Source organism: Corapipo altera, unplaced genomic scaffold, assembly GCF_003945725.1.
Source record: "Corapipo altera isolate COAL_440 unplaced genomic scaffold, ASM394572v1 65, whole genome shotgun sequence".
Taxonomy (NCBI): domain Eukaryota; kingdom Metazoa; phylum Chordata; class Aves; order Passeriformes; family Pipridae; genus Corapipo; species Corapipo altera.
This window is the reverse complement of record NW_020884891.1, coordinates 5,026,941-5,099,029: the sequence shown is the minus strand read 5'-3', so window position 1 is coordinate 5,099,029 and position 72,089 is coordinate 5,026,941.

The window sequence follows — 72,089 nt, the reverse complement described above, 5'->3', positions numbered from 1 at the left end:
CTGAACAAGCACACCTTGGGAAGCCAAACACAGGGATGCAGTGTCCTCTGAGCCTGGGGATGGTCCTGGGAGGCAGAGATTCCTTGCTGGGCATTCTCACTTTTTTTTTGTTTTTCTTTATATTTTAGTTTATTTTATCTAATTTATATTTGCGTTCTGCTTTTGCATTCTTATTTTTGCAAGAACTCGGCAACCTAGAAACTGAAAAGTCCAAGGGATCCTTCCCTTTCTCTCATATCTTTTAATCCTTTTATAGAAGGAGAATGTGTGGCTTGTCTAATGTGTTGTTCCACAGTGTAGATTTTTTCCTCTTAAAATATCTGAGATATCTCTAACATTAAAATCTCTCAGAAAGAATGTACAGGGAAGATCAGAGAAGTTTATAACAGTTGTGGACTTTCTAGTTATTCTAACTCTACAGTCTTGACTTTATCTACTGTGCAATTTAGAGGAAGGTTTCCGGAATGAGAGCCAGGGGTTCAGGAGTGCTTTTGAATTCACAGCACCAGGATGTGAAACTGTTCCCTGATTCTCCTCTAGAATCCAGGCTAGTGCTGGGAGATGCTTTTTTTTGTTACTTGCACCATGGCTGTGGGGTTCTCAGGAGATGCCAGGGCACTGTAGGCTGTGGGAGTGGAGCTGTGATGTGCTCTCCACTGTGTACTCTTTGTGTCACTGGTGGGAAAGACTGGGGAGCTGGCAGAGGGAGCTGATCTAACAGGGAATTGCAGTGTTGGTGATCCACAGGCAGAACCTCATCCAGGTAGACACACATTTTGATGGGAACAATCACTATCAGAGTCACACTCACACTTGAGTACTTTGCTAAGCCGTGGCCTGAGGGGTGCAAGAGAGAAAGCTCAGTATCTGATGATGCAAGTACAGCTCAGCTCTAAGGACAGGCAGGACAGGGACAGGGTGGTGATTCCTGCCTCTGGAGCCCACAGCACTTCTGCCCTTGTGATGGCCTCATCTGCCTTGAGCACACGTGTGTAGGCTGGGTGTGTGGGGCTGCAGATGGATGTGTCCCACCCATGTGCTTGTAACACACTGTAATGTCTGTCTGGTGGGAATAAAATCTAAGTATTGCTTATATGCACACAGACGTACACAACCTGTGATATGCATCTGTTCAGAGTTATTCAGCATATTCTATTAATATTTAAGGTGTAATTATATTATGAATGCACTACATAAAGAGATTGCAGCGTTAGCTTGTGTTAGTTGGATGTATTCTCCTCCTGTGCATTCAGTCAATCTTCCTTGGACCTGCCATACTCCAAACACGAAAGAATACAGATTTCTCTCTCGAAAGGCCAGCTTTGCAGAGAGTGTGTATGTTTAATAAAGTGTATTCACTGATTTTGTGAAGACACTACACAAGGCTGAATGCCGAGTTTCATAGACATATAGTGCTAAAATTGCCTTGCCTATTATAAAGATAAAAATATCTTTTTGTTCAAATGTTCTGCTTGCTTCTTTACAAATGAAGGAGTTAAATACTGAAAGGCAGGTGGATGCTGTAACTACTTTAGAAAAAGATGAATAGGGCTGATGGCTAAAGCTACAGGGAATCTATTGAAGGTCCAGATGCAGACATGGCTCTTACTCCACACACAGTTCAAAGTGGGGTGAAGCTGCCTGGTTAATTGGCTATGAAATAACTAACCTCTGGGAGAAAATTGCCCTTGTACTTAATTGCTCGTGTTCAGGGTAACATGTAGCCACCTGGCTGATTAGTGCCCTTACCTATATTTACACCCACTCGCCTTTAAATGCAGGCAGTATTGTCAGGGTGGCTGTATGCATTCATCGAGTGGCCCTCATGGATTAAAGAAAATATGACCACCAAGGTCAGGTTTTTTTTTTTTCATTCTTTTTTTATCTCCTTCTGAATCCCCCATTTCTCACATAAGAAAAGCAAATTCAATCCTAAAGTAAATCCGCTGGCTTTAACAGAACAGTAGTGGAATGAATTTTGTCCCAGTTGTTTAGTTTGGTCATATTACAGAATCACAGAATCATCAAGGTTGGAGTGGGGAAGTAAAATCTGACAGCCTAATGGAAGTCAGAAGGCAAGGCTGGTGAATGAGTGGAAGGAAAGAAAAATGTTGAAATAGAGAGAGGAGGTTGTGGTGTTTTGTCATTGAAAATTCTATGACATTTAGAGTATGCCATATTCTAAATATAGACCTTTAGAATGTTATATAAATAGGTGTTTGTCCAACCTATTAGATAGAAATGGTTTTCTGCTATTCTGAGTGCTCTGAGTACTGTGTTCCCTGGGACCTGGACTTCTAGCCCATTGTGCTGAGTACCTCAGTGTCTATTGACTTTGGTGCTGACTGATTAGCATCTCTTGAAATCTGGTCCTCTGCTGCTAAGATGGTCAATTTGCAGGAAGGGGAAGAGCCTATGGCACGAAGGTGTCAAAGGATAGTTTCTTCAGACACCACTTTCCCTGTCAATGCTTTGACAGCCCTGTTTTTACTGTTGCCTTGTTAGTGATTTCCTTTCTCACTTGTCATGAAATCTCTGATGTTTTCCCACTTTTAGAGGAGAAAAATTGTAATTCACCACCTTTACCAAGGTATGATACCCTGGCAACTTTTGAGTCCAGGAGACAACCTGACCAAGAGTGTTACACAAACCTGAACTGAGAGATTTCTGTGTGGACATACAGTTACTGACTGAGCAGAGTTTAAGGTTGTTCCTTTGTTCTCAAGATATACCTTATTAATTGAGAGGCAGCTGAATGGTATAGATGCCACAGGTGGTCACACAGAAGGAGTGATGGAGTTGTTGATGGAAGCAAACCCATGGGACAAACATTTTTTCCACTTTGCTTAGCCAGCTGAGAGTCTAGCACTTTGTGTAAGTTTGTCATCCAGAGTCTTCACCTGTGAGCTCTCTACCTCCTGAGAGAAATTAATCTCAGCTGCTCTAGGTGGGAAACCTGCTGTCTGTCTACAGGAAAACAGGGAAAGCATAGTCCAATAGCTTAGCTCAGATATCTGGGTTTTCCACAGCCCAGTGTTCATTGAGGTTAACTCATCCTAAATAATTCATCTGTCCTGCAGCTGTCTGACTGGGAGAGACATCTCCTTTTCTGTATCATAGAGAAGGCCTTATAGTCCTGGTTAGACTGACGGTTTTCTAAACACTCTGGTTCTATTTTGGGGAGATCAGAAGGTTTAGGTGAGTTGTTCAGCCTTGTGGATCTAAAGCTCTCATGCTCTAAATCCTGTAAAACAAACTTCAGTTTAAAGTTTTTGTCCTTCCTATGGGAATGACTATTATTCTACTCTTTAATTTACTTAGTTGAGAGAAATGTAAACCATGTAAAGAGAAATGTACACTATTTCTTTTATTGATAAAGATCATGGTGCAGCTGGAGGTATAGGGAAGCTAAATGTAGAATTTACTGCAATAAAATGCAGCAGATCTGTGAGAATTGTGACAGGAGAGTAGGATTAACACATCACAACTCTAAGTGATAAGGACCTGACAAGGGTAATTTCCTTTACACTTTTGTACAAGGATCTATATATAGAGAACTTGAACTCGAGAGATAACACAGACATGAAAATATACATAAAAATGGTGTGACAGGAAAAGATTATGTTAACAACTATTTCCCAGTCTGTAAAATGTGGGGAAAGTGCATAAATTCGTGGGCTGGAATGAGAAACTGTCTCCCTTAACTCTATTGTGTTATAATGAGGACCTTCCACTTGTATTAAAAATGGAGCCTTTAGAACATAGCAACAAAAAGAGTTCATTTGTATTAAAGATTTGTTTAAGGATGGACATTTTAAATCATTTGACCAATTTGTAGAAGATTTTAATATTCCAGGAGCTCAGTTTCCCCGTTTCCTTTGGATAAGACATGCTGTTCTTTGTGAATTAAAAAAAGGTATAGAAATGCAAATGTAACAGATTGAAAAATTGTTGTACAAAGAGACTGTCTCACTAAATTGATTTCAAGGCTATATAGGACATTGTCAGTATCCTTAGTCTAAGGCAAATTGGAAGTTAAAGAGAAAAATGAGAGAGATTTAGGTAAAGAACGTAATACACAAGAATGGAAACAGACAGTTTAATAAAATGGATTTCTATGAAAATAAGATATCAAGTTGTTCAATTTAATTACATCCTATTCAGAGAACCTATTTATGCCCTCTAAAATGGCAGAAATATATAAAGAGATTGTTACTATACTATAATAACAGCAAGATACTACATAGGAGGTAATGTACATACGCTTAGGTATTGTATGGAGATCAAATGTTTTCAGAGAAGGTTTCAGAAATTCTGCTATGCAAAATAAGATCTTTTGGTGTGTTTAGACTGAATTATAAAGACTTGTTGATTACACAAGTGGGAGAGAGATGTTTCTTAGTGTGTTTTAAGTGTGTTTAACAATTTCTCTTTGTGTATAAAGATGAAGGCATTAGGCCAGAGGAGAAAGATGGTCTGTGTTTTCTGTGGTAGAATATTTAATTTATCCTATGCATCAGCATTTTATTATTAAATATCCCACAAGGGTGGTGAGCAGAATAAAATAAGTTAAAGCTTGTGAGACACATAGGTCAGGTGGAAGTGAAGGTCATATAAACATGCAGACAATGAAGATGCTGGGATGTGGCCAAGACACAGCATTGACTGTATGAAAAGAAGTGAAAATCTCAAAGCACTGCAATACTATTTTTGTGCAATTTCACAGGGTTTTCATAAAATAAAATAGTAAAGAAGCGCCAAAATAATCAGCAGAGTTGAGAATATCTTGACTGTGCATGGTGAGGAATGGAGTTAGTGCTGTGATTGCTGCAGAGTGGTTCACCTGTGTGAGAGCTGGTCAGTCATTCCTATCACAGATGGGTATCAGCTCACAGGGGCAAAGCAGGTCCTTTCCCTGTTGCTGATTATGTGGGGAAGATGAGCTGAGGTTTCTCCTGGGGATTTTTCCTGTGATAAAGTGTCAGAGTCCCAGAAAGTTTAATGCAGTGATAAACTCCCTTTGAGCCATTCCCTTGTGACTGTGACCTCTGCTGGGTCTCCTTACCTTTTCCAGCATGGTGGTACAAGTGTGATTAAGTCCTGCAAAGTAAGATTTTCCCTAGTTTCATTTTTCTGTTGACTAAAAGTGGCTGTACTAGTGAGATGACAACAGTGTTATCAAGCAGGCAGGCCCTGCAGCCTTGTGGAGGGGTGCCACGTTTGTCTTCACTAGATGTGGTAGTTGCAGGTGGTGAGGACATGCAGCTCACACCTTCCACCTACTTTGTGCCAAAACCTTATGTCTTAGCTCTGGGACTGCAAATTGTTCATTCCACACATTCAGTGGGATGTTTTTTGTGCTGAGAATTTGGATGACTGATCCCTGCAGCGTGTGTAAACAGACAGCAGCAACGTTCCACAAGAGCTGTAAGCAGTCTGGCCCTGTGGCAGGACAGAGGTAGAGCTACGCCAGCCAGTGTCTCAGTTCAGCATTTGGAGTTCTCTGTGTAATTCTGAGATCTGTCTGGTGGAAAGCTGAATTTTGCTTTGGTATTTTCTGCTCATAATCTTCTTCCAATGAAATTGCAACACTGTCAGGCATATGCTTACCTTCCCCCACCTAATTCAGCAGATGACAGTACTACTTCATAAACTCTTTTAAAATAAAAGAAGATATTTTTATGTTCTATAAAGCTTGCTATTCTCCAGTCGAGGTTGGCTCAATTCTCCTCAGTCCTAAATAAATGTATTTTTTTCCTCAAATAAATGGAAGACCAACAGTTTAGAAAAGGAAACAAAAGGGAGGACTTCAAATGTAGTCTTACTAATGAGATAATCATCATGTTTGAATGCTAATAAGCACAAGTTGATAACTGGATCATCTCCTTTCTATTGTCCACTGGGAAGCTACATTTAGGAAATTAATTCAAAATTCGTATTTAACTCACTTTGCTTATGAATTAATGTGCATATTTAAATCTACCATGCAACACTGTCTTTGACATCTGCTTTTTTTTTTCTGTCTCCTTTCTCCATTAATGATTACTATCCTCTAATAAAAATTAGAGGCTGGAGGAAATGCTACTGATCATGAATTCTAGCACTGTCATGCAAAGATTGCCATTAGAACCTGCAATAACTTTTTTTTAAAAATAAAGGCCCGTAATTCCTGCTTTTGCATCTGAAATATCTGTTGCCCCTCTGTGCCAGCAGTAAAGCGTTTCCCTACTGACTCACACGTCTCTTTTGCAAAAGGACTGGCCTTGGTTTCTGGGAAGGAGTGTCAGTTGCTGGGCTCAGGTGAGAGAGGGGAGCCCAGCTGCTGTCAGCTGTCAGGTATCCTCACAGCCTTTGGAAATGTGAGGCCAGTCATTTCAGCTCCTTGCATTTGCAGTAACGGCAGAAAAATGCTTGATGGTTGTTACTTCAAGTCTTCTGTGCAAGGATTGCTCAGGAGGCTCCGGAGAACTCAGCAGAGCAGTCACGGGCAGCAGCCTTGGAGAGCCGGAGGCTGCATCCGCACGGCTGCTTCCAGCCCTCGTCTTTCCTGCTTCGGAGCACTGGGATGCTCTTGTCAGCTGCGTGGATAACCGTGAGTAGAACGAGGGATGTGAACCCGAGAAGCAGCTCATGCACTACAAATACCTTATTGCAGGAGGTGGAGCAGAAGGAAATGGCCCATGTACAAACGCGCAGGATGGATTGACTCGCCCAGAGTGTGATCCCACTAAGCGCATGTCAGCTGAACGCCAAACCTCCTGACATGTCTCCCGGCTTGTTTTGCCATAGAAAACAATTTGGCTTTTCCTATTAATTTTTGTAGTTACCATTAAAGGCAGTACCCCAACTAACATTATATCAGGCCCAATTACACTAGTGCACTGCTTCTATTTTTTTTTCTTTCATGCTGTGGCATTTCCTTTCCCTTGAAAACACTCTTTCACTCAGTCTAGCAATTAACTGCTTGAACAGTATAATAAGGAAGCAATTAAGAGGTGACAGAGAAAAATTAACACTCCATTTCACATTAAAGGCCAAGTGAGTATCCTGGCCATTGTGAGTTAAATGTGTCTTTGAAAACCTGTAGTTTGGATGTATTTTCCTTTTGAATAAGAAGCCAGTTCCATGTTTTTTAGTCTGGAGTCCCAATCTGAAAATGGATGATAACTAATTGGGTGCTGTCTGCTTAAACAGGCTGTATTAATTGCAGTTTGTTCTCCTGTAAGTGTCAAGGAAAACAAAATCTTTGTAATGTGTAGGCACAATGTACAGCAGCCTCAATTTGAATATGCATGTACCAGAGCAAATAAAGCAAACTACTGCATGCAATGTTGCCATGGCAGGCAGTATTTGCATAATAAATAACAGCTATCACGAGACTTTCTTTATGAAGTTCTCTCCTGTGTTGTCAGCTATAAGAGCCGGCAATAAAGGAGACAATATTGAGAAAGTAAGAGTGTGTTTTGCTTGCAAATGCAACGCCCCGACCACAGTCATTTAGGCATCTGTGATCCTGGTGCTGCTGACAGAGCACAGGGAGTTGCATTGCTCTGCACACTCGAGCACATCAGCGATGCAAAATGATGCCCCAAAAGTGTTCTGTGTGAGGGAAGAGTTTCCAGATCTGTGCCATGGAGGCTGCAGGGTTGGCACAAGGTTGTTAGCTCAGACTGCCATGCAGCATCGACCCAAGACCCACAGTGGTATTTGGTTGAAGGTTGGACTGGATGATCTTGGAGGACTTTTCCAGCTTTAGTGATTCTGTGTTCTATGGTTTGTGACAATCTAGCAAGTGGAACACAGCAGGGAGGGTCCAATGGTGACGCTTTTTATTTTATAAACAGCCTCACACTCCAAACTTTTGTGGAAGTTTTTATCAGTCAGTAAGATCAAGCTGTACTGAAAAAGCTCTCGAACTGGGATGTTACAGCGAAGTCATGTGCGTGTTGCTACCAGTTCCAGACGAACTGTGGCTGGTCCCCAGCGTTAGGGCTGAATGTCTGCTCTGCCTTGCAGAGCTCTGGCTTCAGAGACAGTGGTTTCTGCTCTGTGTCTCCAACATGTGTCTTTCCTGCCAGGTCCTCTGTGACAGAACAGGAGATGAGGACAATCCACATCTATTTGCCTCAGTTCTGTGGCAGGGGAACTCTGTCTTCCTTTGGATCAAGGCCTCTTTGAGGCTCTTGATGCTGTTCTGTCCTCACTACCTGAAATACAGACCCTTCAAGCAGACCTGGTTAAATGTATATGTATATATTTAATTCCATCTTCAGCTGAAGGGTTTCAAACCTCAGAGCATGACAAAACTTTCATGATCAAATCATAAAGCTTTGTGAAGCTTCTTTGCTCCAGGAGTTCATTACAAATTGTAAGTACTGGTTCACTGGGGAGTCCCTGAATATTGATAGTCGGCTTGGACCTGGTTTCAAGTGAATGTTTTGTGGAATTTGATATTGAAGTCCATGACTTTGGTGCAATAGCACCTGAAAGGGAGAGATCTCAGCTAGATTTTGCTTTGAGTTGTTTATTTTCTTTTTGTTGAAATGAAAGGGAAATTCAGGTGAAGGAATCGTTACGTTCAAAATATTAGGGAGAGCAAAGGGAAGGTCTGAGGTGGAATGTAAGAAAGGACTTAGGACAGAATTAAAGGTGATAATAAACCCAATGCTGAGACTGTGTGCTTGGAGGGGGATGAGTGTGGAGAAATATGGCTGTTTTGGCACAATGCATGGACATGTGGGGAGCATGATGGAAGTGAAGGAGAGGACCAGCTTGAGGAGGCTTCTGCAAGGCTCGCTGCATCTGAGGCAGATGCTGCTACTGGTAACCAGCCTGTTCAGAGGTAGATTTACTGAGCAATCCAGTTCGTCATTTAGTTCTTAAAGCAGGGGGAGGATGGTAACTTATACACCAAAACAATCAGACTGAAACCAGGGTAACCCCTCTGTTCCTCTTTGGTTGTGAGTACACAGCCTTCCTGTTCCTGTGCCAGAAAGCTACACTGAGCCATTCCAGGCTCATGGAAAGCAAAGCAGCACAGTTCTGGAAAATCTTCAACAAACAAACAAACAAACAAATGCTGTCATGGTTTGTATTCATGGGTTTAATGAGCTTTGATTAGGATTTTAATTGAGCTAGTAGATGCGACTTGACCGAATGCTCTTAGGTGTGATTTAAATAAGGAATTGACTCTTTCATCTCCTCCTGACCTTTTGAATAAGATTTAAATGCTGAAGAGGTAGTACTGAGTAACTGGTGATACTGGTCTGGTGTGTGAATTAGAGAATTATTGCTGGTAACTCCTTGACTTTTCCCGAACTTATTAAAAAATAAAACAATGCTGAGACTTTCAAGAGGCTTTTCAGTGTGTCTATCAGTTACTGCTATGAAGTATGTCCCTTGATTTAGTTTGACTTTGGAATCTGATGGGGATTTTTGTTTTATTTTTCTATATCAACTGTATTTACTTACAGATGCAGTCTCTTCCCTTTATTCTTATTCTCTTTAATAAATGGTAAGGAATAAACTGACAGTAGATATATCAGAAGTAAGCAATCAGTTTCAGGTTTTATTTTGCTCTGAATGTCAGAAATTATACCTTTATCCGGATCTATTTTTTCGCTAATGGATGGATCATGTAATATCTATACTACCTAATATCTTCTCCTAAACAGAAAAGAAAAATGTCTCTTCAAACAAGTAACCCCAGATCTCATACAACAGCACAGCGTGTGTCAATTCACACTGTGTCATGTGACATGAAACTACTTAATACAACCTGACTTGGAGTGACATTTGTATTGCCCATATCATAGAATAAAAAAATAACACTTACTTTCACAAGTGAGTAATTATCTTTTCCAGTTGATGGTATTTTGCTATTTGCAGGTCAAAATGAAACACAGGTAAGGGTTTGTGAGCTACCTTGAAAAGAAATGTTACAGTAGGGAAGAGATTTGATAAGAGCCTAACCATGCTGGCAATGCAAGCAAAAGAAATGGTTCTGTTCATGAAAGGATGGCTCTGTCTTAGATGTGATTTGAACTGAAGCAGGGGAAAACCCAGAGAGGAAATCTCAGCTTTTGAACAGGCTTGTGAGCTAATTAAGGCCGAAGGACAATTTTAAGGAAGGAAAAGAAAACATTATCTATTGCCAGGGACCGAGGGCACATTTGTGTTCTCCATTCAATCCCACACATCACACCACAGGGGAGGGGTAATGCACAGACACCCCAAAGATGTGCAGATCACTAGGGAAGGAGTCCAATGCTGGGTGCTCTCCTCCCCATCCCACTACTGTGCTGTAGCTGCTCATGTTGCCTGGTGAGAGGACAGTCAGGTCTATTCCTACCCTGAAGACGCTGAAATTTATGGTATATTCATAAAGATCCTAATTTGATCCACAGTTAAGATCTGTAAGTCCTATAAGTGTTGGACAGAGAAGTAGCTTATGAGTGTTGAGAGATATCCACAGCCTCTGATACTTTCTCAGCTCACAAGAAAATCCCCAATCCTTCAGGAGGCTTTTCTATTTAGACTGGATCTTCTTCATACCCACAGGAGACCCTTTGCAGTAGCATCTCCTGGTAATATGCAGTTGTTCCCCATTACAGTTCATCATCTTATTGATCTGAAAGCACCTCCTCATTACTTATTCCTGAAAAAAACATCTGCAACACAGGTGTGTGCCATCTTGCAGCCCTTATCCCAGCTTGCAGCCCTTATCCATCAATCTCCTTCTGCATGTGATGCTGTAGGACATCTTGCACAAGCCCTTCCCTGTAGCCCAGGAACTACATGTGGATGTTACCTTTCAAAAATGGCCATGGAAATAACCTGACAACTGGGAAGACAGATGGCAAAAATGTCCTGCTGTGGACAGTTTCCCTGCAAGAATTCATGTGGAGGGCAGTAAATGAGTCCATTTTGGATGACACTGGGTGATTTCTGACCATGTTCCTTGGCAAACTCTCCCCCTCTTGTAGTATCTTAAGCCCTGAAAAACAAAAAACACATTCACACTCTGATTTTTAAGATCCTTTTGGACAAAACCTTGTAACCTCATTGGTTTCCACAAAGTTACATAGCTCACAGCAAAATTGCACCTCACCTATTGTGCTGGTACTCGTGTGTTTCTGTGACTCCAAAATATGGAGACGTTGGAAAGATTAATTGTAAATTTATTCCAGCTGTTTTCACTTTTTTTTTTTTTTTTTTACAAAGCCACAAAAATAAGCTTGCAGTGAATATTTCTTGTTCTCCTGCCATGGCCCCATGCTGCCACTGCCATGGCAACCGCCAAATCTCCTCTCCTTCCCTTCCTTCAAGCCTTGTCTGCTTAGCTGGGGAGCCTCTGCCAAGGGATACCCCAGCCATGGCAGTGCCTCTTTCCAGTACTGGGGCCACTTCTTCCTATTTCCTGACTGTCCACTGAAAGACTCCCTCTGTGGTAATGAGATGGGAGCATGTCTCCCCTCTTCATCCCAGTTTACTCCAGGGGAATAGTCACATTTCTGCTGTGTGAAGTTAGGAAGGAAGGACACAGTAGTTAAGGTCTCTCACTAGTTAGGTCTTCTCCAACCAATGCTCGGGAGGGTCTGGATGATACTTTTTGGACATGTTTATGTGCATGAGCACTTCATGTCATTCCTCATTGAAAACACAGTTTCAAAACTTATAAATCAAATTTTGAAGCTTTAAAAATATAACACATTTATGTAAGGGATATGTCTTCTTTTTTTTTTCTTTTTTTTTTTTTTTTTTTTTACAAAGGGAAGAAAGGATATATCAAATCTTAGAAATGAAAATAACATGACGATTTTGCAAACCACCATGAAATAAGGATTTATTAGTTTGTTGATCTCCCCTGGGGACCTGAGAGCAATAAAAGCAGGAATTGTGCTGACTTGGGTGGAAGTGAGGAACATGTTCAACTTAAAGGCAAATGGTTTTGTGGCACAGTCCAGGGATATAGGCTGGATGAGCTCAGCTGTCACTCAATCCGTTAATCCCTCAAATCTGTAGCGCTTGAGGATTAATTTCTCTAAATATTGTGCCAAAGATAATAGTCTCTCTATTGCTCACACTATTAGATGTGTGTGAACTACAAGGATCCTTTTGTCTCCATAATAGGATTCATCCCTAATTCCAAAGTCATAAAGCATGAATTTAAAATAAAATAACTTAGAAAAACCCCACAAAACATTTTCCACAGGTAGAAAGATAACAGCAGGACAGCTGTAAAGCCCTAATCCTGGGCTTTGCTCAGGCCCTTTACACCAGTCCTACAGCAGACATAGGCCAGGGATAGTTGCACTTGCTTGCTTCTGCTTTATCCTGATACAGAAGATTTCCAGGGTGACAGAGAAGGGACAGTGATACAGGGCCCTTCCATTGCCAAAACTTGATTTGGGGATGTGGGGATGAGGGTGCTGGGGTGGAAGTGACACCTCGATGGGGGGCACACAGCATCCTGAGAGCTGGTCCCAGTGGGACTCTTGGAAAAACTTTTCTCATTGAGGATGTCCTGCTGTAGTTGGGGTTTCAAACATGCATTTTTGTCAGTTTGGTGTCCTCGTGTGCTAACTTCTACCAGGCTGCCTTGGGGTATTTTCAGTTTGTAAACTAGAAAAATGTCCTATGATACCAAGTCAAACAGCTGACGTAGTATTTTCTTTCAGAAAACTGCATTTCACTAAAGTAAAAGATGTATGCAGAAGTGAGTACACTCAAAATAATCTAACCAATGGTAAACAAAGTAGGGAAAAAAATTTGAAGAGGCAATGAACGAGTTACAGTTTTCAACTCTAAAGGACCTTTTCTTTTGAAATATTTGCTCATTTATACTGTCTGAGAAGTCAGATTTTGAGATAAATCATTCTGATATCATGGCTCCAAAACATTTTAGGTTGGTGACTATTATTGTCACTATATAAACTTCTTCTCCCATTTTGGGATGGCAAGCAATGCAAAAAAAAAAAAAAATTAGAATATTGACAGCTTGCTTTCTGGTTAGAACTCCTTAAGTCCAGTATATTAACATTTTCATTATAGCAATCGAATCTGTAATTTTACTCCAAATGATAATTAATTAGCTTTGAAGGTGTGAAGTGAAATCAAAATCCAGAGTGAGTTAAGATTTTCACACTTTTGTTTTTAGGTGAAAGTGAGTATAAAAATAGAGGAACATTGGATGCAAATGGCTTCAGTGCTGTAGTTCCTAGCAATCGAAGAATAAAAGGATATCTTTCTATAAAAGTGATCTAATGGGATTTGGAAAAAAAAGGTTTTCTTTATTGGAACATTAACTAGGTTCTTTGAAAAAATGGAAAGCTGAAATTTTTGGTCTGTCAGCACCCTAGTAAAGATAGAAATCTTGTTATATGTCTGTTAAAAGTATAACAAGATCCTGTAACTAGAAATGGAAGAAGTCAGCGAAAACTAGAAAGAAAGTAGGATGATTTTAAAGTGAGATTAATTAACCATTGAAGTAGCATCCCAAGGGGCACAGTACCTTTTCTTTCACTTAAAGTTCTTAATTCATGATGGGATATCTTTTTCATGAAAATTCTGTAACAGTGAAAATTGTTCAACAAGATCTAGGAGCCACGGGATGGAAGGCTGGATTGTACAGGAGTTCAGACTGGAGAGGCTCCTGATGTTCTCCTTTGGCTTTGGCACCTCTGGGTTCAGCCTTCATAGAATGGGAAAGAGTTGTGTCTGCAAGCTGGAATCTGTCTGCTCTGGGAAGCAGAGGTGGGGTATAGGTGTGCAGAGTACAGATGTGCTGCTCTGTGCAGGTGGAGCACAGTGGTGCATTGTGAACTCCATCTGGAGTAAAACACATCCAGAGAGGTTGCAGGATGGGGCAGGCTTTGCCCTGTGGTTTGCACTTGTCTAGTTTTCCTCATCCCTTCCCATTGCTCCCACACCTGTGAGCGACTGCTGCTTGCAAACCTGCTGTTAAGCTCTGCTATAGCTGAACCCATGTTAACCTGAAGGCATTAGAGAAATTGGTTGAAATGCTCAAATCATTCTTGGAGGTCAGGAAAAAGAGTCTTAGGAATGACAAAGAAGAAAATGGGAGTCAATGAGACACACAATGCTAGGGGAAAAATATTCTCTTTTACAAAATCCAGTGACTGAGGAAATTCCCCAGAGGAAGGAGAGTAAGGTGCTTCCTACATGACAGTGAATGACAGCTTTTTTGTGTACTGTGGCTTGACAGTTACATTTTCTCCCTGAGAAGGAAGTGAGAAAGAAAAGACTCTCTTCTCAGAACATTAATACTTACTCACATGCCAGCTCTTCTCCATTTCTAATCCATGTCTTCCTCGGCTTCCACTGAATCCTGAACTAGCCTTTGCTGTTTTGAAAGACTAAAAGACCAGGGAAAAGAGGAAGGACCAACCTTCTGCTTCCTGCCCTAAAAACAAGCACTCTCAGCTCCCTCTGTAACACCTGCTGCTGCAGCCCTTGGGTGATGGATCATCAGCAATGGGATATGCAATTCCTGGTGACATCAGGAGCTTCATCATGGAAACAAACCATGCACTGTGGTGAAACTAAGAGGTGCCTGGTGCATTTGATGTTTCATGGGATTATGGACTGTGGGTCTCTGCAAGCAATCCTGGACAAGGGAAAAGGGAAGACACAAGCTAAAGCAGAGTGTGGGATACTTTTTGAGGAGTGAGGTCCCAGTCACTCCATGGAGTGACAGGCTCTTCTCAGGCTCCTGTGGCTAGCTCTGGTTTTCCAGTCGTAGCCCTGCTCCAGGAGTTTCCTTCTGGTCTTTTCAGCCTGTGTGAGGTGGATGAAGCTGCCCTCAGCAGGAGGACAACACAGACTCTCCACCATCATAACCCAGAGATGGAACAGGGATGTGCCAGGCTCTCCATCCTCCTGTTTCAGGCACAGGGCACTGAAAAGGGAGAATAACTGGATGCAGTGACTGACCCTGGAAATTCTGACTTCCTCTGTGTACATTTACATGTTTACAGGGTTCAGGCCTTCGTGCAGTCTGCCTGTCCCACTTGATGTCACTCTATCCCATGCAAGTATGGGATTTACCCTGACTAATACCTTCTGCAGTATTTTTGTTTCCTTCTGATGAATGAAAAATTGATCTAAAGGGCAACTACATGGATTGTAGCAGGCTAAATAGAATGTGCAATTTTGGAGAACATATGAGGTCCCTAAGGGAAAAGTCATGTGATCTCAGAGCGAGGTTTGGTGAAATAGCTTAAATAGTTGGTTTCTTGGAGGTTACAGCTTCTTAGCAGAGAAATCCCTGGACACTCTGCCTCCTTCCCTCAGCTCTCTAGTTTACCATCTTCTTTGCTTTTGTCTTGTATTATTTTTCTTCTCTTTTTTTCCAGTGAGCCTTACTTACTGACTTTCCTGGTGGGTTTGATGCCTGATTCGTGGCTTATGGCTCGTGAGGTGCTGCAATGGGGAGGCTGGTGCAAGTCTTGTTCTTTTAATTCTGTTCTCTAAATTCAGCTTCATGGGGTAACTGATAAAAACCACCAGCCTTCCCTGGTCTCGTGATGGCCTTGATCTTTGTGTTATTTCAGTTCCAGCCCCATAAACCTTCGAAGCTAACCTTGCAGCTGCATCCTGCTAGGCTCTCCCACACAGGTCAATCTCATTTCTAGTTTTGATTGTTACAGTTTAAAGATAGAATTTCCCTTTCTTGCTTCACAGCATTCAAATGCTAATTAGATCCCTTAAATGTCTAGGAAGTTATCCCAGTTTACACATATATGGTTTATTAACTCATGTTCATTTCAAACCTGTTCTTTGATGTAAGCTAATGGAATTATTCTTTTAGAATCACTTTAAAAGGTGACTTCTCTTTCTTTCCTGATGGATGGTGTTTCTCTGAAGCACATTTGTGAGTGTTTGCCTTTGGAAAAAATACCTGCTTTTCATGGGCTAACATTGAGCACTTCTGGCTGTGCATGCAACAGATAAACAGTTGCTTTCTATTTGCAGCAACTTACTTTTTGGAGTTCATACTTTTATTCTTTGCTGAAAAAAATATTTATTTTATCTCCCTTTCCTTAACTGCACAGCTAATAGGATGGAGCAGATCAGATTTGCAAAAATACATCTGCCTAGAGAATATGGCCATGTGAGCCAGCATTTGCTTCCAGCTGTTTTCTTGTCATTAGCTTTTAATTTCAACAGCTACCTGCTTGTGCCTTTCCTCTTTTTTCCCCATCTCAGGTATTTTGCGCTGTTATTGTGATTGTCAGTTCTGTTCTGCTTGAAATGTTTCAGTGTATGTTGCCATGGTTACAGGTGCCAGAATTGGAAATAAATGAAGGGGGTATCAAGGCACCGTTGTGACTCTGATGGAGGCTTAGCACTAAGATGTTAGCTATTATTTTGCTGGATTCCACGATATTTGATGATGGATCCATTTTAATAGAATATTTAAATGCTTGCGTGAATATAGATTGCATTAAAATGAAATTATGTAGAACTGGATTTAAAATGAATTAATTTTTTATTTTTTTTAATGAGTACAGAGCCTTTGGGACAGTGTGCAAGTGAGTGAATAGAGTGTCTAGAACATCTACTGCATGGTATGAACACGTTTGATTGTATCTACCACTGGAGTATGGATTAGTATCGAGTACATTTCTTCAGAAAACTTCAAAGAGATAAGAGAAAAACTTTTTAAGGAAGCAAAAAGCTGCTTCAGAATGGTTTCTTATACCTGGCTGAGGAAAACACTTGGAAATTAGGTGAATGCTGTCTCTCTTTTATATTCTGTGTAGTAGTAACAAGTGCTTATAAAGGCTTGTGGGAGTCTGCTGTTGGAGGTGATGTGAGCGTTTCTGCAAAACCAGAGTTCCCTCCTCCATTTTTCATTTTATAGGCTCGAAACAATCCAAAGCTTAGCAAAGTCAGTGGAGAAATTCTCAGTGACAACAGTGAAATCTGAATTGAATCTTAGGTCAGTTTTTTGGCAACATTTTTCCCATGTTGTTTAAAGTGATTTTAGTCTGTTTTAAGTCCTTTTTTCTTTCAGATTGTCTGCATCAGTCAGTCCCTCTCAGTGTGCATCTGTGGGTAATGTGTTTCATGTGTTCTTTAACCAGGGGGATGGGCAAAATATGGGAGCACTGCTAAAGGTCTAAAATAGGCAGTAACATGTCACAATTGTCCAAGAGAAAGTTCTGCTTTCATTTCCCAGTGAAGGGATGGGTTTTTCCTTTATTGGTGATATCTGTCCCCAGTGAAGTAATCTGAAAAGCTCTTGCTCATGTGAAAGGAATTTGTGCATATGTATGAATATTCACACATATGCCTGTGTGAGTATACACATCCATATATTTATACACCTATATAGTTATGAATGTGTAATTAAAATCTTCATATTTTTGAAATAGCTTTAAAATTAAGCTGTGGCTTTCTGTTCTCTGAAATGTTACTTCAGGGCCAATTGAAAGAGGGCAAGCAGTGTGGTATTCTTATGGGGTTGATTAGTGATTTTAACAGTAACACAACATTTTACTAAACATTGAGGTTTTTACAGTAACTCCTTTTATCATCTCTCAAATGCAGGAAACTGGAGCAAGTGAAGGCAGTTACTGTATTCATCCTTTCCCTGAATTTTTATCTTCATTTCTTACTAATCTTTCCTTTAGAAAACTCTCATTGAGGGTATTCTGCCTTTATCCAGGCCAGAGCCTTTCAGAGTACATAGGTACTGAGGCTTTCACCAGTCCAACCAGTTAGAAATGTAAAGTTCAACTTCTTAATTATGGCTGTGGTCACCTTTTGTATACCTTTGGCATTTATGGAAGGACTGGAGACTGTACTGTTTCCTCTGCTTGAAGGAGCTCATGCAGAGTAGCCAGGGTAACTCTGGAAGGCACTGAAATATGCTTTGCAGCCACCCCATGAATGCCTCACTCATATCTGTGAATTCTGCTCCACCAGCTGGAGACCTGAAAGCTGAACACTTAAAAGCCTCCATCTCTTTGTCAATCTGGGCCAAAATTTCTAACTCTATGTACTGCAGAGACTGTGTCTGGGGGAAGCTGGGGAAACAGCATCTTCTTTGTTTGAACACTTGCTTTGTATAAGCACTCAGCAAACACACCAAACTTCCACAAAACAGGGTGTCATATTTGCCTGTGATTTTGCAATTGCCTGTCATTAGGTTGAGGGATATACGTGTGCAGAGGATAAAAGGAGCTGCATCAAAATCAGTGTTTACACAAACTCCTTAAACAAAGCAGCATCTGCTTGGCTCTCTGCAGCCTTTCCAATTCATTGCGATACCTAATTGTTGTCAAACTGTTGTGTTTTCCTTGACACTGAATATAATTTACAGGAAGAGGTAAATGTAACACCCGTTCATCTCCTGATGAAGGAGCAGAGCTATCATTTTATTCTTGACTTTAAAATTTAGACTATGGTTTGTACCTGATGAAAATCAGCTCGCGACAAACTCCAGAACTGTTGCTGCACAGGACAACAACGACCACTAGTGGCTAAAGGTATTTTTTCAGAAATTGCTAAAACTGCGAGGGAAAAGCCATGGATTCAATACATAAATCAATGCAACAGATGCCATTGGATGAATTTTATGCATTAAGACATAAAAACATGCCAGTGTTTCTATAACGTGCTCAGACTGTTCACAGCTTTGACTTGCCTCCTTTTCCCAGGACTGCTCCAGGGTATCCCTAAGTTGGCTGCTTGCCCTCTGGTCAGTACTAATGCAGACTGATCCAAGACTGCTTCTCCCTCCAAATCACTCAGTTCTACCCCTACTCCATTCATTTTCAGTTCAGCTCCTATATTCATGCAAGTCTCAAGCACAGTGCCAGGTCTTTGGCAGCAAACAGCAGAGTGGCTTCCAGGTATAGCCCTGACATGGAGAATCCAGGCCTTACCCCTCATTTAGGTGCCCTGCATCCTTGGTACTGCAGTTGTTGCTTCTCCTGCTGGTTAACATCTTCTGTCACTTGTCTTTCATGCACTTTCTAATTGGTTAATTACTTTATCCATATGCTAAGCATGCACAAGAGCACCAGTTATTAGTGATACCACATGTTCAGTTCACTCTATACATTTTCAATTGCTACATTTAGGCATTTCCTGGTCTGCACATCTTCCTGGTGCGATAGCACAGGTGTCTCTTGTAGACCTTTTGTTAATTCTTCAATGGGCTGTAATTAATCCGTTCATTAGTCTGTTCCCTCACTGCGCATCATTTGTGCTTGCAGGCTCCTCAAGCCTTCACTTGTGCAGCCACAATAATTACACATCATCTTTTCCTGGGTAAGGAAATGATGTCCAAGTCTGTAGTGTTTCATGGACAGATGATACAGGTTACAAAATGTTACAAGGACTTTATCTCCCCAAGCTCGGCACTATTTGACCCTCTCCTGGTTTGCATTTCTAACAACATTTGTGGTGATGCTGAGTCCATCGTGGCACAAAGTCAGCTGTTGAAATAAGGAGACCACAGAGCATCCAACCCTTTTTGCCTCTCCTTAAGTGACTGTATGCAGTGCAGGGCAGTTACTGTTTATATGTCACCAGCTCAAAATTTAATTTCTGCTGCCCTCCTATGCCCATTTTTACAATCCCTGTGCTCTCTTGCACTACCACATGGCAGAGGAGAGAGAAGAACCGGAGACATGTTCATAAGTAAAGCTGGTGGAGTTCAGTTTGGCACTGGTCCTCCTGTGCTGTCAGTGACCCCAGTGTAAACTTAGTCAAAGCGAAATGAAGTGGCACAGTTCAAGTGTAAAACGGTAATAGCAGAATAAAATATTACAGAATGGTTTGGATTGGAAGGGACCTTAAAGACTGTCTAGTTCTGCCCCTCCTGGGCAGGGACATGGGCAGGGACACGTTCCACTAGACCAGGCTGCTCAGAGCCCCATCCAACCTGGCCTTGAACGCTCCCAGGGATAGGTAATCCACAGCTTCTCTGGGCATCTGTTCCAGTGCCTCAGCATCCTCACAGTAAATTATTTCTTTCTAATAGCTAATCTAAATCTATCATCCTTCAGCTTAAAGACGTTATCCCTTGTCCTGTCACTCCATGCCCTTGTCACAAGCCCCTCTTCAGCTCTCTTGGAGTCCCTCTAGATACTGGAGCCTTTTCTTCTCCAGGCTGAACAACCCAAACTGTCTCAGCCTGTCTCCACAACAGAGGTACTCCAGCCCTCTGAGCATCTTCATGGCCTCCTCTGTGCTTGCTCCAGCAGGTCCATGTCTAGAGTGTATAGAAGTGCACAGAGGACCTGAGTTTTCTCTCCCTGTAAGCTCTTTGTGGTTCCTGCTGTTAATCCAAATACTAGACTGCACACTGAGTTTTCCACTGCTTCAGTTGGTGTGCTGGGGGTCTTCAGCAAGGAGAGGAAAGTCACTTGATCCGTAGAGGAGCTGATTTCCCCTACCCATGCAAATGTGTGCAAGTCACATTATTGTTAATGAGCTGCAGGCAGGATTGGAGGGGGAGTGCTCTCCCCAGTACACTTGACGAGACAGTGTGTAGTTATTCTGAATGGTCTCTGCAACGTGTAGTTGAAACCAAGCCAGGGGCATAGTGCCAAAAGAAAGGGGGGAAATACTTAAGGCAGACAGTTTGCCAGTAGCTTAGCAGCTGTCAGCTAGTTGTTCTAGAAAGATATAAATATTTAAGATTAATGATACCTGGCTCTAACTCTCTTTCTGTGTATATCATATATAGCAGTATGTGTGTCGCTATATGATGAATGTGTTGTATTTAGAGAGATATAATTATTCATTTCAACTGCTCAACAGTGTAAGCAAAAAGATCATCAGCTGAACACCAAATGCAAAACCTACATCCTGTATTTACAAGAAGTTAATTCTTCCCACTTGGCTATGAGGAAAAGTAAGGATGGTTCTCTGATGGGCTCCAGAGGTCTGCATTGAATTCTCCTGTGGGGAAACTCCTTTCCAGGTAACCCCAAATCCCCCTTTTACAAAAACACTTGCTTTTAAACTCAAAGACTAAGTGTTTAATGCATAGCTGGGAACTAGCTATGATGGAATAAAGAGTGATTTCTTCCTCCTTAAGGAGACTATTAGGATATATATAGTAAGGTATAGATAGCTATACCTATCAGCAGGGTATCATTTCCAACACTAAGAGACAACTAAGGGAACTTCCCCTTATTCTTCTTTGATTTTAATTGAAATATAAATTTTAAACAGCTTCCACTAGTTGGTCAGAAGACAGAAAGAAAAGTCACAAAGACCACACAGAAATTTTCTTTACAGCTTTTTTTGACAACAGGAAGAGTACAGGAATGGTTGGGCCCATAGTCTAGTCTCCATCCATTGATTTATGGGTTGATTGTTCTGGTGTCTTTCTGGCTAACCAAAATGGGAAAAGTTTAATTCCTCCCTGTGAGAAGTCTCCAAAATCTTGAAATGGACAGTGATTTCTGTTTCTGTGTTAGCAGGGCAAATTTTGGGTAACAGTCCCATTCAAGCAGCCACTGGGATGAATGTGATAGTGTTAGCTGGCTCTTCAAATGTCCCACATAGACTGGAAAAAGTTGGTCACTGATTCTGGCTCAAGGAAAATCACCAGCTTGGGAACAGCTGCAGTGGCCTTTATAGTTCTGTGCCTTCAGGAGCTTCTTCTCTCATCTCATTCTTCTTCCTGTCCACTGGTAAAGGGGGTCCAGCTCCTGGAGCTGCAGTTAGAGCATCCCTTTGGATGGTGCAGGTGAGTGTGGGAGAGACATGCCCTTGTACAGGCTGACTGGCAGGGGTTAGCTTCTGCTGCAAGACACACTTAGCTATTTTAGATATGTTATAATAACACATGGGACACAAACAAATGTGTCCTTAGCAGAGAGAATTCAGCTCAGTTTCATCTTTCCACTAAGGGATCAAATCAGAAAAAGTAATATCTTATTCTAAATCCGTTTTCTTTTGCAAGATTTTTCAGGAGAACATTTCACTGTTTCCAGTGATTGTCCCAAATAACTGGCAGCTTGGACATGGATCTATTTACAGTTTAAATGAGGCTGGATTGTTTCTCTACCAAAACAGGTCTTCACTCCTTGAATTAAAGTGCTTTTACATGTTCTCTCTTATGGCACTGGTTTAATTTGTTCCCTGTACCTAGTCCTATTAGGGGGCTCTTTGGAGAGCCTGTGTTAATCTGTTCTTAGAAGTTTGTAGAGATTTATCTGAAAATCAGCCTAATTGGAGTAGTTTGTTGCTGATCCTTCCTGTGCCAATGTACTGAGCTCTGATGTGCATTAAACCACTATGTCAAATAAAATATACTTGGGATTGAGTCATGCTAACAGCAGCCTTTTATCTAATTATGTAAAATTTGATGAATGTAGGAACCATTCCTGATGGCCCATCTAATCACCCAGCAAAAAGGGAATTGCTTACACCTTAAGGGTAAAGGAGTGTGTATCAGTGCTTGGTTGCCAGAACATCTGAGCAGACATTCACAGGTTACTGGTTATGTCGAGAGCTGCAGGTGGGACTGGAGTCCCCATTACAGCACTAAAACCTTTCTACCTCCTTCTCCTTCGTGGTCTGGGAAGGTGCAACACCACATGGCTTATCCCAGCTGAAGAGAAAAACTTAAATGCCACAGGTATTTCTCCTGAAGTGTCAGTTATTCAGATGACCTCTTCTAAGAAAGCTTGGTGAGCTTGTGGACATTTTGTATATGGAAAGTAACAGAAAATCAGTTACTTAAGTAAATAATCAGATGAATCTGGTTTAGGTGCTGAGAGCTAGTAATACAGTCCAGGGAAAGCATCTGCACCCTGAAGTGTGATCAGCCTTATCATCACATCCAGGAAAAGAAAGATGCTTTTCATTTTAAATAACTTTGCACATGCAATTCTTCTAGTTTTCTTTCCTGCTTCTGTTCTGTTCGTTTCTGTCTGGAAATGCAACACAATTTTGGTCATTTCAGCTGCATGTTAGTAGGTGGCAGTCTCGATCAAGTTTTGAAACAGTGAAATTTCTCTCCTTCCTTCCTAAGCGGGCCCTGAAAGTGATGCAAACGTTCTCCTGCTCAGGATGGGTTACCTGGTGTTGGTGCTGCTGGTGGTCTCCAGGGAGAAGATATACACACAGGGGCATATGTGTGCTTGGGTCACTGGGTTAAATTAGAGTTCTCTAAATTGCCCTTGATGCAGAACTAAAATGCTTTGAGTAGAGCAGTAGGCAGGAAGAGCAGATGTGTGGTCTGGCAGGGATACCACAAGTAATAAACCCTGTAATGCTGCCCTTGACCATGGGATGGGGGAGGGAGGAATGGTGCCTGTGCCTGCCCACACCTCCATGCAAGAGCCCTCAGACACCTGTGGGGCATTTCAGCTCACCTCTGCCTCAGCTGACTCACTTCTCAAGTCTGGAATTTCTGATTTGACCTCCATCTCTGGAGGAAGAAATGGGAGGGCTTTCTGATCTGGGTTAAAAGCTCTTCTGTGTTTCTCCTTGGACTCTTTCCCAGTCTGATTTGTCTGTATCAATAGGCAGGTCACCTTTCTTTACTCTCAAAGTTGATGGCCTTATGTTTATCATCCCAATATGTCTCTCAAAAGTTAGCCAAGAGAGATGACTTGCATGTGATTCTACCAAAGAAAGATATTTTTAATCACCTCCATTACAGATAAATGGAGTAGAAAGTAGGTGATGGATAGTACATTTCTTTCCGAGAAACTTCATGTAACTGGAATATCACTCCATTAAACTGGACTGAATGTTTTAATAGTCATCTAGTGAGTTGAAGAGAAGTACTATTTTCAGCACAGTATTAATCTAAATGGACACTTTCCCCAAGTTTTAAAATATTTATTCCTTTGCTATCTTTCAAGTTCAAGATATCCATAGTTTTAAGAACAACTTTAATCCACTTCATGAAGGAAAGGTTTTGGGCATGGAGAGATCTGTGGTGTACCTGTGGCACAGCAGAGAAGCCAATTCTGCTCTGCAGGGAGGAGGAACCCCAGAGCTGGTTGGTAAAGTGTGTGGCTCCTGTGGTGTGGGGGCAGAAGGCAGCTGGAAGGCAACTGAGACTTTGTTTTCATTCCTCTTAACAGAGCCTCTTGTTGGAAGCTCTATCAGAAAAAAGGATTGAATCATATCTATCTACACTCAGGCAATTGCCACAAGGCTGTTAAGAAAGATTTCAAGCCATTAAGGATATGTGGCCTGGCCTTTCCTCCTTGGACAGCATGAGAGTAGGACTTGACCTGCTCCTAAATTCCCCTCTCCTCAGCTAGAGTAGTTGCTTTGTGAGTTTTTTTCCTTAACCAGCTCCTGAGAAGTTTTGTGCCATCCTCTGGTTACTATAAAAACTAGAGTGGGGTACATAGGGTAAAATAATAATGGGCAAATGAACAAAAAATATAGTTATGAATTTCTCCTTGTTGCATAAAGATACACTCGGTTGCCATATTGTTTCTGTGTAGTCTCACCTTGCACATCACTGCAAAGCTCTTCTCACTCCAAAAGGGTGATTGGGAGTTACTGAATCATGGGGAGAGGCAGATGGCAGAAGTCCTTTGAAAAGGAAGTATCTGCTTCTAAAAATTAAGCAGAAATTGTGAGAGGGATAAACTGTTAGTTTCTGTCTTGCTCTCTGTTTTGGGAAAGAAGTACAGGAAAGGTTTCCCACAGAAACATTTTAATGGGGGTAGCTTTTGATCTTTCTCAGCCTTCAATAGATTTGTGTGTGTGTGTTTGTGCAACATGACTGTTGGTGGCTTTGACAAGCAGGAAAAGCTAATTTCAGATGTGTCTTTTCCTATCCCTGAGAATTTTACTTTAGGATAGAGGGAGGTCCCTTTAGCAAAGCAATCAGGGTGTCAGTCTGGCACTGCAGAGCAACCAGCAGCACTCAGCAGTGGTGCATGTGCCTTTGGGGTACCAGGGATCTGGTGGTACCCCTCCAGTGAGCACTGTATCACAGATTTTTAAAATTATGAGATGAAGAGGTAGGAACAGAAGGACCATTTGTGCAATGAGAGCTTAGCTTCGGGAGCAATGCAGGGAGAGAAACTTCTTGGTGATGATTACAGCCCTGGGCTGTGGTACTGGCTCTGTGTAAACCTGGTCATGTTGATGGCCCCCACTGTACACCAGTAACTTCTGCCTGGCTTTGCAGTCAGTGCCCAGGTTGTGCTGTCTGAGATAAAACAGTCAGAATTTATGGTTGTGATGCAAGAACTGGGTGGTTAAAGTTTTATGGACTTCTTGTGGGAGCCAGAGGAACAGGGTAACCATAAATCTTGAAGGCAGTGTCTGTAGCCTTCTGAAGGGAAAGCGTGTCAGGGATTTCAGCGAAGTGATTTCTTTTAATACCAGTAATTATGCCTACAGCATACAAATCAATCCTACATCTGAGGGCTCCTAAATCCCATCTGTGGCTGTGCCATGCCTGTGCAGTGCCTGTGGATCCACAAGATGGCACTTGGTCCTCATATTACTCTGAATTTGCTTTTTCCTCTGCTCCAACTTGTTATCTGTTGTCAATGTTAACAGTCTGGATGTCTGCGTGTTACTCTTTTCATTCTGAGTTAATCCTTTTCTTTTTTAACTTGCTATTAATTTGGAAATATTGTAATGCTAAAATTCTCTGAAAGCAATTAATAGAATAGACTCTGCTGTGACTCACACCTGATGTTATAGTTATTTGTAAAAGAGAACAATGTGCACCTTTTGGGAAAAATGTGCACCCAATATATAAATATTGTAATGACATCTAATTAGATTAAAAAAAAAAAAACTTCCAAGCATTTAAATTTCCTGCTTTAATTTTCAGCATCATTGCATGTGTGTGATTACAGGAATGTATATAAATCCAAAGTGATGGGGAATTATTCCAAACCACTGAAAGCTCCATCAGGAAAACCACAGCAGAGAGTTGCTGCTGACTCTGTTACAGTACAGAGAGCAGCCTGGGGTGATGGGGACTGTTCTCTGTGAGCCCTAAAAATGAATCCTATCAGATGTAAGGTGCAAGATAAAAATCAGTGGGAAAACCAATACAAATTGGAGTAATAAATTCAATAACATAGGCTCATCTTCTGATACAGATGATAAAATAGATACACTAGAGCAAATGACACAAGTAGTAGAAGAGACAAGGGACTCTATTGGACCTATCCTAACTGACTAGTCTACATAAAAGCACTTTTGAATATTGGATTTTCATCCATTTGGATTTTTTTTCTAAATGCCTTGTTTTTTGCTTTTGGAGGAACAGAGGCTGAAGGTGGGTATCTGCAGCTGAGATTTCAAAATTGTTTTTCTTCACCCTCACAGGGAGTTACAAAGGGAAAAACAGTTCCTCTTCTTGGCAGTCCTAGCCTCTTCCAAGCCAGCTTATAGCCCTGTATCTGGCTCCTGTCCCTTAATACGAAGTTCTAGCATCATTTCCTTGCTGTTCATTCCAACTGTTTGGCATCTGCTTCTTCTTCCTGAAAGGCGGCTGTGGCTGAGTCAGTCCTTGCCTTGCTGTTGCTTTGGACTGAGTGTTCCAGATTTACACACTGAGTTCATTCATTGGTAAATTCTCACTACTCTGGTTGTTGCATAAAGGTCTCTTCTCTTTTTCCTTGATTTAGTTTGGCTTTTCATGCAGTCCTCTGTAATGTCAGAATTTCTTTTCAGGAATTTCAGGCTGATGCTGTGGGAAAAATGGACCACAGAACTTTCTGTGGAAAAAACCGGTGCTTAAACTTGGTAGATGTTTCTGGAGACATTTGTCTTTACTTTTCCAAATGGCTTCTTACTGGTACAGGGTTTTTCCCCACTGCCTGCAGGTCCTCCAGCAGGAATATTATTCTGCTCATATCTTTCCCCACCTGATGAATTTCTCAGTTATAAATGACACTATGTATGTTGGAGACAGTCTACCTCATGTTCCTAGTGACCCCTGTGCCTGTGAGAGGCAATGAGATTACTCTAAATTGAAATCAAAGCTTTCCACCTTGCACAATAGTGTTTTATTGAAACTATATATCTACAAAATGGTTTTGAGTTGCCAAAATGTCTTGTGCTGCTTTTTATTTCAACTCAGACAAACAAGCCCAAATGCCAGGTCTGACTGTACTGCTAAGTTTTAATTTCTAACACTTTCCTTCCATTTTAATCGGGAAATTTCATACTATAGCTTTAGGAAGCCATTACTGAATTTCAAATAGCATAAGTTTTCTGGGAAATTCAACAACATAACACTTCAGTCTGCCAGAACAGTCTTTCTCCTCTTTGGAAACTGCATTTGCCCTTCTCCATATCAAATTTCTGAAAAACTATGCTCCTGCCTGGAATTAGTGTGCTGATTTGATCACAGCTTCAAAATTTGCTCATGCTACCAGTTCTCCTTGGCATGAGTCAAGGCAGATTTTGCCATTTTGCTGCTGTAAGGTGGCCTATGCAGACAGGCTGGTTTGTTTAGCACAGCGTTCATACTGAATGGTACCAGCAATGTTAAGTAATGAACTGTGCTAATATGTTGGGATAAGTTTTGAAGATGGATTAAACCAAGAAGAGCACAAAGTAGTGTTGTATAAATATTTAATGTAAACTTATGGATTACACTGTTCTGGAGACTGCTATCAGAGGCACTTTGAAGCCACATGTGGCTTGTGATACTAGGCAGAGCCAATTTCAGCCAGAGATGAGTTCAGGCTCCTCTAATAAACACCCCTCCAGGGATCACTTTGAAGTGGTAAAATTCCATGACTAGCTAAAAAAATCAGAGTTCTGCAGCCAACAATAAGTACTGTTGTATTTCCTCTCTGTCCTATTGAAAAGGACAAAATATGTATTTTTAGTACCCTTCTTCTCTAAAATGAAGATAACATAACGTGATTTTGGGACAAAAATGACAAGTGAAACAAAGTGTTCTTGAAGAAAGGGAGCCTTTGGAGCTGGCAGCAGTCTCCAGATGATCGTAGAACAGTGGGTTTGGAGGGAAGCTCATTGTACCAGCTGCTGGTGGTGACGTGTACCTGGGCTGGAGCAGCCACTGGTCAGCTCCACGTTACACAAACTGATCAATCCCTGTGTGTGCTGCGAGTGCTGGAGAGTACAGCATGTTCTCTGCTTGGGTTTTATGAGCTTGTGGTGCTGGTATGGCCATGGAGCCCCCACCTGCAGCCAAGTGTGGGAAGTGCCTGCTCATCGTTGCTCTTCTTCCGTAACTCTTTACTTACCCCTTCCCATTTTGGCAATCGGATTCAAAGTGAGCTCCAGGGGTAATGGCTGTGTAAAGTGGGAGCCACGGAAGTGATCTGTGGGTAGGAATTTCCCACAGAATAAGGAGAGGCAGGTGGAAGACTGAACAGGACAGAGGGCATTGAAGGGGGAGAGGATGAAGAACGTATATACCCACTAGAAGAGGGTCTGAGTGGCCTGTCGACTGCACTAAAATCAGCTGTAGAGACTGTTTCTAGCACTCACCACTTTGGCAGAGCTTTTCACCCACCAATGTAGGATTGCTGGAGATGTGCCCATTTTTCAGGTGGGAACGATGAGGCAGAGAAGGGAGGCGACACTCTGGGAGCCAAGGGTACAGCTCATGCCTGCCAGCTCTTGTTGCATCCTCCCTTATCAACCAGGAAACGCAGCCAAGGACAGAAGGTTTCCTGCAAGGAAGTTAGGGCTGTGTGGCTCCCTGATTGAAGTTGTGTTTCTGTAACCAGTTAGGAGCACTTGGGGATAGCATTTCTGCCTCTTCCTCAGTAAGAAAGAACTCCAATCTTTTTAGGGTCCCTGACCCCTCCCTGCATGGGGGTGCACCCCAAACCAACCTATAGAGCAGTCTCCAGTGTCACAAGCAGGTTGTCCCAGGTTAGGCTCACCAGCTCACCACTGGCAATGTATTGATCAGCTGAATGTTGTGCATCTTGTACAAACCTTTTTTGGGAAAGAGTTAAAAGTAGCAACTTGCAGTTAAAAGAGTCTTAAGTAATTGCCACAATGGCAACTTAGAATCTACATTTCCAGAAAGTTTCATCATGCCAGAGACATCTGTGTTTTGCACTGTACTGGGTTTTATTTTCAATCATTTTTCTCATTTAAAAAATGTGTGTATCTCATTATGTCTTCATATCTGAGCCAGCATTTAATTCTCTGATTACATATGGTTGGTACAGCATGTGCCATTACACCCACCAAAATAATGACATGACAGTTCCCTTTGCAAAGTAGAAGACTAGAAATAACTTTCTGCTGAGAGATGCTATTAATTTTTCTCTCTTTTTTTTTCCCCTAATAAAAGTGAATATATAAGTGGCCATGATTCAGATCTCAGAAAGTGTTTTCTGACTAGTCTGTGACTTCTCATATAAGGGCTGCACTGCAGGTTTGATATTTATGGTATATTGTACCCACGTAAGAGTTATTTTAAAAGGCTACAAGAAATATCTGCTTCTTGTTTTATGTATTATTTATCAGCCTCTTATTCTTTCCTTTATGTCACAGGTTTATTTTTTTTTTAATCTTTCTCCTTGATGTTACAAAGTAATAAGCATAATATAATTTGCATTGGGAAGATGTTCCCATTCTTGGCTGTGCAGGGAGCCAGGATCCAAGTGGGCTGTGCCAGGCTGGTCCCTGCCACCAGCCCAGGCTGCTGTGACATGGCCACTGTGCCACCCAGCAACATGAGCTGTAGATGGCTCTGTCAGCTCTTCCTCAGGAAGCCATGGCTTTATTACAGCAACTGGATTTTTCCCAGTCATTTTTCAAACTTTATTGCTGCTGTTCATCTTGTGTTAATTTCTTTTTTTCCCTTTAACGTTTCCTCCACCTTAGGAAAGCTGCCCTTTTCCTCACCCAGAAAATTTCTTATGGTTTGTGAAAAAGACTCAAGGTCAGTGTGAAAGCAGGGAAAGGCAGCAGCAGCAGGCTTTTTCCCTGCCTGGACAACAGAGCGTGAAACCAGCACTTCTGGCCCAGCAGCATCAGCTGTGAGGGCCAAAGGAGCTCCCATTAGCCCAGGGCAATAAATACCCATCTGCTATACACATGTGCAGCAAACTCCTGGTGATGCTGATGTGCTATTGAGGAGGTGGTTTGTGGGTGGGCAATTTCCCTTCACTTAGGGTGGAGGAGGAATATTTAATAGAAACACAGAAATAATAAAAAAAAAATTAAGTCTCTTATTCCTTCATTTTCCTTGTTAATTATGTCTCCTGGCATGCACTCGTAGGAGAAATCAGTCTGTCAGCTCCTGCATCGGCTGCCTTGTGCCTGATTAAATTCATGGAAGATATTAGTGTTGCTCATCCCAAACATGAGACAGATCCCTTATGGAAAGGGCTGGTGCAGAAGAGCCACAGCACTACTGCTTTGTGCTGGGGAGTCCCAGCAGTGCTCTGGGGCTCAGGTGGGCAAATGGAGCACAAGGGCCCCCTTCTCCATATCACTCTCTTCCCCGCTCTACAGAGTGATCAGTGTGTTTTGTCAAAACTGCAGTGACCTGCTTTGTTGTGTTTGTCTCCCTGCTGTAGTCTAAGCATTGAATGTTGCTCCTGGTGATAATAAAGAACCAGCTCTACATTCACCCCAAAGGTATCAGTTACAATTTAATAATATTTTTCCCTTATTGCTTTTCCCCCCCCCCCTTTCTACATGAACTCTGATGACATCCTTTTGAGCAGCTGTTTTCCTCCATCACCATTTTATCAGGTCCCCTGTTGCTTCAGAGCAATTCTTTGCAAACCCATTGTGCTGATTACCCTGGGTCTGCATGTGAGTTGGTGATTGCTGTGCTGTTCAGGCAGGGAATGAACTGTTTTCCAAAGGGAAGGCTCAGTCACAAGCATGAATCACGTGGAAAAGACACATGCCAACCAACCCAAAAGTCATTGCAAGTCTCATCAGTGTTGTTTATTCCGATATACTTTGGTGAGTGGATCTCAACACGTAAGACAACTCCAGGAAACAGGTGGGTGTTTGTTCAAAGGAAAGTAAAGGCCAAATGTGCTTTTCAACAAGGTTCACCTTTCAGGTTGTCAGCTGCTGTGATCTGTTTTGTAGACTGTCCCTGCTCTCTGAAGCTGCAATACTCTGGTTTTTTTCCCTGATGTCAACAATGTGCCTGGGAACATGGTCCCATATCTACCACTTACCTCATTTGTTACAGTTTGCAGTGAGGCACCCTTTTTACTTTTTCTAGCAGGTATTTTTTAAATAAAAGAAAAGGCAGACTTCTTAGCAGAGCGTTATTCATCAATATTATTAGATTCTCCCTTCCCTCTCCTGAAGCTAGGAATAGAAACCTATGAAATTACTGTGGAGGATGCGCTCTTAAAACAAAGCGCCGAGTAAGGAGGATGGAAAAAACATGTACAGCTGAAATGCAGAAAGAGATTTTATGCCGCAGTGGAGGGGGAATATTACATTCAATTCTCTGTGTATAAGCTGGCAGGACCCTAGCAGGGGAGAAGCATGAGACAGGCAGGGAGGGGATTCCATGCCCTTGCCCCACCACCAGTGCTGAGGGTTTGTTTCTTCCCTGTATGAGGCTGGACATGTAAGGGGAGCACCTGGCTGGACCTGACACAGCATAGCAGATGCTTTTTAAAAATATATTGGATCTTTTCCTTGCTTTCAAAGCAGAGGCTTACAAACACTGAGTGAAAAGACCATGCCTTCTTAAAGTCTTGGAGGAATATTTTTTTGTCACATTGCAGGGACACAGACAACTTGCACCAGTGCGGCTGTTTGCAGATGGTTTTGTGTTCCAGCTGGTTTACCCAGAATGAATCAGGGAGTGCAGGCAGCCACAGAAATCACTGCACTGGAAGAACCTGGTGCTAACAGCCCACTCAGGCAGCAGCATCCTTCCCGGTTTGATCCTGGATGGCGTTTGCCTGCTGGCCCAGCCTTGGGAAAGGAGCTTGGCCCTGGAAAAGTGCTTTTACAGTGTATTCATTGCTCATCCCTCCTGATCAGGTTCACATTCTTCCTCAGTGGGAGACTTGAATAAATTAAATCTGTGGTTGAGGGATGTACCCAGGCTACTGGGAGTTTGAGGAAGAGCTAGTTGGAGGGAGAAGTACTTGGGTCTCCATTGCATCTAGTCATGGCTACAGGCAGCTTTCCAGTAAGAACTTGTGGTTCCTTCTCTTTGGGATGCGCTTGTTAGCCTTGCCCCAACCAGAAACAAAGCTGGGAAACTTCTGGTTGTGCAGTGACTTGTCTCTCATTTAACAAGGAGAGAAATAAAAATGCAGACCCCACTCCAAGCCCACCAAAATATACATGCAGATGTGAGGGATTTAACAGTAGGTGTTAAAGCTCCTGTAGTCCCACCTGTGCTGCAGTTATGAACTGATGGGTCTTGGCATGAAGGAAAAATGGAAAAAATGCGAGGTGCAAGTGCCATATGTAGCAGAGAGTTGGTACTCCAGACAGCTCAAAGAGAGCAGCTTCCACCCTTCAGCTGTGGCCACTTTGCTTTTTCACCATCTATGACATTGTGGAAACACAGCTGCTGTTATGTTTCTGCTGCAAACACGTAGCTTGCAGATGTACTACTGCCTAGAAAAGTCCTGGACTTCCCAGGAAGTTATTGTGCTGGCTTTTTCCCACCTCTCTGGCATGGGTTAATAAGGCCATGGGGTGCTGGATGAGAAAATTCAGAGCTTTTCTCTTCGTGGTTTTCACAGGCGCAAGGTTCACCTGTGGTTCAGTGTTTAACTAAAATTAAGGCTGACAGCTTTTCCCTATAAATTAAATTAATGAGATGTTTGAACTACTACTAAATCGCTTGTGCAGATCTTTGCTGTTTGATATTGTCTCTGTGCTTTCTTCCCACGGACTCTCTCCACAGCCACGCTCCTGCACATGCTGGGATTAAAGGAGTAGTCATTACTGGTACTGTGTGTGCTGGGAGATATGGCCACACAGAGTTTTCACACAGAGCCACTCCTGTGGAGGGAAAAAAGTTTATTTACATAAAAAAAATAAAATAACAACAACAACAAAAAATCTTGACATTCTAATCTGGCAGAATGCTTTTGTTGCTGCTAGTCTAAGGGCACTGCACAAGAGCAGTGCTACTCCATGGTGTTCATGTTCCAGGTAGTTCTTTCACTTGGACCTATTTAACTCCTGTTACAGCCACCTCCCTACAGCATCCCTCACACTCTGCATTTGTCATCGCTTCCAACCCTTTTCAGTTAAAGTGGGCTGGATTAGCAGAGGCACGTGATTAAGCTAACAAGCTCTTTTAGGCCAAAATGAGGGATATATGCAGCCAGAAGTAGGAGCATTACCCTCTGTTAGAGCAGTAGTGACTTGGATCTGTTTTCCCATGCCACCAGCTGCAGGAGCTCAGTAGCTCAATCCAGTCTGGAGTCAGCTTGGAGAGGTATCAGGACCTTGATGATTATGGGAAGCTTGATGATTATGAATAGGTCTGCTCCCTGAGCAGCTCTGGAAGTGTAGGTAAGGTGGGTACCAGCTGTGGGTGATAGTATTTCCATCTTAAAGAAATGCAGTGCATGGAGGAGGAGAACATCTACTTTGTGGAACAAGCAGAGCAAGTTATTTAATGAATACGAACCTTGCAGGAGACAAGGTTTTTAAGAGCAGAAATTGAAGTTGGTTTGGTTTGGTAAAGCTCCCTGAGTGCTTCTTTTGCTATATCTTTGCAGAGAAGGACTTTTCTTCATTATAGCACAGTTCCCTGCAGCAAAGAGGCATCATGACCTGGGAGCTGTGGTTGCCCAGCTGAGGAGAGGAGAGAGCACATTAGCTCTTTGTTGCTTGAAAATTATTCTTAGCAAGTATCACTGTCAGAGAAGTTAATAGCTGTAAAACAGATAAGAAAGCAAAATGCAGGTAATGAGGCTATTTTACACATACATCTTCACAGATTTTTAGCTGCGGTCTGATACCTCAAGGAATCAGGCATTTCAGTGCTGTTTGTGGCCAGAATGTGAGGTTTGTAGCTCAAATTGTGTTTGTTTTAAAATATATCAATTTTCTTTTAGTTTCATCATCCATACTACTCATGCTGCACCTCCACTGCAGTTCAGGAAGGATGTGGCAAGCAGTATTAAGTTACCCTCTTTTTTGACCACCTGACCCCTGGTTGCATCAGTGCAAAAACCACCCAAACATGGAGTGAAAGGTAGAGCAAACATCAGTCTCTCTTGTCATAACTTACCCTCCTTAGCAAACACTTCTGTCTCATCAAACTGAGACATTCTCTGCAAATGCCTGTGAGTTAAAGCTGGTTACTCGACTCTATTCCAATAAAGGTAAGATTCTTGTGAGGGGAAAAAAAGCCACGAGCATTGCTCAAACAAATACAGAATTTCTTGGACCACTGGCAGCATTACAGAAGTTATGCTGAACAGTGCATTACCAAACAAGACTGAAATGTAACCAAGTATAGTCATTTGTCTGATGGAGTGGTGTTCTGGCAGAATGATTTAGTGTCCAGGATTCCCCAGCTGCAAGGGGCTGAATTGGACTGAATGTAGAGTTGTGTGAATTTCCTCATCCCTTTGCCACTAACATTCCCAACAAATAAATGTTTCCACGGGGATTCCAGATACTGTTTTATAACTGAAGCATGTGGTATTCTTTGGGAAAACTTAGAACTCTCCTTTTTTCTGAATTGTCAAACAAATAGTTTAGTCATTAAGTTGTTTCTAAAATAGCAACTATTTCCTTCTCTCTGGTACCATATTCTGTTTCATAAATGCAAGCACAATGCAGGGAGTGTCAAAAGAAGCAGATTAGAGATTATTTAGAGAAAAATATCCATAATACACTGAGCCAGTAGTGCTGAAGACAAAAATGAATATATCGTATGGACGTGGCCCACAAACCTTGCAGGTCTCTCTCTGTCAGGTTGAGAGCGGCTGAGGAGGGAGGAGATGGGCGAGGGGCCAGGGACAAGAAGAGAGAGGCTAAGGCAGGGGAGGGTGGTTGTGATGGAGGAGCGCATGTGGATTAAACTTATGAATATAGTGCATTTACTTGGGTAACTCTTTGTCTGAGTTGTCTCTACCTGGGATGTCCAGTTTGAACATCACTCCAGAATTATGAGCTGTCCAGCTGCCGCTTAATTATTTCAGGGTGTTTCAGGCACATTTAGGTAATCTCGGCCTTTTGGGCTGATGCAGTGTTTCTTCAGGATTACCAATGAGTTTTGTGTCCTTTTCTGTTTGCGTTTTCATCTGAGATTTACAGCAAACAACGAGAGATGCCAGAGGGCAACTTTTCAATTCTTAGCAAAATAAAAATATGCGCCAGGATTCATGCATATATTCATGTGGACACCTGTGTTATTGAAACACATTTCCTTTGCTATTTGTGATCTATTTACTTGAACCATTCTAAAATTCAAGTAATGCATAATATTGAAAAATGTCCTGTGGAGCTGGGTAGGAAACAGGAAACTTTATTTTGTGCTTGGAAATTCTGCACTGTATATTACTTGCTTTTCCCTTCAAGCACGTCCAGCATGGAGCCTTATTCTTGGCAGGCTCTGATGCAAAACCCTAAGGGTCTCAACATGCTCTGACCAGAGCAAAGCCTTAGGGGTCAATATTTGTTTATAAACCATATTCCTGGGCAATTCCATTTTCTACCTAGTATTGAATTTACCTTAATGTCTTGTCTGGTTATTTAATATTTTCCAGTTGGCTAGAGGAGCTTACCCTCCTCAGGCTCATGTTGTGAGTGGCTAAGTCTTCCAGGGAGATATCAGCCCTCTAAGAACCTTCCCAGCATGACTTAGAGGAGATGATGCTTTACTGCTGTGAATGCCAGACAGACTGTTAAGACAGAGAAATGCAGTGAGGAGGAGAAGACTTTTATTGTGGTGTGATGTTTAGTGGGAAGCGTGGTGAGGTCCTGACTCACTGCTCAGACACCCTTCCATTTATCATCTCCTATTTAACATATGTCCAAAATGTAGCTCTAAGCACATGTGCAGAACTTACTGCTGCAACACATCATGTAAGCCTGAACACAGTTTGAGATGAAGAACAGAAGTGGAGGCCTTCAAGTCAGAGCCAGGAAGGAATACCAGAGAAGGTTAACAACTCATATCTGGATACATTTCTACTTTGGTATCACATTGTCGCCTGTGTCCTCCTGGCACAGGTCCCTGGCATAAGGGTTTCACTTCCAAACCACATTGCCATGAGGAGCTTGTGGTGCAGCTCAAACTCAGCTGTTCAGAACTAATGAAGATAATCAAGAGATTCCATTCTGTGAAATTGCAGTGCACTGGGCTCTTCCCATAGATGGAATTGAAGGCTATGAAAACTTGCCCTGTTTGCTGCCAGGAGGTTGAGGAAATGGCACTTGATCTCTTCCAGCCAAGCCTGTGTTTGAAGTCTCTTACCTGTGAAAAATAATCAAAATATTAGAAGGTTCTGTGCTGATACTTGATTCTTCCAAGAATATTTTTCCCAAAGCTTAGACCAGTTCTAACATCAAGAAGTTATAAGGATGCCTAAGTGTATTTATGAAGTGAAATCATTAACAATGGATTAGCCAGTGGAATCCAATTTCCTGTTCCATCAGTGATGCTAACACGGACTGAAATTTCATTGATGTATTGGGCATCATTGTCATTCTCTTAACTGAGAGAAAAGTCATATTTGCCATTCTCCAGTGACTGCACTTCACAGCAAAAGCTGCATCTTATACAAAGGATCAAGCCAGAATCTTAATGGAGAAAGTATTTACAAGAAAATAAATGTGCACATTAATATTTCACAGGCATCTCATATGTGCTTTGTGTTTCATCATATTTAATGTATGAATCTAACTATTTTACTTGTGTGAATTCTTCCTCTTAAGCAGTGTCTCGAGGAGCTTAATGTAGAGAAATAAATTTATGTGAACGTCAGTAGTGCTTTATAAGAGAATCTATGGAAGACACAGAGGAAACCTTCTCCTAGGAGTTATTTTTCTTGAAGGAAATAACAGAAAAACCCTCTCGTTTACCATTTTGAAAGTATTAAGTACTAAAATCCAGGTGTCTGAAGATTTGGTCCCTGCTTTTATGCCACTCTTTCAGCCCTGCTGTGGCTTTCCCTGTCCTGTGAGAGGGATTGCATGAGCCTCACAGAAATGGGCTTGACTGGCAATAGCAGGGAAGTGGCTGTAGTTTTGGATACCCACTTTTACTCTAGTGAACCAAATACCTCAAGCAAGGTTGGGATCTGAATTAACCTGAACAGCAGTGTCTCCTGTGGGTGTGGCTGCCTTGCTGCTCACAGCTCTCTTCTCCCAGCCCCTCAGGAAATACAACAGCAGATGATCTGGTAGGGATCCTTGAGGCTCCTCTCTCTGGGAAAAACTTGCAGTTTCATTCTGCTCTTGCTGTTTGAATGCCCTCCATCCTTCCCACCCCCAGGACCAAATTTTACCATCTTAAGTAGTCTTTGATAGAGTATAGATGTCTGTAGATCATAGATAGAGAAGTCCATATGATGTGTGTGGTGGTGACTGAGGCAAGATGCTCACTCTTCATAGTTGCTTCTTTAGCTTGCTGAGCACAGAATAAACCCAAACTGCTGTTTGTTAGGTCCTGAGAGAGGCTTTGGTGGTTCATTGTGGTGCACTGCCATCACAAAGTCACTGGTTTATAATGTGATGCTTCAGGGTGTTGTATACCTTTGCAAACAGTGTGCTTATTCACATGTGCTGCTGGTTAATTTTTTCCTCTCTAAATTGTTCTCTGCCAGAATAAAATGTTTTGGGAAAAGCCCCAAGAGCTGCCGATGGCCAGGAAAATCAGCTGCTGTGCACTTGGGGGATGTGCTGGTATTATTCCATGTGCTGCCAGATAGGTACTAACTGTATCTGACCAAGGGTTGTTATCAGAGCTGTTTCTGGAAAGAGAACCTTTCTCCAGATATCAGACCATTGTCTCAAAACAAAAATGAAACACTAGATTTTGATCCCAGTGATATAACAAGACAGTGATTGATACCAAGTGAAAAAGCTCTGACACTTTATTTAGGGAAAAGTAATTTTTGGAAATGTTTTTTTAAAAATAATGTCATAGAAAGTTTAAGTTTAAATATAAAGCAAATGTGACTTTGCTGTAGGCTTTTAGTGAAATCTGGTTCTCTTTTTCTGTCAGTTAATAGCTCCCAATCCAATCTTTTTCTGAACCAGCTCAAGATACCAGAAGATAATTCAAATAGAATTATAGACCTGGTTGCATTTGGACTTCTCTTGAGTTTTAATACATGCTACCATGAAATTTTCTCATCATGTAAACTCTGGGGAGGAAAGATAGGTTGTTGGGTCTTTTTAATGCTGGTGCTAAAATTATCTGCTAATTTTGAACATTTCTGTTATGGTAGTTGCAGTGTTACCTCCCACAGCCACGTCTCTCACCGACACAGAAGCTGGGGAACCACGTGGCTGTGTTTGTAGTGCACCAAATCAGTGACAACTGTGCATGAAGGAGACTTTGCTCTAATAAGCCACAGAGTTTGTCTCTGTCACCCCCTCCATGAGTGGGCTGACATCAACAGAGGGCTGGAGGAGATGGTGGTTAGAGGAAAGATTCACTAGAAGAGGTCAGTCCTTAGTGCTTCTGCCTTTTAACAGAGTGATTAAATACAAACTGGAGCTCTAAATCAAGTTTAGCAGCCAACAGGGGCTTTATTCCTCACCTTCACTTAATATACAATGTAGACAGCATGTGATGCCAGGTGACTTTGTTATCTGCTTGGAATAGCACTCTGGTTTTCTTTTGCAGAAATCCATAAAAATATCACCCGTACACTGACAGTAAGGACTTAGCTTTAAATTCTGCTATGGAAATAGCTACTCAAATGCAGCTTCTGCAGAGCTTGGGTCTTATACTGCCCTCATGGTGCTGCTGGACACAAATGCAACATCATCATCATCAATTATAGCCCTGGTGAAGATGTTTAAATACTGCGCTGATAGCGTGGGGTTGGGTTAACTTCAGCAGTTGAGTCATCGTGTCTCTAATATGAGATCACTGTTCTCGTTTCCATTGCGAGGCCACAGAGGCCAAAGCAGCGACGAGGACCATCCATCAGGCCCCCCATCCTGCTGCTTGTGAAGCTTTTATGACCAGCATTCCTCCGGGGCAGCCCGGGAGCGGCTGGGCTGGGCTGGGCTGGGCTGCAGGTGGCGATGCTCGGCAGGGAATGCTCGGCTCTGCCTTTGGAAAGGAGGATACGTTCGGAGTCCTGGTGCTCAGACCTGGGCTGGAGATGTGCAGTCCGGGTTCCTCCTGTTCAAGGAGGGGTGTGGGAGGCATAGGCATGCACTGCAGAAGGGACAGTGGTGTGGTACAGTTAAAATCAAAAGAATGCAAGAGAAAACTGCGATGAACAAGGAACTAATGAAAGGGAAAGAGCTTGTCAGTGCAGAAGCAGGTGTGTATGAGATGAGCTCAGAGAGCAGTGTGTTTTCCCATCCAGGTGGTGTGGGGACAAACAAAGAAGAGATGTTTGATAGATGGGATGCATGGGCTACAAAACCAAAGTGTGCTGGGTATGCTCAGGAGAACAATTGTGAGTCTGCACAAACTTCTGCATTGGAGCAGCACCTTCCCTGTGCTTAATGCCATGCTTTGGGGATTGAGAGTCCTGGATGTGATTCCCCACTTCTCCAAAGGGAACTTGGGAGCCTTAGGTGAAAACAAGTTGCCTTGAAAAGCCCATCTTGTAATTCAAAAAGAAATCTATTCCTTGCCATTAAGGTATTCAAATGAGAACATGCCATATGCAGATTTCCCCAAGGGATACAGCCAGCAGATGCATTGGAAGCCCCCCCACAGCCCACATTGGTTGTTATTGGGTTTATGAGCATCTGTTTTGCCATTCTTTGGAGTTATTTGAAATTCAGGCCAGTCTCTGCTTTGCCTGTACAACCAATGAGTCTCTGGGATGTCTGAGAGGAAATCTCAGATACACAGAAAATCCGCAACAAGGACTTGCATTCATGTCTCTCCATCTTCTAGTGGTGCCATAATGAGTGGATTGTTCTGGACTAAGAGCAATGAAGGAACATAACATTTAAATGTGCACTCTACTGGGCAGGTGGAGTAGAGGTTGAATGTATGTGATTAGGTATTGAGTGTTTGAAGAGGGTCCCTTGCTGAAGGATGGGGTGGAGGGAGTTGTCTGATTTCTTTTCTTTTCTTCCATCCCTTACAGAATATCAGAAGGTCACAGGTAGGAGGAATTCTTCTCAAGGCTGAGTCTCAACTCTAAAAGTGATTGTTTTGTTTTGCATATCAACATCAAATACTATGCAGATAAATTATTCTGTCTAGAAAAGCATCTTCAAAGAATAATGCTTCAAGACCATGTGTGTGCTCTGGCATTTCTGAAGTTGCCTTCATATTCATTAGACATTAGCAGTTTGACAAGTGAAATTTTGTTTATTCAATGTTGCAGAAACTTCTAACTTTAAGGACATTGCACATCAGTAATGTCTGGATTTCATAGTCCTCCCAATTGCATTTCATTTTGCTTGTGTGCTTTTAAGCCTTTTATTACAGAAAATGAGGACTTTAACTTTTACTGGGCAAACTCTAATTTAAAAATTCTGCAGGCTTTGTCCCTTTGCAAATCAAATGAATGAATTAAATTGGATTGAAACAATAAACATACAAGGGATGGGAGAAGACACCATCTTCTGAAGTATAGCCTTCATCTGGCTTAGCTGCATAAATGTACTGTAACAAATCAGCTCCCAGTGTTTGCTGTGCCACATCCCTAAATGTCATTGCAGTGAAGCATGTGACCTACCCACAGACTCACCAGGCTCAACCTTTAGCTGGTTTTAAGGGAGGTAACAGATTTCTGATTTGAGCAGGTATTTCATTTTTAAATCAGGAAACTGTCTTCCGAAGTAGATCTTTGATATAAGGAGAGAATAAAGGACATGGAGGTGAAGGGCAGGGCAAACTGATCCCTTCCCCTCCTTTCCTGAGCACCCAGCAGAATAAAGAGATGTTACCAAATCTGTACTTTTGCTCTTAGCATCCTCCTGCTCTACACAGTGTTTTGGCTGTATTTGAAGTATCCCACAGATTTGTGCTGCCATCACCTCCCAAAATGTCACAAAACGCCCATGCTTGTGCACAGTGATGAAAGCACAAGCCAGGGTTTGTTCTTGCTCCCAAAGAGGTAAAATCAACTCATCTTTGGGACTGAGTGAGAGCCATCAGCAGCTCAGGAACTCTTTCAAATCTGGTCAGAGTTAGCAGAAATCCTGCCTCTCTGCTTCTTGCCTGTGCATTGGGGAGAGTGTGTTTTCTAAAGCTCTGACATTAAGTTTTTCTCTCATATGGAGCTTACATATGAGAGATAGAGGATGCAAGTTACTGATTTCCAGGGAATACTGTACTTTGTGTTCTTTTTTATTATTATTTTTTGAAGTCAGTTTTCTCCATTACTCTGACAGCAAGTTGCAAAATCTTTGCCACCTTTTCCCTCCCTTCTTGCATACAGGGAATAGGGACACCAACAAAGTTTCTACTCTGTAGTATGACAGGGTTCTTTACTACCTGACCAGGCAAAAGCTGTCCTGGCTGCTTCTCAGCTGGAGATGGCACCTCTGCAGGTAACAAGGGAACAACCAAGGGAAAAGATTTCCAGTTTTCTGGTTGTGGTAACTGAACTTATTCTTTGTGATCCTGATCCCTTTGCTGCCTCTTCCCTAAAGTTCAGTGAGATATTTTGTGAGTTCTCTCAGTTTGGTATCACACTGGTGTAAGCCTGTTGCCCTGGGGTTCTGCCAGCAAAGCTTTATCTACCCGGGTGGACCTTGTAACAGCAGGGAAGGAGAGCAGCACTGGGGTCTGAAATGCAGCTGACAGCACATCTCTGGATAACATCCTTCTCTTCCCTAGTGAGATGTGGAGCACACAGGTATTGGTAGGTGGGAACAGCTGCAGCACTTTCTGTGGGAAAAAACTAATACCATTCAAAATGAGTTGTGTGCTTGAGATAAACTACCTCCTGCAAGTGCCTTGCCTCAGAAATTGTATAGCTTGTATTTAAGAGGATTGACAAGGTGTTCAGTCTTCTGCAAAATAGGGAGAGATTAAAACTTGCGAAGCAACTACAAGTTCTCATCTTTCTTGGTGGTCTGGATTTCTCTAATCCTTGTCTGTATTTGCTTACATTTAATTAGGGACAGGTCCCGAAATGACTTAGTGGGCTGTGTGCATGCTGAATCCACAGCTGAGACAAATTCATTTGTCACGTGTAATTCTTGACCACGACCGATCACCTTGCTCGAAAATGCCGATGTGCAGGACCACCAGCAGGCTAGGGAGGGCTGAGAAAAGTGTGCTTGTCTCTGTGCAGGCTCTGCTGGTTGCCTTTCAGGGATGGTAGAGGGGCTGCTACTGCCTGTGCCATGATGGGGCTGGAGCGGTTAGTGCTTTGCACTCATAAATTTCTTTTCCAGATGTAGAAGTATCAGCCCCATCTCCTCCTGTGTCACAGTAAGCATCAGAGTGGTGCAAACCCCTTCTCAGCATGCTCCTCACTGCCTTTGCACATGCACTTTTTGAAAAACTTGCTGGTTAAGAGATAGGTTGGAAGTGATTGTCACTGTAACACCCACTTTGTAAAAATGCTTTTGTCATAAAATCATGTTTGTCAATGAAACCAAGCTGGAATTAAACATTTGAGTTGCTGGAGTAAATATACTGGCAAAATGATATGGAATTAACTGATGGAGATGTGGTGATATGGCATTTTTATGTTGTGGTTTCCATAGACACACATGTGATAGTGTTTTGCAAACAATATACACCACCTGAAATATATTAGTCAGGAATAATAATTACATTTAAATGTATTCTGCGCAAAACCACTCCTTAAGTATTTGTTGAATGATGGAAACTAAACTGGTTTTCAAGGATCACTGCAGCTTTATCAGTTCTAATCCTAAATTTTTCCTGAACTGGGGGGCAAGGAAAAGGAGGCACAGAGACAGAGAAAGTCCCTGGCACATATACAGGTCTGTGCCTGTATATGTGATATGGTCCAGTGGGTGCAAGAGGCTGGGTTGTGTACATGTCCCATCAGCAACAGAACTGGATGTATCCAAGTTGGGTAAGGGAATGACAGATTGTTTGGGAAGATACAGCCTTGAGAGTGTACTGAGAAAGTTCAGCATAAAGCAAATAAGATGAGCAAACAGATCCATCCACATCAAGCTGAGAGTCTGAAGGCGACAGATGTGTGAGGTTGGAGGGTGGTTCCCTCCAGCACAGGAAGGTTCCGTAGTAGTAAGAATTTGCAAAGAAAGGACCATTCAACCTAAAGCAGCACTGTGCTGATGACAAGTTTTCCTTTTCCAGAGACATAGTGTCCAAGGGAGACCAATGGTTTGGAAGAGTCTGGCTTCATCACTGGGATAAAACCAAGGCAGAGCCCTGCACCCACTCCACACTTGGGCGATGTCCCGATCTCTGGAATGCTCCAGCCCCACGGAGAACAGTGAGTACTGGCCATGGCTCAGATCCAGTGCCGACTGTGGGGGCTGAGCTCTTACAGAAATCTGGATCATCTTGTGTAGGAATAATTGAAACAGTCAGTATTATTATTTTCCCTCCCCAGTTCTTCTTCATGTCAAATATGTATTTCCCCCCTCTATGTTCTAATTAAAAACCAAAGGAGAGGGAGAGAGGAGGAGGAAACTAATAATGCCAGTTACAGATTTGGCTTACAGAAAAGAAAAGCACACTCTAATGCTTTTGAGGACAATAAGGAGGAAATGATTCATGCTTAATAAACCTCTTTGCTGTTAATCTCTGTTAACCGAAGGGCTCTGTTATTTTATTGAAAAGTCTCCTCACTTTCTCTGGTGTTGTTGAAAAGAATGAACTTTCATTTTTTTTCTTTTTTTTTTGCAGAAGCTATTTATTGAACCTGCTGCCTCTGGAGGAGACTGGGGTGCTGTGCAGACTGGGCAGCCTGGTTGCTGTCATGGTAAGAATATTTTACCACTGCCATGATCATTCCCCTCACCCACCACAGCACTGGGAGGTCCCAGGGTACACACAAATATCATGGACAGGTTGGTCACAGATTCCCAGGTCTTGATGCAGGAGGGCTTCTGGGGTCAGCAGCTCATTAAGATGATTGGGAACTGCTGTCAGAGGGATTTCTGGGTGGATTCCCATCATCTGAAGGGCTGAGGATGAGTCTGTGCTGGAGAGTTCAGGAAAGGACCCCAGAGCTAAACATCCACCACCCCTCCTGCCACCTCACTGGGGAGATAAGAGTACAACGGATGGATGTGATTAGGACACTGTGTTTAAACCCCATATTTTTCCTGTATGATGCACAGTCTTTCACAACGTTCTCATCCCATGGAGTAATGCCCAGAAATTGATGTTATGCTGCTGTAATTGGAAAGGAGTGGGATGCTGCAAGGGGCAGAATGGATATTGCTGAGAATCCCTCAAGCTTAATGTTTTTCTTTCCAGCAGTGTCATCTTTCACCCTCTCCCTTATGCCTGAGCTTCAAATACCTAAAGGTTTGTTTGGTTTTTTTTCCGTTATGGTCTGAAACATTAAATTCTGCCACTTTTTTTTTGGAAGTAGCTGTCTTGGCAGAGGGTGAGTCACCCCAGCTGCAACCGATGGCTCAGGAGGACATGGATGCCATTGTGTTATTGGGAGCTGCAGGTGATCCACCAACATCTTCTGATGCTGCTGCACGTGTGTGCAGCTGATTCAAGGTGAGTGAAGGTGTATTTGAAGGTAGGAAAAGAGGAGCAGCACCAGAGGTGGCAGAGGATGTGTAAGAAGAGAGAAATGATATTTTGGGGATGACCTAGCATCAGGACCAACATCTAACACAGCAGCCAGATGTCCCCTTGGCTCCTGAAGCAATTACCAAGAAAACTCATTGCTCTCTCTTAATCTGGATGACAGCACTTCCCTTCACTGTAACCTGCAGATCTTCCCTTCTCGCTCAGTAGGACCTAAGTGTGTCTCTGACTAAGCTGTCTCCAACCTGTGAAGTTCACAGGAGGCTCAAATCTTGACTTGATGTTAAATCCTCCAAAGGACACTTTCCCATGGTTTTAATATATCATGTTTTACCTCCAGTCAGGAGTTTTATCTTATTATTTCTGTGAATCAAACCGTGTGTCTGAAATCCTTTAATTTTCTTTCTGACAGAAAGATATTTGAAAATCAGAGATGGATAAAAATTAAAGCATGAACAATATCTGTCTGGATTGTAAGTCCTTTATAAGATATTCAGAGAGAAGTCTGTACAGCTACCCAGCATCATTCCCTGTTAATGCAATCAGTACCCTCCTCTTGCAATGTTTCTCTGGGTGTGTTGCTCTGGTTCTGACCAGTGAATTTTCAAATAGTGTTTGCATAAATTTGCCTATTTCTCACTATGTTTATTTGATAATTATTGTAGTTATCCCAAAATCAGATTTTCAAATACAGCAGTCTCTCCCCTCTGTGATTGCTATGGAAATTACACCCAGGAAATCAAAGCTTTCAAAGGTAATTTTACTTTCATCTCTTCTTTTTGATGAGGTCCAAATGCATCAAAAATCCACACTCGGAGACATCCCTTTCAAACATTTAAAATACCAGGAGGCCTGCAATGTACAGAAGGAGTGCAACCAAAAGCATCACAGAACAGCACTCCCTAGAGCTTGGAGTGAGTACCCAAATTATGTCAAAACTTGGGATGCTGGGATGGAGTGCTGCCTTTGTGCAGGCACCACTGCGGGGACTGAGCGGAGCAGAAGCATGTCAGGGCTTGATTGAAACTGGACAGCAAAGGTCCTACAGGAGCACATTTTCCACAGGAAAAGCCCTGAGCTGAGAGGATTCAGTGCTGGGTTGCCAGCAGCCAGAGGTTACAACCCTCTAAAGGCTTTCTGTAGCTGAGGGTATTAAATAATTTAGCAGTCTCATGGGAATTTTTTCATGTGTTGAAAAATTCTCCAGACCACTACTGGTAACTGCAATGATGAGAGAAACCCAGACTGAGTACTAACACTTGTCATGACAAAGATAAATTAAAAATGTGCATGGAGAATCAGACTTCCTGGCAGAATATGACATTCAAACGTGTTTCCCTCCTTCAATTTAAAGTACAAGAACTAAGGAGATGCAACAAGGCACTCAGCTGAGGTTCAAGGAACTGTTCATATAAAGGATCAATAGATCCAGCACTGTAGTTAGTGTCATAGTAAATGCTGGATCAGGCAATTATTTTGATTCATCACTGTGGTAAGTGAAGCATCAAAGTGTGACAGAAAATTCTTGTATTTTCTTGTTTCTTATGTAACTGAAATATTTCATTTTTAAAGGCAGTTATGTTATAGATTAATATTCTGTTCTTGACAGGTATTGCAAATGGTTTGTTAATTCAGTGTTAGTTTTACAGGTTTTTGGCATTTTGCATTTGCTCAGTCTCTGATCCAAAGGATATCTGTGCCATGGGGACTCTTCCAGTAGTGTCAATGGCCTCTGAGCCATCTGACAGGAGCATTAGGGAGCAAATGTATTTACTGGCATCACAGAGAAAACTCCTATTGGCTCCAAAGAACCAGTTCTAGAGTTGGATCCATCTTACTTTAACAAACGAAAAGATGTAGGTTTAAATTTACTCAGGGTAACAAATTGGATAACCAACACATTACATATTCTCAGCCACTTTGCTTCAAAAGGCTTTAACAGTTCTGTGTTCACTGACAGCAACAGGGGGGCTTCAAAAGATCAGCAAAAGGACTGATCCAGCCTGCAGAATGTGGCAGGCAGCTGGAATCTGAATTAGTGAAAGTACCAGTGGAAAGCTCAGAATTTATATCAGATATGATGCATTACAAGTGGGATTTATAAAAGGATTACAGAGAGCAGTTAGTTAAAGCCACTGGCAGTAAACAGGGATAAAAATATTTATCTAACTGTAAAAATATGAATAATGGAGTAATTTATGTAGTTATGTAAAGAAGCTGCATACTTTTAACTGACAACAAATAACACTTAATATCACTAATATTTTACAATGTCCAATGTATCAAAATCCTTCCATGCCTTTTGCTTCCAAGTAAAATCCTCTTGTACCTAATTAGTGAATAATACAAAATTTCCTCAAGCTACAGACATGCTCACAAGGGGGTAGATCACCCAACAGTGCAACTCTTTGCCTTTCTGCCTCCCTCCTTCCTGGGAGATCAGTTCCTTCCTTCCCTCTGGGAGGGTATGTGATGCCAGTTACTAGGCAGCTGGCTGCTAATATTTCCTGCATTTTAATGTTGCTCTTCCAACAATTGCATTTCTTCTAATTTAGCTCTTTGTGAACAGTATTATTTTACAGGAACGTCAGGTTCTTTTTTGGAAGGTGGTTGAGATTTTAGACCTCCAAAACCCCCAGACTAATACTTGAAACTTTTTACAGAAAAGCATCCCTTTTTTTGACCCAGACCTCACTGCAGGTACCTGCTGCAATATCTTACCAGTTCAGCAGCTTTGCCACATAATCTAGAAAGAAATTAGTAAATGTAAAGTAAACACTCCCTCAATAAAAACATATCAGTGACCATGACTAGCATTAGAAGTTTCACTTTTTACTCTTTCAACCACCTACTCGCCAGGAATAGCTTTCGACACGTTGAACATCTACAGTTATGGTTCCAGATGTGCTGTTATGTTTTATTATGGAAAAGATGCAAGTTCCCCTTTTGTAGCTCTGTAAAACTGTGCCTAACTCTGCCTGGACTGACAAAGCCTACTGGTGGGGAACCATCAGCTTCTTCTAGAGGTTCTGTACCATCCTCTGAAGTCCAAGGCACAATCCTGGAGCTAGTTTCTTCCTCATGCAACCTCATGGATTCCAGTTGCCACCAGGTCTCTTCAGCATCCTGCTCCTAATGTGCTGGGTGAGATAAAAATATTGTTAATTCCTTGTTTAGGCCTAAGGAAGGAAAGCTCAGAGGTTTGCTGCTTTCTGCTTTTACTCTCAAGTCAGCTTAAATTTTTAAAATATTCAGCAGAAAGGATAAAGCAGCACAGCTGGCCTTGATCCTGTATGTTGCTGGATTCCCATGGTAATCGGTCATGCTGTGCAGAGTACATACATACGGACTGAGTGTCTCTCAGCAGCTGGTTATTTCCTAAGGTATCCTCTGCTGGCAATAATAAATTTAGCCCTTAGTGGTGGTCCAGGAAACTGGTGTTAACTCTGATTTTTGGGTGGCCAGTTCATTTCCCTCCTGTGTCAGACCACCCTGGTACTCTGATATCTTTGCTCCTCTCTCTCCCTCTGCAACAGATTGGTCCCACTCCATGGCATCAGCAATAATTCTTAGTCAATACTGTGTGAACTCTATCTTTTATGGATCTCTTGTGAGTCTTATGTGAGCTGCTTTTGTGTTTTTTGGTAGATGCAATGATTCATCCCCTCCTGACATTTGGTGGGGTTGAAGTTTGCTCTTCGTCCCAAATCTCCAAGAAGGGTTTCAGCCTTTGTGATCAAGGAGCCAGCACAGAGCTGGGCACCTGCTTGGAAAGCAAAGAGCTGCAGAACTCTGATCACTCTGCCTTTGGAATTGCAAAGAGATTTTAGCGCTTGTAAAAAACGGGTAATTTATAGAACATGAGCAGTGGCAATCAAAGAAAGTAAATACAGTATTAAAATAAGGCCAAAATATATAGTATTGAAAAATTATTTTAGCTCACTACTTAAAAATCGTGTGTTAGGACACATGAAAGAGAAATAGAAAAGGGATCTGGGTGTGTAGCGAGGGATAGATAGGGAGTAGTTACCAAAAGCTTTCCCAATTGGTAAAAAGACATGAAATATTCTCAAAAACACTGGTTGTTAAAATGGGAAGGAACTCTTTCTGTTGCAAAAGCCTTTTTGCTTCTTCCAAATAGAGGAGGGAAACATAGTGGGGAAAAATTGGGATTTATTGTACAATTGTTTTGAAAATAGAGCTGTTTTTCAAGATATGGACAGGAAATAGAGCAGAAGTGAGTTAGAAAACCATGAGATCTCACTCCCCTGGATTCTGTTGGGGAAATTCTTCAAGGTTTCCTATCTCTACAATTATTTTTGATCCTTTGTAAGCTGGTGGATTTTGATTTTATTACAGCAATATTAACATGCATTCTTTAGTCATAATATAATGATTCACATATTCTCAGGGTTTCTTCAGACCATTACCTAGAACTAGTTTTCCATTGCCATGGGGGTGTATTAAACTTTCTCATGAGCAGCAGGGGAGAGAATGTGCTGTACAGATGTCCTGTCCCAGATTAGTGACAGTGTTGACCTGCTCAAAGACTTGTCTTTGTGAATAATTTTAACACAACAAGTAAAATATTGGGTAATTGTTCCTCTTGGGTATGTTTTTTGAAGTGTTTACCCTAAATAGATGCAAAAATACGTCACAATAAGAGATTAATGGTGGGGAAAAAAATCCAGCCAGAAGTTACAAAGTAACATCTAGTACCTAATAACTTCACCTTACGTTTCTCTTCCAGGTTGTTCGGGAAATCTAGCAGCAGTTCCTGAGCAGGAATTTGCTTTGGATGAAACTTTTCTGGGTTTGCTCCCTTACAGATATCAACTTCAGGTGGTCAAAATGCTTGCTGGTTCACAAAGGGTGAATTCAGGGATTTCTGGACGCACAGTTTGAAAGGATTTTGGTGAGACTGAAACTCAGCTTTCCGGAAGATGCTTTTTCACACATTTTGTGCTTTACTTATGGATACTATTGCCAAAGCAAGGCGAAAACTCCAAACTCAGCAAGTTGCGAGGAAAAAACCAACTTCTATTCTGAGGAGCGTGTGCATACAGTTAGAGTGAGGCTTTCAGGCATAAATTTAGTTTATAGTGGAGACGTGTTGTTCTCCAAGATTGCTACTGCCTATGAAAAAACCACCTGGCCTTGGCCACTGACTCAACATATGGGCTGGGGACAAATGCCTCTGCAGTCTCATTCACTGAGTTCATTCACTCATTCACTCATTAATTCACTCTTATTTTCTTGAGGAATCATGAAATTCATTTGTACTTTCTCATGAAGCAGAGACAGATTTGTCAAAAGAGCGTGAAAGATGCTGAAGTTACCTGTCTTCTGAAGTAAATGTGGTTCCAAAACAAGTTTCTATCAAGCCTTGGGGCACTGCTGATTTCAGTGCAGTCTTTGGACTAATATCTCACGAACCACCATAAAACATTAATGTTTTATGGATTTGGGAAACTCACAGCAAGCTGGCCTTGGTACATGTCCAACTTCTCTTGTGCTGGAAGGAAAATCAGGACTGCAAAGTGCTGAGTGCTCCAGGTCTGATCCAGCAAAGGTGACACTATGGGGTCAGCTAGAAGCCTCTGATATGCTGCGCTGTGGGTGTGGATTTAGCTGTTTTCCAGCCTTGAAGGAGCATGCACCTGGCTGGACTCTCATCTGTTGGCTTGCACCTCAGTTTGGAGCAGCTCCTTCTTTCCTGGGTTCTCCTTCCCAAACACCTTGCACCACAGGTAGGACTGCATGAGGACAGCTGTTTAGGAATTACTGGGGAGTGAGACCCAGAGCAGGGATTTAGACTGGCCTGAAAAACAACATCTATATTGTTTTAGAGTTTGATCAGTTTGTTCTGATTACATTTTTTTTAATGGAGGATGCAATGGCATGCTGGAAAATGATGCATTTTAACAGCAACTGGAAAATTAATGGGAAAATAGAGGAGGGAAATTTGATAAGAATGAAAAAAAAAATCACAGCCAACCAAGTATCAAAGTATCTTTAATTTTAAGAAGCGTAGCACACATGAAATAATAGGGAAGAGCTATACCTGAAGTGAGGGTTGGCTGATGAGTAGCAAACTCTGGAGCTTCCAGCTTTCTTATTTGCCTCATTATTACAGAACTCCCTGAGACATTAGGTCAGACATTTGGCAGGTTTCAGAAGAAGAAAGAGAGTAACTTTAAATATCCCAAGTGTGATACTCAGTTGCTATGGGGGTGGAGCCCCTCATATATACTTCTCTCTTCAGCCCCATGGTGATGAAATGTGGTGCTCCACCCCAGTCAGCATCATCTGATGTTATTTCTCTCTGCCTGCAAGAGAGGATGGCAGTCCTGCCATTGTCTGCCACGGCAGCAGGTTTAAACCATTACAAAGTGCTTTTGAAAATGCTATTCTCAACAGTAAACAATTTGGAGTTTCTATTTAGGCTATTAGGTACCCTTGGGCTTTAGGCAGTGCAGGGATACCCATGTTTGCTTAGTCTCGCTGCAAGACACTAAGATTTCTGTGAAAGGCACTTCAAACTATTGAGTTTTGTTTATAGTTTCTGCTGAGACTGGAAGACAGGGAAAGAAGTTTTACGAAATATCCGTTCTTCAAAATGGAATATGAACTCCCTCTTTGTGGATTGTGAACTAAAACTTTTAAACAAAATGATAGTGTGTTTTTGTAAGAGAAATAGGAAGTGCATTTGCAAAGAATACAATTTATGAATATTTGGGGCTAAAGAGATTAAGTTTCAGTGCTTTTTTCCACTTGTTTTGTTTTTAATCCATGGCAGACACTTCACTTCTATACAGTGCCCAGCACTCTGGTCTCTCACAGCAAAGCCACAATGAATGTTGCAGAGCATCAGAGCACTCCTACAGATTTCATGCTCAGTCACTTTTTTGGATCAGACTGGAGCACTCTGTGCATATTCTGACAAGCTCCTTTTCCATCGAGAGAGAAATGCTTGGGGCACTGTGGTGGCAGATCACCAAATGTCTTTTTTTCCTGGAAAGTAGAGCAGAACATCTCCCATATCATCCCATTTGATTCTTAAGGGGTAGTAGTTCCCCCTAGTGTAAATTCCAGTAGGTGTATAATCTTGCTTCAGAAATCCCAAGCCAACATCCAGCACCTGGGGGAGAGGGAAAATAGGATGTTGGGTAGGAGGTAATTCCAGCAAAGACAGGGGAGTTGCTTGGCAGAGATGTGGATGTTACAGGCTGTGGACATCAACTCTGTGAGAACACAGTGGCCCTTCAATTCCAGCATGGATCGAGGGAAAAGGCCCTCTCCATGCCTTGACACCTTCATGTTAGCTTTCCAGAGCCTTATCAAGCAAGACACAGATCTCAGAAATGTCTCCTGCTGCTGTGCAAGCCTCAGGGTGACTCAGCAATGCAACACAAGGGCTTGCTCAGTAAGGACAGATTGTTCTCTGTTTCTAAGTACATTACTTCTTCTTTATTTTTTTTTTAAAGATCTTCTAATTTTGTTCTCTCTGGTATTGATCCTTTGCTCTTTTATAAGCTAGATTCATCCTTTGCTTCTTGAGAAGTAGGAAAGAAAACAATTGGAGCCTGAGCTGCTCTGTGGTCCCACAGCCATGTTTGCTGAGCTTGTTCATTGGTTGAGAGTTGTTTTGGGACTCTTGATTGCATTTTTTAGGGCTGTGATTTTACAGTATGTCAGAATCGTCTGTCAATCTACCTTCTCTGCAAACCACTTGTGTACAGTTGGCCAAACAGAAGTTTTATATTTTAAGAAAAAAAAATAAATAATTTTTTTAGTGATGAGATTCTGTTGCCAGCTCCCCTGGCATTGTCATTCTCCTGTCCTATTTACTGCCTAGACTTGAAAAGCATAACGATTTTTGAAGGCTTTGTTTTTAAACTCTGCTCTTGCTTTTCCTTTGTGACTGCTTTGACAGACTTCTCTGATGTATATTTCAGTATAGGTTCATGTGAAGCTAATGAGAAGGCAGATGTTTATTTACAGAAATACGGGCTCTATTTGTAAAATTATTTCCTGTTAAGAAAAACATTGCTTTCCAATTACCTTACATGTTAGGAGGCATTTTTATATGTTTCTTTATAGCTTGGTCTTTAAATTGTGTATTGTTACAGGCATATAAAACTGCCAGTAAACCCAAATCCCACAACTATAGAGATCATTATAAAACACAAAAAGATTCAACTGTTGTTTTAAGTCAAGAAATGAATTTACACGTAATAAAATTTTTATAAATATCTACACTGATTTACAGATCTGACTAATACGTAATAAATAGAAAAAGATTAAGTTCATAAATTCTCATGCTACACTTTGAGATGCCTGATTTACATGAAATAAAACTTTGAAGCTCTCTTGTTCTTAATTTTACAGTCTCGTCTTCCATACAAGCCCCAACCTTTGTTGTATATGTCCTTATTAGATTTATTCTTATCACTTCATCTTTTTGTTATTACCCTTGACACTGTAAAATAATTGTATAAATAGAAGAACAGCTACTCTGTTGTGTATGGTCACAAACCAACGCTCTATACAAAAGCCTACCTCACTAAGTTAAGCACAGAAGTCTGTTGTGTTTCAAACTGTGACTGAGGCCCCAAGCACTCTCTTGTGGGAGATTAAACTGGCTTTTTGGGAATGGGATAAAGTACTATCCCAGAAGCTGTAGATGTGGGATGCTCTTGCTGCAGCTTGTGAGGACTCTCAACCAGCTTCAGCACTGCCTACCTGCTCAGAAGGGCAGCAAATACATCAAGATGTAAAATTTACTTAAAAAATGGGCTAAATACCAAGTGGCTGGTAAATTAGTGGTAAATTACCTTGTAGTGAGAAGTGCATGTCCCAAAATCTCTACAGTGCAGCCACCAGCACAAACACTCCTGTCCCTGATCCTGTCCTGCCTGCACTGGCATCTGGCTGGCTGGGGGGGTCCCTCCTGGTGTGCACCTGGATAAGTAACAGGTTTTTTCCCCGATTTGGGCTTGCAGGTCATGTGACAGGACCTTGTGTGAGTCACCTGGTGAGAGAAGATAAGAAGACCTGCAGTGATCTTGGGTCCCTGGAGCTGGTGTGTGGGACCAAGTGGTGCTGGTGGAGAGGAACCCTGGCAGCACGCTGGAGGTGAGTGAGTCCTCTGTGCTGGCCCCTGCTAGCTCTCCTTCCTTCTGCTAATTCCATAAAGCTGATAGACTCTGAAAAGTGAGTAGTTCAGTAACCAATGTACCCTCTCAGAGAACTTACTGGCATAGCAACTGGTGAAACTTGGCTGCATTCCTGTACAAGACTTTGAATGAAATACGTTATTTTAATTTTTGATTCACTTTGAATGAGAATTACTCAGTCCCATTAATTTTCTTCAGGGAACTGGTTTCTAAGACTTCATCTACTAGTTTATTTCTAAACTAAATTTTATCAGGTTTAGTCTCTACTCAATGCTTTTGAGGAAAGTTCCTTTCCTTGTTGTTTTATCTAAGATGAAAAACTATTTCCCCCTTTTCCTAAGAAAAAATAACCATCCCGACCTGCATTGTGTGATTTTAGTGGGAGAGTAGATAAGTATTTTTAGCAAACAGACCTGGAAATCTGACTTAGAAATGTGTGTAAATCAGGATCCAGTGCAAACCATCTGCAGAGCTGTCCAAGCAGAGCAGCAGTTGGTGGGCACAGCCCCTCCAGCTCAGCTCCTGCGTTTGCATTCAGTTCACAAGAGCCATGCAAAGGAGTCTGTGCTGCTGGAGGGATGGAGATTGCCAAAACATCTTGGAAGCCAAATCCATAGCCTGTCCAAGAGGGGTAAATGAGAGCAGGATTTGGACTTCTTTCTTTCAGTTAATCTCTCCTTTTAGAGGAGCTCTGTGTTTGTCTGGTTGGCACACTGATGTTCAAGAGCTCAGCACTACTTGTTGAGGATGTTACTATTCTGACAGCAGCCTATAATTACTGTATGTCATGCAGGGCTGTGATAGATATAACAGTACTGGAGTCTAGGGGCTGTTGAATTCATGAGCCACTTGAGGGTACCTTAGCAGTAATATGATACTTGGTGTGACTAAAGCAGGGCAAACACTTCAGAACAGGCTTAAATAAAAGCCAGAGAGTTGTCCTGCTGAAGCAAATGGAAATATTAGTGTGCTTATATAAAAATATCCATACATTTGAAGGCTTAAATATCAATCCAGTTTAAGATTTAATTTATATTCACATTGTGGTATGTTAGTGTATGTAATTATCCATGCTCAGGATATCTCTAGCCACGTAAGTCAGTGTGCATCATGGTGGTCTGTGGTAATGCAATAAATGCATGTACTTACACCATCAAGTCCTTTTTCCTTTGTTTGTATAAAGGAAGCTCTGAGAAAGACAGTGGATGTAGTATTAACATGATCTTTGGTTTATCCACTTGGCTTATTTATGTTATTTCTAACTTAATCCATAAAAAAATGTGGATGATGCAGGTCACTGTAAAGTCTGCTGTGTGTTATTGCATTAGGTCTGTCCCCAACAGCCTCTTCCACATTTTCAGCTCAATGATGCTGTTGCTTTAGGCTGCCATTAGTTGATTAAACCCTGATTTGTCTGGAAAGGTGAGTCACCTGTAATCAGCACAGTAAATGAAAGACCTACCTGATTTGCTATTGAGAAATAATCACAAATTCAATAAATGTTTAATTCCACATTTACAAACCCTGATGCTTTCAGCTCTCTAAACGCTGTTCCCTGTCAGCTACAAAAGTATTTTCATTTCCTGGAGTATGAATGCAAACAACTGTGTGAGGAGCCACAGGCAGGCGCCAGGGCTGAATTGCTCTGTGGTAGGGCACAGTATATTTAGATACAATTTCATTTCATTAGGAAACCTGGGAATTTCATGTTTCTAAGACATTTTACGAAATACAACAGCTCACAAGCATCATATCAATTGTAGTTGATGTCCTTAGAGATTTGGGCAGACAGTAGGTAAAATAAGTCAGCATCCACCAAGTATCCAGACTCTAGTGGTCTGTATTTGGTGGTGTCCAGGTGTATTTGAAAGGAATTTTTAGCCCCTTAGGAAACCTTGGGGAATGTGCTGCTATATGAAATCATATGGCTCTCTTGTCATTGAGAGATTTGTCCCCAAAGGAAGACTCATTGTGAAGTCAGGAATGTTGTGGGGCAAGGAAAGCTCTTCACCAGCTCACCCATTTTTGTCTCATGTCTCTGCAGACACTGACCCAGGAAAACAAATGGGAACTGCTCTCCTTTGTGTCGTGCTTTTCTTTCTAGGCAGAATCCACATGTTGGCCAAAGAGGTCTTCTGAATGACTCAACAAAAAAAAAAAAAAAGACCAGCAAAGGTCATTTCACAAGCAAATTCCCTTGAGAGTGGCTCTAGTGTACACATCTGAAGTTTCAGGAAAAACAACAACCAGACAGTGAATTAGAAAAAGGATTTGGTGTGTGGTTTTCTAAGTCTGAAGTGGACTAATGGTAGTTCTGAGGTCAGGAAGAAAAGGTGAAATAAGTGACAAAAGTGCTCTGGCTCTGCAGGGGCAGTGGTTCCTTAAGTCTGTTTTATATGCATCAGAAGCAAGTTTCAGCCATTGAGGCTGTGCAGTAAAGGAAGAAATGCCTTTGTGTGAGATGTGTTCTCTCCCTTTGTTGTATTGTTTAACACTGTCATGTTTGAGGAGCTTTTTTTTGGGAGGGAAGTAAAGAAGGAGATGGGACTGACAACTAAAGGATCGATGCTTGTATGTACTTACTAACACACAACAATATTACCTCCAGTGATATTCCTAGAGCTAGGAAGTCCAGCACTTAAAGGATTTTTGGAACAATGGTTTCTTACAAAGACATAGAGGCAACTTTTATATAAAGCATGTTTGAGATTTTCTTTTCACTTGGCACATGCAGAGTCCATTAGACTCAAATTGATCCAAGGATAATGATAAGAGCACAAGCAAAACAAGGAAATTGAGGGATATGCTTTTAACTTCAGCGATCTAAAGTGTCAGAGATAAATAATACATAAATTGGCATGGCTTCCTAAATCCGACGTCTGAGTCTGATGGAGATTTTAATGCTGAGAAATCACATGTGCCCTGTGGAGGATTTGGAGTCAGGTTGGCTGTGCTAGGGAGAGCTGAGGTGATGGGGAGTTCCTCTCCTCCATAAAGCGCTGGAGGAGGCTCAGCTGCTCCTCTGGACAACACATCCCTTCAGCATCATCTTTTGTCAGGTTCTTATGTTAGCCCAGCTTTAATCATCTGCTTGCAAGAATTAGTGGAGTCTCTTGCAGCAGAGGACTCATGCAGCAAAGCAGTGGGGAGGAGATGGTTCCCTTTGATAGACTGAAATCTCTGTGCTGGAGAAGTAAAAAAACTTGAAAGGAAAGGCAGTGTTTTCCTCTAGAGGTTCTCTCTAGATAGAATAACATGATCCTGTGTCACTTTTCCCAGGCTTGTTGATGGCAGGAACTGATGGGGTGGAATGATTGAATCTAAAGGAGACAGTGTTGTGGCAATGAGGGGCCAAGATAGTGTGGAAACGTGTTGGCACCAAGGACCATGAATGTAAGAAGGAGGTGGGAGAGGCAAATGTAATAGAAGACCCTTGGAGACAATTTGCAAGGAAAAGAAGAAAGGGGAACACCAACATGTGTGTGTAAAAATGAGGAGTGAGAGAGTGTGTCCAGGATGGGCTGAGCTCCCCTGTGTGTGACTGTGGAGCCCAGTGAATCCAGGACCAGGGTAGTACCGTCCTGGTCATAGGTATCTCCTCTTGTCACCTGGCCCTGCTTCCCACAGCCTCAGCCTCATCCCATTCACAGCCCTGAGGGGACGAGCTCTTCTCGCCGTGCTCCGTGTCCTCAGGTTAGCAGCTCCAGTAGCTGGTCAGGGGCCAAAGTGATTTGGAATGAGTCTATTCCATTCAGCTTGCTCCAGCAAGGTTTGACGGGTTGCACAGAGACCCTGCTGCTGGCAGCCTCATCCATATTCATAACAATGATAACTTCACACTGGCAAAAATTGAATTGCCTGGTTTTGCAGCCTTTGATAGATACAGTATGTGGCTCTGTTTGATTCTAACAAGGGAGATAACACACATCCTACAAGCTGGTGGCAGTCTTATATTGATTTTGAGTAATTCTGATTTCTCTCTTTTGACCAAATATCACTGTCTGTTGTGATAATTAAAGTACATTTTTGCATTCTGTGGCATGAAGCCCTGATTTTCTCTGCACTGATACACTGAGTTCCCACATCACATGGGAAACTATTGAGAAATCCATAATTGCAGGGCTTTGGCAACCTTTAAATATTTCGATGGTTCCTGAGGGGAAGGAGTTTCCCACTGGTTGATGGAGTAATTATTTCAGTGACCAGGGTGAACATGATTTTTGAAGTTGTTTGTTACTGCATTATTTGTATTTAAGTTAATTTTGTAGCTTTTAGAGTACAATTTCCATACTAGCTCTTTGGTTTTTTCCAAAGCTGATTAATAAGAGGCATTAAAACTTTGGCTAATAGTGCCTGTGGAATGATGTGGAAAACTCTACCACTGGTACTCTTCTGTGACTTTCAAGTGAATGAGGAAAGCCATATTCTCGTGGCTATTTACTTTTATGGTGGTTTGTGTCTGGCTTTCATTTCTCTGTCAAAAATAGTGTTTTTACCAGTAAAACATCCCCAGAAAAAAAATAAAAGTCAGAGTTACAACAGACAGCTGTAAATTTGTGCCTTAGGTATATTTTATGTGGAAATGAATGTGCTGAGACCGTAAATGGCCCAGCTGTGATCAGCTGATGCCAGCTGATTTTGGGTGTCTCCATAATGTTCCTCAATAGTCAAGATGGGCAAAAGATTGCCTGCGGACAGGCTGGAGGGACAGAGGGAAGGACTGAATACTGGTGTTTATATATGTGTGTAGAAAGATGCTGAGACTTCTCTTCTAGAACTTTTCCATGAACAAAAGAGGACAAAGTTGACTGAATAGGTAGGTTATGAAATATCACTCAGTTTCCCAGCAGCAAGCACATGGCAGTAATTCTGGAGAGAGCCCCAACCTGTAATGCTTGCTCTGAGGCTGCTTGTGCAAGGGATGTGAAATAATGCCAGGTATTGGAACCCACTTTCCTATTCTACTTGTTTCTGACTCCTCTTATCTTCTTCAAAGAGTGCCTGTGCAGCACAGGGGGTGGATGTCTCTGTGCCATGTGACTTCTTGGTGCATTTGCCACTGTGACCTGACAGTTATTGGAGTTAAAGATTTAGAGCTTGGTGCTTGTGCCAGTTTTTTTTGCCCATTATAACTCTAACCCAGCTTGATGAACAAACCTCCAAATTTGTAGTATACAATGAGTCTCAGCATGTTTGTTTTCTCTAGGGAAGTAAAGACAAGTATTGATGTCAGACTGGATTTGAACTGAAAGCATCACAGAGGAGCTGTTTTATGGGATAATACTCTAGTGTTTGGTTGTTGAGTGGGTTTTTTCTTTTTTTTTTCTTGTGCCTACCCCCTCCTGCTGACTACCCACAGCCCCAAATTAGGACAGCTAGAAATTTTCTGGTTGAAAAAGTTCAAATACAGTTACCTTCACTATGTCTCTATGCTAATGCCAAAAGCACCTGAATAAAAGCAAGACTTGAGGCATAAACCTGGAGCAATTCACACTGTGGCAGCTGTAAACAAAGAGGCAGACTAAGTGTTGAAAGGCGGACACTTCAGACTGTGTCAGGTTTAGCCAGGATGCAACCCATGGGGAAAAGTTACTTCATTTTGGAGGGCTGTGTGCACAGATTGATTTTTTTTTTTTTAATTGGGACAGCTTGTACTGCCAGGGGTTAACTCATTCACAAGTCCACAGCCCACTAAGGAGTGTATTGTTGTGGATTTAGAGGCCAAATGCTCTACATAATCCAATCCATCTTCTCCTTGCTGGCAGCAGCACTGATGCTAACAGTATATAGACTTCAGTATGGTTGTAAAAAAAAAAAAAGCCTAATATGGACATGGGAATATTCTTGTTTGTTATGGTCACCTCAAATAAATTTGCCATGTGGAAGTGCTGTGCTGCTCCAGCACTGGCAAGACTAGTCCAGCACAATACTTTTGACCCTCCACAAAGGTGGGGAAACACTGGACTCAAAGGTGCTTCCTCATCAGCCTTTCTTCATCAGTCACAAAGCAAAATGCTTTCTCACCTGGAAGAAGCTGGGCTAGGCATTAAGTTGCCTTGCCTTTCCCCCACCCAGTTGTGTTGAGGTGTCTGGCCCAATTCCCTCCTTTCTCTCCTCTGACTTTTGTGCTGCTGGATTCATCTTGTCGTGATGCGATTTGGGATGACTCAGAGCAGTGGCGTACAAGATTAATGGAAATGTTCTGTAGTCCCTTCAAGTCTTCCTGGTGAGATAATACAATGCAGATTGATTTGAACCATTCCTCTCGCCTGTCCCTGCTTCCCGAAGGCTTTGACAGGACAGCAGGCTTGCCTGTGTGCTTTATTTATTTATTTTAAATGAGGAAGGAAGGATGTTAAATATCCCAATTAGTATTTGTTATTTGAGAGCTCAGTTATCTCATAGGCCAAAAATGTAATTTTTTTAATTTTAAAAATGTTGTATCCATGTTCTGCTGTGTCTGTATAAGCATAGATACATATGTAATCACTTAAAATTCACAGTTACTTTTCTGTGGAACATGAAAGGTAGGAAAAGTGCATGCCCTTAGAACTCTGGTTTTCTGCTGTTCCTGTAGCATCCCCAATCTTGACAACACTGTCCTGGTAGTGAATGTATCTCTGCTTTCATTTTGTTTATGCATCCATATGTCCATACCTCTCCATCATGATATAATGAGTTCTCTCGCACCGTAGCTTCCATACAGTTGCTAAAATAAGGAAGGTTTTAAATAAACACTGAATGTAGACTTGAGAGTCCACACGCTGCTCTGCTGTGCCCCCTCTGCTCTGCCCACCCTGTGCTTGTTTGACTGGGGACCATTTTGCCTCCTTGAGTGTTTGTTCCCTCTTGGTCCTTAAAATCTGCGCAACACAGACTCAAATCTAAACCTGTCTAGCAGGACCAACTTGAACTCCCCAGACTTCCCTTTGTAGCACCCTGGGGGCCAGGTTTTGTCCCAGGGAACTGAAGAACCATGAAAACAGAGAAAAGAACCACGTATTAAAGTTCTTGAATGGACAATTCTGCCTACAATCAACTGTTCCCTTGATTTTTATTTACTGCTGGTTTTTTGTTGGTTTGTTTGTTTGTTTGTTTGTTTTTTACTTTTAGTTGGCACCACTGATTTTTAACCCTTTGACAGCAGCAGCCATGTCTGTCAACAAATGCGGTGTTGGGCTGCGACAGACAGCCACACTCAGATGTTTTCCTGGATACAAGCCAGACTTCCCATACTTATCTCAGCCTCTCCATCAACATCCCTGATGCTTTCTACTTTCTAGAAACCACTCTGAAAATTATTAGAAAGGCTTCCTTTTTAATTGCCTAATTGTTTGACTGAGATGACTTTTCCACTGGTCAGTATCCCAGTGCCTAAGAGCTCCCACCTCTGGCCTTTTCCTTCTATTTTTTTTTCCATAAAATAATTTCAGCACCAGCTCCAGGTGACTTTTGTCACAGTGGTGACCACATCTGCCTTATGAGCAGAAAACAGCCTGTCAAAATAGGTCTAATCTCACCCTTGGGGATGATACTCTGCCAGTGCTTCCTTGTGAACACAAGTTAATTTGTTTTTCCCTTCTTTTCTGGTCAAAAATCTTCTTCCTCGCTCTCAAGTCTACATTTAGTGTTTACTTAAAACACTTCTCCTTTAATAGCTATGTGGAAGCTACAGTGTGAGACTCATTATAACGTGATAGAGGGGTATGGACATATATACACCAGATCCACATACGAACAACTCTAGAAAAGAAATAGTTAGGCAAGAAACATTACAGCATAGACAAGTAGGAGAACAACTGACTGTCAAAGGAGGGATTTCAAACCCATGGAAAAGATGTGGCACTGCTGTGGTTATTCACCGCTGTGGCCCCCGCACAAGCTCTTAAGGATAAAGAATCCCCAAGCACACAGAGTGATAGGAAGGTAATCAGACAGCTTTGAAGAAAGTGTAGGAGTCAAAAGTGTGACCTGGGAGTCTCAGAGCAATTCAGAAAGCTTCTGGGAATAGCTCCCTTTTTTTTTTTTAACTTACTCTCATGACTTTTGGCTTCAGGAGTTTGATTTGCGGTGGGGAAACTGCTTTTTCAATGATCAATTTAGAAGTCACCTTTCCCTGCTTTAATTCTCCTGGTGAAGCCAGGAAAGGTCTTTGGGTTATAGTTAGAAGCAGGGGAGACGTTTTCAAAGGTAGCTGGGGCTACTGGTTTTCGCTGCCTTTGAAATGTTCCTTCTTAGGTCTGGAAGCAGTTTTAAGGGCAACATACCTGACACAAGAATAAGTCAATTCTAGACCTGGTTTAATGTTGGGAAGATATTTTTTTTGCAAGTGTTTTCCTTCAAATGTGGTGCTGCTGTGGGAGTTTGTGCCCCCATGGAAGTAATTGATCTGCACAGTAAGGGGGCTTTCCTTAGATGCTGTTTTGCAATAGTAGGGTAAAATCCTTAATTTTTTGACCTGGTGGGTAAAACAAGCTATGCTATGCAATGAGTATTGTTTCTTACAATTAGAATTGCATGTGCACACATGGTTATAGCGTGTAATGAGAAAATACTATGTCAAACCCAGCTAATGAATCTTAAATTTTCTATGAGGTAAGACTCAGGCTAGCTGTTTCTGCGTCAGAATTGAAGAATTTTTACAAGTATGAGAATTTCTTGTTTAGTATCTTCAAATAAATCCTCATTACAATCTGCATGTTTAAACCAACATCAACATCTTTCCCGGGTCAGTGTACAAAAAAAGAAAAAACAAAAGCAAAGACAATTGCAAATGACTATCTAAATATCTTTAAAGGATTAAAAGAATTAACTCTTCTATAAATCTGCATTTTTTCCTTCTCTATTGTCCCAGTTTTTTGCTCACTTTTCCCCAAGACTTAAAGTGGGTCCTGACAGCGTTCCTTGGTGGCACCTCCACGTACATGAGACTCTGAGCTGTTGCTCTGGCAGCCAGAGCCCAAATTCTTGCCAGCTTTGAGCTGCTATAGGTGCCTGGGTGATGTCCTGGGGGCTTGTGCACCCCAGGTTTTGGGCTGCTGCACACACCATTTGTGTCCAGGGAGAAAGGGCAGGGGCAGGAATTGTTCCTGGGGAGGTGATGCTTCCTGCATCCCCAGGGAGGGGAGCTAGAGCAGAGAGTACAGACGAGCTACCTGGAGCCCCCAGGGCTGGAGTTTTGCACTGCTGCCAGCACCGGTGGTGCCCATGTGTCTCACCAGTAACATGATCTGCACAGTGAAATCTGCCTGTGACCTGCAGATCTCTGACAGAGCAAGGAATTGCAGAGACTGGCCTTGTCAGAGCCCTCCTGCTCAGAGCAGTGGTACAGTGGAGATGCAGTCCATGATTTTCCTTAAGCTCCCCATGAGCTTATTTATATCACCGACCATTACAATATTCTGTATCAAAAAGTTGCATGCTTTAATTATAGGCTTTGTCAAATGTCATCTTCTTTTGTTTGCTCTAAACCTTCTGCCAGGACAGGCATCTCTTGAAATAGCTGGTGTTTCAGAGGGGAAGGAATACCTAAAATGTTTTTGATGCTCTGTTTGTGTTTGCATTGGTGATGAGAGTTATGCAGAACTGATAGATCCAACCAAGGTTTTTCCAGTGAGTACTGTGAAGGCTGCAGGAGCAAAGAAGGAAAACACTGGACATGGTGTGAAGACATTTCCCATTCATTGCATGAGGAGAGTGGTACCAGTGGGAATGGCTACCATGGCAACATGATAACTAGCACATCCCCAAGGAGGACGTTCCCTCTGCAGCATCTCAAGGTTTCCCTTTGCCTCCTGAAAATGTGAGAGCTGCTCTTGAATGCAACTGAAACAGCTGTTGCTATTGCAAGAAAAAGAAAGTAAACTTATCTAAAATGGGAGGTACCTGTGGAATTTGAGTGTGGATTGTGCTTGGAGAAAAGTGGAACAAGCAAGGGGGTGAGGAGCTGCCACTGATTTTGGAAAGTGAGAACTGAGTGTTGCGTGGGTGTGACAGGACTGAGTCCTTTGGACCTGGAGGTTGGGGTCCTTGTCAGGAACAGTAGACATTGTCCAACAGGACATTGGTACCAGTGACCTGGAGGCACAGAGGTGCAGTGGGGTGCGGGCATTTATGGAAATGTTGGAAGGGTTCAGACCTCTGGCAGTTTTGGTCACGAGAGAGTGCTGATCCCCTTCACCCCCAAGCATTCACAAAGTGATGCTGCAGTGCTTCTGTCATACAAATGCCATGCTGGTTGCAGTGCAAGCTGGGTCCTGGTAGGAACTGGTCTTTAAATCATCTGGTGCATAATTGATTGAAATGGAGAACTTTAATTAGTAGACATAGAAAAATTCCAGAAAACATACAGAGTGCTTGCCAGCAACTTGAGTTGTTCCTGGCAGCCTCCCCACGAGTCTGTAGCCTTCTTGAGGCAGCAGCATGGTCCCAAAACTAGGAAACAGGGCATAATTCTCTACAGAACTGCGGTTGCCTGTGCTTCCCAGTGCCATGCACGTTTCAGCAGTGTTCCTCTGCCTGATAGGATGTGAAATTGGCAGGGTCCCAGATTGGGAAAGACCCTGTGAGAGGTGGAAGTCATGACATCCTAAGAACATCTCCTGAGCAGGTTTTGGAGGTGCAAGGTTATAGCAAACAGTGCCAGATGAGAATATTCCTTCCAGCATCAGATCATGGCAAGCAGCCTGCTTCCTCTCTGAGTTTTGGTGTACAAGTATGTCATGTGGGGAGAGATACTTCTGTTCTCAGTTGCTATCCTCCTTCCCTGCTTCCCAGGGAATCTCAGGGCAAGCTTATATAGAGTGATGTCGCAATGGTGTCTGCAAAAATAAGAATTCAGCCAGTTTTCCTTTCCACAATGCCTGTTGCTTTCTCTGGGCAAGCAGCTCAAGACTAGTTTAGTGGAGTGTTTCTAGGTGGGTGTATGTGAGAGTAAAGTTTGAACCAAAATTCTGAAGTTAGCCTGAAGTGGGAATCCTGGTGGAGGAGGACAAATGAAGATAACACTTTAGCTTTGCTTTAGAAAATTGGCTTTCTTTTAATAGACGAAAGAATATATTTCAATATCTTAACTGAATTTGTTGTTGCACAAAGTTGAGTTTTGTTTGGAAAGGGGCATTCACCAAATTGTGTTATTGTATTGAGCTCACAGGTAGTGACTCACTTGTGTGAGTTATTTCCAGGAAACAAATGGTGGGAATGGGAAGGGTGTGTTTTTTCTTATACTGTGGAATAGAAGAGTAACCTTTCTGCCTGGGGGTACTTTTAGAAAAGCAGATAAAACCTGGTGAGAAACATTTAAATCGATAAGTCATGTCTTTAAGCTTTCCTTTGGGTTTCTGTGCGGTAGTTTCTGAGGAAGAGGTTTGGCTCTGAGAATCAAATTACTTCCAGCAACAAAGATTTGAAGTCTATTTTAAGTTAACCAAAATGCTTCCTGCATGCCTCTGCTGGAGAGGTCCCTACATATTTGACTCCCTGTGGGAGGAAGCTGCTTTAAGTATATGAAGCAAGAGGACTGGAATTAAGCATTGGATGCAAATTTCCAGGATCTTCCTCTAATAACCAGTGGAGGGAATGAAAAACACTGTTCTGGTATTAGACTGATATTTGGGAAAGGCTGAAGGGTCTGGTCCAATTGTGAAGTATTTCTTCTACTAAGACTTAAAAAAATTACAGTGATTTGAAATCACTGACTCATCAAAGAAAAAACAATTCATATTTGCAGATCTTTTTGCAGCATGGAAATCTTTTATAAGAAACACATGAACAGTCCTTATAGCTTATGCTTCCTTGCTAGGACTCAAATAGAACTAAAAATAATTTACAACTTGCAACAAATCCTTTCAGTAGAGGAGACATAATTTTTAAAGATTAGTATTTCTGTTTTGGAACAATTATATAACTTTGTATTATAGGGGATGATGTGATTGTTTTTAATGTGGCAACACCATTTAATTAAGAGTTAAACAGATGGTTAACAGGAATGGTATTGTAGGCTACATCAAAGTAGCAAAGGGCACAGTAATATTTCTACTTCAAAGCAGTTTGTTTTGATATCTATCAAAAAAATAATTTGACATGTCAGAGGAAAGCATTTTCACTGTGCAGTTACTGTATTACTCCTTGTGTAGTAAAGTGTGGCTCACAGGACAGGGACCTTATTTGTAAACCCAACACAGATACAAATCTACCAAATCAGCAAATCGCTAAATTTGTGAGACTTACTGCTAACCACTGAGAGCTAAAAAAAGAGCAAACCTAATTTTCATAATGTGGAAAATTATAGACATGGATTCAGTGGGAAAGCAGCATCCAGCCCCTCTGCCCTGCAAAGGCTCATGCCTTCCCCTTGCCCCTCCACTCTCAGAATGCCAAAGCCAGCTGAGAGAGACAGGTTGTTAGCAAAGATGCTCATGAGATAAGGAAGATGAGAGAAGCAGTACTTATCTCTCTTTACTCAGGGAAGCAAAGGAAACATGGGGATTTAACCCAAGAGCAGGACTGCATATGTTTAAACAAAAGTCTACCAAGGAAGCAGCTGTCACCCACAGCACTTGCTCTAACCTGTATCCACACTGTGCACGTGCTGGGTGAAAACCTGTAGTAGGAGGAAATTGAATGCAGAATGTTTTCATAGATGAGGTTTATTTATTTTTCTTCTACAACACAGCTCAGCTAAAGAGGCACCATCAAAAAACCCCATCAAACTTTTCACATTCAAAAAGGAGAAAGCACCACATCTAAATCACATTGAAATGAAATTTCTGGAACTTCTTAAGGCAAAGAATAATTTTGATAAGAAAAGTTGCCTACCAATAGGGAGAGGCCGTGCTGGCCCTGTGGCTGACCTCCAGAAGAAGGTGAGAGCAGCCCTGCTGAGATAAGTGCCCTATTTCTGGGCATGGCTCAGCAGCAAGGCTGTTCTCAGCCCCAGAAGAAGATTTCCAGGAAGCAAAGGTCACAGAGGATAAAACAGTGGTTTGGGAGCTGTCACTCTCTTCAGTGAATGCGCTTTCTGCCACCACACTCTTCACGCTCACATGCGGGTCAAGAGCAAACCTGAGTTCAAAAGTTGCTCTTTTCCAGCGGGGGTGCATTGGAAAAATGGGCTGGGATTCATCTTGTCCAACATTAGCTAAAATCTAGTTTCGTTAATACTCTGCAGGAAGAAATCAGGAATTCAGGAGGGCCAATCAGCCCACACATTTATCCCCACTGACTTTCACTGGAGCGTGAGTAACTTTGCTGAACCCAAAGCCTGGGTACTGCACCCTGGGCACCCTGGCATGCTGCTGAGTCTGGAGCTTGCTCCTGCACACTGGGCTTTGCAGAAAGGTAATCTTGGGTCCTGTGTGCCATGCTAGGACATGGGTGATAGCATAGCAGCACCTGCAGAGAGGTCAAGCGGGCTCTTGGGCTATTTTTGGGGATGCTGGCAATGATTCCCTGCTTGTACTGAAATTACTATTTGCTCCAGCTATGCTACTGTTTCTTTGCTTTTAGCATGTGATCACTGTTGGTAGAGGGTAGATGGGCAGTGTGTAATAGGTTGCACGCTAACACCGTGCCCACAGCATGGGCTTGGATTGAGAATGGAAAACCTCTGGAAGTGGAGCTGCTTGTCCCAAAACCAGCATGGACTAAAGGTACACCATGGGTAACTGAGGACCTTGTGATCAACAGCAGAGCCGGGAGCATGAGACAGCCTTTCAGGAAAATACTCTGTGAAATAAAACAACAGAGGCAAACATCACTTGAGACAAGGCATTTATAATTAGCACACTGCAAAAGACAGGAAGGTGTTCCCTGTGCAAGATGTAATATCATTAAACTTTACCCTGGCAATTATCAGGGTTGCTGGAAACAAATTCAACCTTTTCTGGGAATACAGACTCCTACCTAAAGTTCTCATTTCCCCAAACATACAAACGACACGCTTGGGAAGTGTAATTAGAAAACCCTGCCAGGCTTAAAAGGAAATTCTTTCACCCACAAATGTGCAAGTGCATAAGCTGCTCCATTTGCCACAAGGCTCGGTGTATTGAACGGTTTCATTGCTCAAAGTCATAACCAGACCATGTTGAATTCTCTATGGGACCATAGAAGTCTGAAGGAAAATTACCAATATCTAATCCCACCTCAGTCTGTCTTGCTTAATGCTTCTTAAGGTAGCTGGCAATGCTCTTTTCTTGTTTAGTATATGGTCCCAACAATGTTGCCACCTCTTTCTCTTTCCATGATCTTACTCTAGCTGATTTTCAATTTTCATTCCTTGCAGAAGAGTTGACTCACAGGATTCTGGTTGTATCAGCATCTCCAAGGTGTTTAACAGCAGGAGCAACTTGAATATGGCATGAAAGTTAATAGCTGATGAAAGCATAATTTAACATAGTGTTAAGAGGCCAGATTCTCCACTGATACAAACTGAGGAGAAAATGAAATTGCACTGATTTTCACCATCTAAAGAGAGGTACAGTGTAAATCTCTAGTTAAAAGTATTTTATGTAGTTATAATTTCACACTCTAAGTTGTCTGGAGACGGAATTAAGCAACAAGGCCAAGCATTTTCCAGAAATAGATGCATCAGTGGGAGTTGCAACAGGATTTTTAAGGTAATTACTGTTCTGCCTGGGGTGTCAGGTTCATCAATAAAAGCAAAGCTTTTCTATTGTATTGGAACATATAAAAGAGAGCAGACCACACATTCTGCACTAATTGGTTGAACTAGACATCTTGCAGAAATACTGAAATTGTGAAGAGTGTGCAGATGGAGGGGGTGAAACCTGTAGGGCGAGTCTAAGTAAGGACTGTGTGGTTTGACCCCTTGCTTTTCCTTAGGGGGCACCAAGAATTGATCACTTGTGATGAGGTGCCTCATCCCTCTTCTGACGGCAGCAGATGGCCAGGGTTGCTATATCCCAGGTTAATCAAAACTCCATTTGGAAATGGCAGTGTGTTTGAGGAACAGTCCAGAGATGGGATTGGGCTGACAGAGGAGACAGCAGGACTGAATATGCCATGAAAATCCACATGGGGTCCATGGAAAAATCAAAGGAAAAAAGTTCTAGGAATGGAGGCTGTGAAATGAAGGAGAGTGACAATTTCCAGGCATGTTAGTCTGGACTTGGGGCAGGAGGCAGACTGATCCTCTAGGCTTTTTCCAGGGTATGGATATTTCCTGCAGATTTTGCAGAGATCAGTAATATCATAGAGCAGTGTTTTAATATTTAGGACCTCGAGTTAGGGATGTCATATATTATTACACTGTAATTACAGAGAGTCACACCCAGGGAGTAACCAAGCCCACAAGCTACCAGGCATTAAGGAGGTGCACATTTTCCTTTCGCTTTTCTCTCCCCTGGGGAAAACTGATGGGAGATGAGCACATGTCCGAGTCCTGTTGTCAGTGACACTGCTGATGTTACTGCTCAAATGAGGGCTGCCCCTTCCGGCAGTGATGCGCCTGCCCTGGCAAAGTGGGGGAGGAGGCTGCTGCAGACGCCTGATGCCTTGTCATCCAGAGCATGTGCAAGGCTGTTGCTACTGCAGGTAGCAGCAGTGTGGCAGTAAAGTATATCTGGGAATCCTTGCTTTAATGGGGTGTTTGGGATCCTGCATGAGTGGCTGTGTTTTTCGGGCTGTCCTTGTTTGGCCCTTTGGAAGAGGTGTTTCCCTACAGAAAACCTGGGAATTTTGTGTTTCAAATATTTATGCCTCTTCCTCCTTCAGTTCACAGAATCACAGAATATAATAGAACCTTATTTTGGTCCTTTATTCTTGTGGAGAAATCCTTCCTCCTTCCCTCACCCCCCTTCCATCTTATTAGTTCCACAGTGGCTCTTAAGGGCTGTGGAAAGGGGAGAGATGAACAAATACCAAGGCAGAGTTTTATGTACCTGGGCTTCGTGATACTCTGTGTGTGTTGGTGAGCTGCAGGGGAACGTGCTGCCAAACAGCTTCACTCCCAGCACACAGTCCACCCTACCTGGACACGAAGAAATGTTACCAGGAGACTTGGCTATGGTGCTTGAAGGACAGTTTTATAGCATGTATAGATGCCTTAGTGGTTTCCAGTAAGGCAGGCAGCCACATAAGCTTAGTTAATAAGCTCCACTATAGGTATGGATGACTCATTGGTAGCTTGCTGTTCTGTGCCTGATTTTAAAGAAAGCTGTTTAATTCTGTGCATGATACTCCCAGGGTCACGGGGTGAGACAGGTTCACGACTGTGTCCAGTGGGTCTTGCAGCTTGCTCAGAATGTCACTGTCATGTGTGACAGCTTCCTGAGAAAGAAAGGGATTTATAGCATCATCTTGACTTTAGAACAGGAGAAATGGCTGAAATCAGGGACAATGCATTCCTCTACTTATCTTGAAGAAAGAAGGACTGGAAACCCGAGAACTAGATCCACCACAGGTTGTGCCTACCAAGCAGTGCAAGACATAATGGGCTCTGGGGAGTGTTGACTCACAGCATTTAGTATCCCATTTAGTGACAATCAGTGTTTGTGCAGTAATGAAAAGTATTCCAGAACTTTTCCTCTGGGGTGCCTGTCTCATTTTAGGCTGCATAAATCCTCTGCACAGGTTTGCAGTAATACTTTGGTTAACTTTCTGCAGGTGATTTAAAGTGTGTGCTTGACGAGATTCCCTGTACTGTGTTTCCCTTGATGCCTGAATGTCCTTTGGCATTTAATAAAACCCCCGAGTGCTTATGTTAATTTGATTTTCGCAATCAAACCACCTTAAATTGCATTTACTCCTGTGCAGTGAGTCATGCTGTAATGGTCTGATTTGTAGATCAGGTCCAAGTTCTTCAGGGTATTGTGCAAACATAAGACAATTTCCTTCTCAAAAGTCTTGGAGGGCACTTTCTCTCTGTCCCACAGTAAAAAAGAAAGGAAAACATTTTTGACTACAAGTGGAAGCTAAAGCTTCCAAGTGTATTTAAAATTAAAATTTACAGTATTTTAGTCAAAGGAATACAGGCATGAAAAATTGTCAGGGGAAATCTAGGACCCCAAATGGGTGAAAAAAGTAAAGTTTTCACACTACTGATACCACGGTGGGAGTAGAGATGACAGAAGTTGTAGCCATAGTGGACAAGGAAAAATGCGTGTTAAAAAGCAATCCAGGGAAACTACATCATGTCATATTTACTATGGATATAGCACTTGTATTTCATTCTTACCCCATGTACCTTCTCCGGGGTTAACAGAAAATCTGCCGCTGTTGGTTTGGCGCAGTCCTTCAGTTGACAGCTCCTGACTGAACAAGAGCAGTAATTCCAGTGTATTAATTATCATTATTGACATTTTGTTTCTAAACTGCAAATGCACATCTAAAGTGTAATTCAAATGACTGGATTGGAAGGGAGGCAACACGGCCAGTAGTGCTAAACCCGAGCTAATTAACTCTGCTGCCAGACAGCCTCACTAGCTCAGGCAGTGTTTCCTAATCATGGAGGACCTGGTTCATCTGTGAAGGAGAGGGTTGGTAATAACACGGGAGCTGCAGATCACTTGTGGGCCAGGTAGGAAGGAGACTGAAGAGTTTTTATGTCCACACAGGACCACTGTGGTGCCACACTGGTGTCCTGCTGCCTGCAGGTCATGGAATGCCCGACCATACAGCACCAGCACTGGCTAATGCCTCCTTCACTGTGCACAAACACTATCTATGCATGGCTTGCCTCCTGCCTCCTCAAGGGTATTGGTACACTATGACCTTCTTTTCATGTCCAAATCATTTGGCATGGTTGGAATTTCTGCCTTTCTGGTTACTGAAGTAGGGAACAAAGTCCCTGACAGTAAAACCAACATGCTGAGGAGTTGTTGCTCTATTGGGAGTGATGTACACACACATTGGCTGCTCCCAGAAGCTGAGCTGCCAGCAGTGCATCTCATGGCTGCAGGAAATCATGATGTAAGGTTAGAAATGGTATAGTTAGAAATGTTTTTGGTCTGGTGTGTTCCCTCTTTTAGTGCTGTGATTTTGGTCATGGACAGATGAAGTGATATCGGTAGTGGAGACCCGCAGGTCAGGCAAGGACCAGTGAGTGGCACTGGCTTGCAGGGGGTTGCTTGTGCTTCTGATGGGAAAGGTCTTCTGTGAGAGCCAGTGACTCT